Below are 60948 nucleotides of genomic sequence, written 5' to 3' on the forward strand. Positions count from 1 at the left end.
TCTGAGTACAGCAAAAGAGAAAGAGACCCTCCGCCGCAAAGGTCCCAGATGGCTGTAACAGGAAGCTGGGGTGAGTGACAGGAGAAAAGGGGGAGGACCGGGCTGGCAGGGTGAAGTGTCACTTACTTTCCATAGGGCCCCAGGTCTGCCATAATGTACATGGTCTGAAGGGGGGTGTTAATGGCGTGGCTGTTCCTGATGAAGTCTTCCGAGGGCTCCCAGGTGATAATGCGAGACTTGAGTTTGCTGCCCTCCCTGGGAGGGAATCACAGGAAAGGGTCACTTCCCTGACACCCCACAAAGCACCTGAAGGAGATCATAAGGGAACCCCTTCCTACTGGGTCTCTAACTGGGTGGGAAGTAGCAGTCAGTAGAACGTACAGAAACCTTAGCCCGAGACACCACGGAGAGCCCCAATCCCGCTTGCACTCACGTCCCTCGCCTGTCCTGGCGGCGCCGCCTAACGTTTGCCATCCGCTCAGCCAGGAACGACGGCACCTCGCTGGCTGCAGTCGTTACTTTCTGGCAGTACTGGGAAAAGAGGGCAGGGCCACATGTGTAAAAACACCTGAGAGGAAGCCTTCCTTCTGACCCTTCCTCCAGGGTGCAAACCCAACCGATAGAACCTCAATTACCCGTGCCGAGGAAGGGGAGACGACACAATCCAAGGAAAACTCCTGCTGTACCATGGTTTTCCTTAGGATTCTAGAAGTGAGTCGTTTATGCTAATAGTAATATCAGCCTGCATTCTCTGGACACGTGCCAACAAAAAGGTTGGGTAAGTGTGCCCGGTAAATAGCGATGCTAACTAACTAGGTGGTCAGAAATGCCAGATAGGATACGGGCTTTGGAGGAAGTGCGCACTTGGGGAAGCTAGCACCAGCTGGATTTTTATTTGCTTTTCCACAATGGTCTAGAATTTAGATTCTGCCGGCTCACAGCTCTCCTGAAGAAAACAGTCCAAATCTTTCAAAAGAAACACACTAACATCTGCTCCTGGCAGAGCTCTAGGGGATGAGAAACACAAAAATCAGAAAATACAGTTCCACCTTCAAGGAACTTCCGATCTTCCTGAGAAGACGTAGCTAATGGCGGAAAAGAACGTAAAACAAGCCCACAAAGGGCTCACTGGTGCCTGAAGAAACACAGGCATTCCCTATGGCCTAGGCAAATTCCTTTTCTCACCTGCAAACTCCTGAGTCTCGATGGAATTTGATGATTAATTAATTGTTTTTTCAGGCAGGGTTTCTTTGTGTAGCCCTGGCTTTCCTAGAACTCGCTCTGTAGACCAGGCTGGCCTCAAACTACAGAGATCCACCTGCCTCTGCCTTCCCAGCGCTGGGATTAAAGGCATGCGCCACCACTGCCACTTGCCTGGCTTTGACTGAATTTTAAATAGATCGTTCTAGATTCTGTCTGCCCTCCCTGACCCCCACGGCCCTCCAGGAGGGCAAAGAGTGTAACAGCCACACTACCTGCAGACTCTGCCCACTCCAGCCTGGCTGCCAGCAGCTCACAGCAGTTTCTAGAATCACAGCTCTACCCTTACTGAGTATCCCACTTACCACACAGTATCAGCAAGACTAGAAAACTGGGGGGGGGGGGCAAGGAAGCGATGGTACCTCAAAAGAAACAGTACCTCTTCCAAGTCGGTGTATCTATCAGAGTCGGTGTAGGTGAAGATGCGCCGGTTTCTCCTGCCGCCGGAATTCTCCAGCTTCAGGACCTCTTGGCGGTACTGATGATCCAATGGACTCTGACATGCGGATTCATTTTGATACAGATCTACTTCAAACTGAAATCATCCCAAAGAAACAGATTGGCTGGGACTACCTCAGACTTTGGCTTCTGTAGCTACCAAACCACATAACTTCTACGGAGCTGGTCGACATGTTTTGATAAGCAACCACCACTTATTTTAATAATGATGGGCAGGGGATCTAAGCATGTTAGAGTTAGAGGAAACCAAGTGGGCATTCTAATTCAGCTCTGCTACTAGAGATGCTGCAGAGTCCAGAAACGGGGAGCGCCTGATCCAGAACACTAAACCGGGCAGTTTACCGACATTACAGCCGTTACAGAACAAAATCCAAATAAACAAAACGGGAAAGTATGAACCTCCACAACCTTTTCTGGAAATCAGTTTGGCAGAGTGAGTCACCAGCCGGGGGGGCGGGGGGGAGGCGGGCGGGTGGAGGGAGACTGAGGACAGGTAATACTGGCTCACCTGGCTAAAGAGTTTCTCCTGCCACCCAATCACAACCTCTTCCTCCTCTTCTTCATCGGGGCGGTGTCCACCTCCAAACACAACAGAACGAGTCAGCCGGGCAACACGCCTTCCTCTGTGGTTGATTATAACCAGCGCTCCTATTCTTGCTTTATTTGGGTTTTTAAAAATCCATTATTGCTGTTTGGGACAGTGTCTCACTGTGCAACCCAGTCTCGCCTCCTAGTCCAGATCCTCGTGCCTCAGCCAGGAGGCGCTGACATTACATGTGTATATCACCAGGCTTGCCTTCAAAGTGCCTCTGCAAACGGACCCCGCAAGCCCCACTGGAGTTCAGTGACTCATAAGTACTTGGTCTAGACAAAGAATGGAGGTCATGGACATACTTTGGCGAATACTAGAAGCCAAGATTAGGACCTGAGGCATCTTAATTACTGCTCTAATTTGAATAAAACGCAGTCCTGCCTTCCAGGAAATACTTTGAACCCAGTATTAGGAACTGAAATTTCCTTAGAGCTAGAGGCCAGCCCTTCCCGCATTTGCTAGATAAGGAGCTTAGTGCTTTTCTCTCACTTCCCTGAAGGCCGCACAGAAGTATCCGTAAACACTGACTCAGGAGAGGACAGGGAAGGCAAACAAACGTTACTTCAAAGAACCCTATTTAGTACAGTCCTGGCTCCGTGCGCCTCTGGAAAGACGCATACCTGTGAGCCACCAGTCTATCCTTTTTGCCTAGGAATATTTCTAAATAGAAGGAGAAATAACAACAGCATGCAAGATTATCGGCCCAATATAAGCATTCTGACCTCTCTTTTGGCCTCCGAGGCAAGGAAAACCACATTTACATGCAGATTCCTGTTTTAAAATGGTTTTCACCTTTGGAGTTAGGAACGCATTTCTGTTGGAAGCCCCCTCCCCCACAAAAGTCACACTGGGAGTGGGTGAGATGGCTCAGTGGATAAAGGGGCCCATGGGTAAAGAAGCTCGTGGCCAACCTGATTTCAAGCCTCAGGGCTCATGGGGTGAAAAGAGATAACTGAACTGACTCCCAAAGATTGTCCTCTGAGCTTCACTCCTGCACCGTGGCATGGACATGCACACATATAAAAAAAATGTAAAAAAGATCAAACGCTCCCACATGCCCCAGCTATGTGGCACGGGGCAACCAGCTCAACCTCTCTGAGGCTTCGGTTCTCCTCTGTACCTCCCCTCTACTGCCCGCACCCTTTTCTCAATTATCATCATCATCACCCAAAACACCCACTAGCAACTTGAGGAGGCCTAAAAGTGGCCAAGTCTATGAGGTCCTTCCCCATCTGGGCAGCAGGCTGGTAATGAAGAAAGTTGCTTGATGTGATTCTTTTCAGATGAACTCTGTCAAGAAAAGAGAAGTCCAAAATACGCGTATCAAAGACACACAGCCAGGAGATAAACACAGCAAGGAAAGGAAAACCGGAATCACAGAGGCAGAGATGCCGAGGCGTCTGCATGCAGAACACGGCGGGGAGGAGGTGGGTTGGGGGCGTGGGAGAAGTCAGTGAGAGGGCGTGTTGGGACACAAGGGCCTGAGGAGTTTGAAAGTGACCAGAACTTGAAGGGGCTTGGGCAGGAGTGAGGTCTGGAAGGTGAGCCTGGAAGCTTTCAGTGGGAAAAGGTCTTGGTAGTTAGATGTGCAGAGATGGCAGAGGAAGTAGTTGGAATTGCAAGCGGAAGTGGGGGCCTCCGAACACCCAAAAGCTTAGGATGGAATTGTCTGAGAGCATTAAGTTAGGGGGTCCCGGAGCTGGGGTGGCGTGACTACCGGAGGCGCAGGTTGCGCACGGGGTCCCGGGAGCGATACACGGCTTCGCCGGTGTCTGTGCTCCAGACCGCTTCCGCCATGACAGCCGCTTCGCGCTGCGACCGTGCCGGAAAGCGCGGTGCTCGTTCCCCTGGCAACGGAGACGCTGGCTTCCTAGGCAACGGTGGCGCTGCCCACGCAGCTCTCCAGTCCCGCGGGAGCTCGTCCCTAGTCCGGCCGCGGTACCCTCAGCACTGGGTACTGTCACTTAAGGTCTGCAGGCTGGATTGTCCTGGGGAATAAAGCTCACCCACAACCAAGGTGAGAGTCGATGCACGGCAGAGATGAGGAAATCGCCATCAGCCACTTCATTTAAGTGTAAAAATGGTGCTGGGGTCAGAACCAGATGACCTGAATCCTTGCTTTCTGAGCAAACACTGCCTTCCACTAAACTTGAAAACTTTAACCCACGGGGCTGGAGAAATGGCTTAGTGGTTAAGTGGTCAGTGGCTGCTCTTCCAGAGGACCTGGGTTTAGTTCCCAGCACCCACCTAACTACTCACACTTGTCTGTAAGTCCAGATTCAGGCAATCAGACACCTTCCCTTCTTCCAGCACACATGTGGTACCCAGACATATGTTCACGCAAAAGCCCATACATATAAAATAATTTTTTAAAAGAAAACTTTGGCCTAAGCAGTTGGTGGATGTCATTGAAAGAACATAGTCATTTTTTTCTCAAGGAAACCAGGGAAGGTTATGTCATGAAGACATGAAAACATATTCTTGGAAATAAAAAACAAAACTATAGGACAGATATATTGGTCGTTGTGTTGGAATGCATTGAGCCAGAGAAAGAAAAAAACAAGGAAGCCAGAGAAAAAACAAGGAAGCTAGCAATAAGGAAGGAAGGGTGTTTTTAAGAACTGGTTTTTCCCCTGTGCATGTTGGTTCTGGATTATTGGCCACTTTAGATCCCTCACCAACCCCTGCCAAACCACCTAAGTGACATTCAGAAGCCATGGTTCACTGGAGCGTCAAAGGAAAAATGGTACGAATTTAATTCTGGCAGTTTGGCAATATCAACATTGGTTCTCTGACAGTTGCTGCTCCTTCATCCGAATAAGCAATTGTTACCTGGACTGAGGAATTTCATGGCAGTTTGATTATAGGGCACAGAAATCCTGGGCATCTTACTCATTGTGTACATCAAGAACGCACCACAAACAGCACCCGCTTATTAGGATCTAATACAGTTTGTTTGTATTGACTCTAACCCTCGTAGAAACACCTCCAAGAGGTACTTTATTCCCATTTAGAGATGAAGTTAGCAAAGGCCAGGGGTTATTAATGAGGGCTGAAGTGGGAGAAGCTGGATTCCACCTGGCCTATCTATCAAGGCCTCAAACCTTTTACTGACTTACTGTCTCCCACCCACTTACTGTCTCCCGCCCACCTCCTTAAGAACACACAGTTTCCAACTGAGTGATGATTTCAATAGATCAAACCATGGAGACTGGCTCACTAAAGAGTAAGACACTCGTTTTCCTTCTTAAAGATGAGAATTGCCAGGTGTGGGGGTTGATGTTTGGATTCCCAGCACTGGAGGCGTTAACGCAGGAGGATGTCAAGGTCAAGACCTTATTTCAAACAAACAAAAAAGAACACACTAAGAAAACAATCAACTAAGGCCGGAGAACCCGCATGACCACCCAAGCTTAAGCCTTGGAACAAGAAAAGCAACTTCACTGAGTGGTCACCTTTACACATGTTCTGTGGCACCAGCACCACCACCACTCAGAACAATAAAATTAACCTTTTTGTCAGCGAACCTCCTAGGTTCTTAACACATTGGCTGTGTCAAGAAGACGCTGAGTATCTCCTCTTCAGCCCCTGGCTGTGAGGAGCTCACTGGAGTGGACGACAACCACAAACACCACATGTTCTATTAGAAGCATGGCCACAGAAGTACCTGCCGTTAGGTACTCTGAGTGAAGACCAGAGGGCTGTGTGGTCCAAAGCAGGAGTGGAAATGACAGACAAGGTTTCCTCATGAAGCAAGGGGTCTTGACCATGGCAGAAGGCTCCTGCTGTTGAGTAAGGGGCGTTCTTGTCCTAGACCAAGGAGAACCGGAGGAAGGAAATGCGAGTCTCTCTGCAGATGCAGTGTGGATGTTGCTGAGTGTTCTCAACTTGGAATAAGAGAAGAGAAGGATGTTTTGGGGCTGACAGATACAGCTGTGTCCCAGAAGCTGGGGTCCCAACGAGCTCCGAAAAGAGTCTGAAAGAACCGTAAAGCTTTTCATTCTCTCTAAAGAAGATGATGTCCACCGATCCGTTGTCAGAAAGCTCTTAAACAAAGAAGCTAAGAAGTCCAGTACCAAAGTACCCAAGATCCAACATCTTATCATTCCTCGTGTCCTGTAACACAAACACTGACGTACTCTACGAAGAAGCAAGTCACAAAGAAAAGCAAAGAGAAGGCTTCAGAATATACTAAACTTTTCTCCAGGAGAGTGAGGGAAATCAAAGAAAAGTGCCAGGATCAGATTAATGAGAGATGTAGGCTGTCTTTGCTGAGAACTTCGACTTTTAAGTTTGAGTCCCGTCAAAACTGTGAATCTTCAGGAATAATAAGTTGTCAGACCTTGAAAAAAAAAAGAAGTATAGCATTTAAGATCTTTCTGTTAATAGACAACTGCTGTGTTACCTGAGCAATAAATAAAAAGGATGGGGCCTACATCTACAGTTCGGTTTTGGAACCAAATCAAACTTACATCAAAATCAACCTGTCGAAATTGTATGCAAAATTGTTATTGTACACATGGTGTGGAGGTATAGGATATTTGATTAAGTAAACATAATTAACATTATCTTTGTACAAATATGCCATTTTTTTTATATTTCTCCTTACCTACTGATTCCTATAAATCTAACTTTTAAAATCTGAGATCCTGGAATTGGAGTCAAAATTTTACCTCTAGGGTTCTGATTGAAACACTTTCTCAAAAGAGTTCATAGTTTTTAGCAGAGTATGGAAAGAATTTGCACCCTTATGTCAAGAATGGCCTGGATTTTTTGTATTCTCGTCGTTACCTTTTTGTACATGTACCTTTTTGTACATGTCTTATGTACATGTCAGAAAAACACAGCCAGTGGTCTATCCAGTCAGCTCTTTAAATTTGTGGGTTTTCCGTCCATAGATCTAACAGGTTGGAAATGTTCGGAAAGAAAAAGTTATTGCCTGTACTGAACATGGGTAAACTTTTTTTTCGTCATTCCCTATACAATACAGTAAAACAATTATTTCCATAGCCTTTCCATTGCCTTGCACATTCTTAGTGACCTAGAGATGATTGAAAGCATCCAAGACCGTAAGGATGTGGCTCAGGGTGAAGAGTGCCTGCCTCGTGCGCAGGAAGCCGTGGGTTTGATCTTCAGGGCCACAGCACAAACCTGTAATGCCAGAACTTGACAAGTGGAGGCCCAAGGATCAGGAGCTCAAGGTCATTCTAAGGTCATCCTTGCTGGACAGCTGTTTCACAGCCATCTGAGCTGAGACCCTGTCCCTGACAAACAAAAACCTAAAAAATGGATTTTTTTTAAAAAAAAGAACTTCAAGGTTTGTCTTCCAAGATCACAAAAACAAAACAACAATGAAACAAACTAGAAGGTACAATGGGTTGAACCTAAGGGCCACACACGGCCTCTTCACCTTCATGACATAGAGTATACCTGATGTGTGTCCAAGGGCAAGGCTGTTGAGAAGACCATCATTTAGAGCACAGCAGAGACCACTGCTGCAGGACTAGGAATCCACATCCAGCTCCATGCCCAGAACTTTTCTTAGCTTTCTCAGGCCCTGTGTTTGGATATTTTAGCCTCCAAGTTGGCCACCATATGCAGACTTTCCTTTCTGAAAGTAAGTGTCTTTGATGCTTATATGCTTCACCAACGGTCAGCGAAGTGGCATTACTGAGTTGTGCCAATCAATGCAAGGTGGTCGGGAGTCAATCTCATCAAGTCTAGAAGATTCGAACAACCTCAATTATATTTTAGGCCTGCTAGTGATGCCCTATGACCTCCATTAAAAAGAAAAAAAAGGGAAAGTAAGGCAGGTGGCGATGGTGCATGCTTTTAATGCCAGCACTCAGGAGGCAGAGGTAGGAGGATCTCTGTGAGTTCGAGGCCAGCCTGGTCTACAAAGCAAGTTCCGGGGCTACAGAGAAACCCTGTCTCGAAAAGCAAAACAACAATAAAATGTATACAGGAGGATCTGGGGGTTATTTCGTGCAAATGTTTCTGAAACTGAAAAGTTTCTCCAAACAACAGGTCAGTTTAGGGAAACACAGTGAGTGTGGACTCTGAGTCATTTTGGTTTGAGACAGGAGTGGGAGGGTTGCCTATGATGTTAGACAGAAGTTTGGCATTTGTGCTATATAATCTCAAAACCAAACAGGTGACTTTGGAGGGAAAAAACAAAAGAAAGTCAACAGATTAGTGTGTCTTTGAGGGTCACCAGCAAGTATGAGAGTCAAGAGGGAGAAGTACTGAAGGAACTTCTGGGGATGATGGGTTGGTTATCCTGATTGTGGTGCTGGGTTTCACCAGCGTGCACAATGCTGAAATGTATTAATACTATCTATCTATACACCTTTTAAATACTGCAGTTTAATGTACCTCAGTAAACTGTTTTTTCTAAAACAAAAAACTTTAAAAAGTGTTGTTCTGAGTCAAATCTATGAGTCTGTCCTCCTCTGGATTGCTGTCTCCTTTAACCTTTGCCCCCCGTGAACCCCAATTATGAGATGCCACAAGAGAACAGGTCCAGGAAAGCCTCCCTTCTCCCTCGTCAGTCAGTCACTACTTTATAGTTTACCTGACTCCGGAGGACATAATTCACGAAAGCAGATAAAGAGTCACAGAGCTGCAGAATGTCTGTGAGTTGACTGGGCTTCAGTTTAGATCCCCGAACTCACCTGTGGAAGAGCAGCATTTGGATACAACACTCTTATGAGGAACAATTGAAATATATGTCTGTTTCATCAAAGGAAACATGTTTGTGGGCACATCAGAACCCAAAATGCAAAAGACAAAAGAGAGAATCCAAAAAGCAGAGAGAAGCAAATCTTTGTGCGTGATGGACCCTCGGTGAAATCGGAGCTAAATTCTCACCAGAACTGTGGGACCGGAGAGCAGTGGAGTGGCATGCTCAGCAAAGACATGGGGATGGCAACAGGCTCACAGAAGATGCTAAACATCAGTAATCTGTCGTGGGATATTTGTACACTAGGTGAGATCGGCCTACCCTAACAGCCACGCTTTCATAATTAATTAATTAATTAATAAGAAGTCTCTGTGTTGTTTTTTGGGGCTGGCAGCAGAAAAGAAAGTCTACATATGGTGGCCAACTTGGAGGCTAAAATATCCAAACACAGGCCCTGAGAAAGCTAAGAAAAGTTCTGGGCATGGAGCTGGATGTGGATTCCTAGTCCTGCCGTCTCTCAGGTGGGCCAGGGCTCAGAATATGGAGTTGCATGCGCCAGCATTATGCTCTAAGCAGAGCCGCATGGCAGCTGACATGGCGGTTTAAGATTTGTCTCACACGGTCAGCGAATGCTACAGGTGCTTAGTAAAGCCAGGTCCAGACACAAAAAACCTCCAAAAAGGTTCAATATGCTTAAAAATGTGCTTAGCTGCCAAATAAAAGAAAATGGATATAGACAGTCACAGAAAAAAATATTTTAAAAATAATAAAGTCTTTAAAGAGGAAGTAAAGTAATATAAAAAATAAGTAACTTAAGGATGGAAATACATGGGGTGTCTGGATCCTGTGTGGTGCTTTATTGACTTTGAATTCTTTAAATGTTAATGTTCAAAAACCAATAGCTGATAAGATACATTGGATTATGAAAACTAACTTCAAAATGGAAGTCAGAAAATATGTTGCTTTGGGGGAGAAGTTATACCTTTGTTTTCACGGGAAACAAAATGTTATGGTTCTCTTCAAAATTAATAACGATCAGATTTGATCAGGAGAAACCCTCTGAGGATCTTGGCTGCAGACATGAGGGATCTCTTTCTGAAAAGAAAAAAAGGGGGATATAGGAATGATAGGATAAAAGTGTAGGTTATTGATCTACTTTAAACTCAAAAAGGGCTATTAATCTTAAACATTTTACATTGGTGTGGATTTTTGTATAATGATACAAATTTAAAGTTACTTTGTTAGAAAATACACTATATATGCTTCTACTCTTGCTTAGAATATTTTTGTATATCAATTCAAATTTAAGGCTATTTTTGTTATACTAAATATATATGTATATATGTTTCTACTTTTGTTTAAGGTTTTGTACCTATGTAGCTCATTTAACAGTGTTCTCTGGGATCAGACTCCTGAGTGGGAATAAAGAAACAAGGAAAATTCCAGCCCCAAGGAACAAAAACACCCCAGAAAGCAAACCAGATGGTGATAGCCTGTCCTGTTGTAGAACACTGGGGCTTCAGTCACTTTAGCTTGAAGCTGAGGAGTGTGGAAAGCCAGATATCAAGGACGGTGGTGTCCTAAGGAAAGCAGCAGATCTGTGGAGCTTTTGTCCTTGGGTTTCAGCTGGAGGATGCCCCTACTTATAAGACTGGAGGGCCTCTGCTTACATCTTTGAAAATTACAGATTTAAGTCTCTCAAGGGCGAGAGGAAGAGCTGCTGGCAACTGAGGGAAAGCCAGGTTGACTATAGAGAATAAGACAGGGACATAGATTGTTTTGGCTGGTGTAAAAGTTCACATCCTTGGCTCCTTCCCATATATACAAGGACTGTCATATGTGATATCATCCTAGCATACTGTCTGTCAGAGGTTTGTAGCAATAATTGAGCTGCGGTTAGCAGACCAGCAGGTCAGTCCTGATTCTATCTTTGGACTCTAAAGATTTTTCACATTGCAGAATTTCTCAGCCACTTTAAACCGATACCCCATCTCAGTTATAAACGGACAGTTGTAATTGTAGTCAAAACACCCAACAACTTGTAGGATAATTTAAATATAAAAATCCAATGCTTTTAGTGCTTACATACGAACATAATTTGCTCATTACTTTTATTCCTTTCTTTTTATTTAGTTATTTGTTTGTTTGTTTTGAGACATTGTCTCTCTGTGTAACACTGGCTGGCCTGGAACTCTCCATGTAGACCAGGCTGACCTCAAACTTACAGAGATCTTCCTTCCTCAGTCTCCTAAGTGTTGGGATTAAAGTTTACATGACCATACCCAGAACTCCTCCTTTGTCACCTTAAATCATTAATAATATATCTGAGAGGAATGACAATGTCTGTGAATGTACACAGAAACTTTATTAATGAGAGTAAAATGGAGAACCAGTTCTCACATCCATCAATATGTAAACACTTAAAGAAATTGTGTTACATCTATGGAAGGAACACTAACCCAAAATAAACAAAGGGCCAATGCACAAAACTGCATGGGTGGATCTAAATGATTCCAAATTTCTAAAAGGCACCAAAGATTTCCATACTGACAATTTTTTTATAATGACACTCTTGCAAAAGAATATAGAGATGGGCAGTGGATCAGTGGCTTCTGGGATTGAGTTTGGTCATAGGGATTGACTATAGAACAGTGTAGGATATTTTGGAAATAAAAGGACTGTTTTATATAGATCTGTGGTGATGGGATACATTATCCCACTTATTACAACCTAAAGGAGTTACCAAAACAACAACAAAAACCCAAACAAACAAAAAACCCAAACAAACTTCCTAAAAGGAGTTTTGTTACAATGGAGTGAATTTTTAGACCCTAATCACCTCCCCGGGGTCCCACCACAGGGAATGAATTCTACTACATGAAAAATTTTGGCTATTAGCAGGCACTGAGAGGTGCTCACAAATTGAATGCGAACTAAGACAGACGGTGCATGCTACAGATGAATCATAACCACACTGAAAGGAGCAAGGAAAATAGGAACTGAATGGGTAACTTTGGAAGCGGTGTTTTGACAGAAAGCTGCAGACTAAACACAAAACAAATTGCCTGCCAACATTGAACCTCTAGTTAATACAGTTTTCTCAGCAGTTAGGTTAGCAATTTTGAGATTATTTTGTATCCATAGTAGGGTTGGAAAATAAGTACATGTGTGGAAGCTAATGACACCCATGTCTTAAAAAAAGATGTTAGAAGCAGGGTAAAGGAGGAAAAGCAAGAATGGACCCAGAGATGCTGGATTAAATGGGGTTAGGAATAAACCTCAAGGTATTTGCTAAAGTTTGCCTAAAGACAGGTCCAGACACAAACATGGTTAAGCACAGCTGTGCGTGTATGAATGTGTAAGTTGGCATACATATGTGTACTTCCTAGCTCTGTCTGGTGAAAACCTAGAAACAGCCCATTTGCCAATAGGCACGAGTACATGTTAGTGCCCAGATCTTGAGTTCTAGATCCATTCTCCATTATGTAGGAACCAGGGCTTCTGGGAGAATTGAATTCACAGAATAAGCAGAATGGATCCTTTCTCTTGACTGAGTAGCTGCCATCAGACAAGAATGACCCTGATGTGGACGCAAGTCTGTCTGTGTGGTTAGCAATCAGCAAGCTCGGGCATGGAAAAGTAAATCTGCAGAGACAGCAACAACCCTGCTACCAATACATTTTGCAGGTAATGACTTCAGGAAATGCTAGTTGGGCGAGGGAGGGGATTAAACCCATGTCTAAAGATTACTCTTGATTTTTAACTCGATTAGGTTGGGCAGTGCCCTGATTAGCAAAGCTCCCCTTCATCGTGTCTGTCACTATCTTCCCAAAAGTGATTAGATCACAAGGGCTCTGACCTAATGAAGGGTTTAATCAAACAATGGATTCAAATTTTGAACAGGATATTGGGCTACTGGGAGATAGGGCTTGGTAGGAGGAAGTAAGTCACTGAGGATGTGTCCTTTGGAGCCTTAGCATGCCCTGACCCCTTCCTGTTACTGCTCTAGTCTCTTCATTTGACACAGTTATGTGAGGTGTTCTCCCCCCCCTCCCCACCAACACACACAAACAACTGGGAGAAAACTCTGAATCAATGAGGAAAAAATACTCCCAGGTATTTTGGTCACAGCCACCCAAGAGTAACTGATTAATCAAGTCCACCTAGGATCCAAGAGCGTGAGCATTTTTTTCCAAATAGCGCAGCAACGGCACAAGTGAGACCACGGATGCTGGCAGCATCGGTACGAAGACAGTCGAGGTTGGCAGGCCCAGAGGCTCAGTTTGAACAGCAGTTTGCCTGTATGGCCCAAGCAGATCTCAAACACTGTTTCCCAAGAAACACACTAAGCTTCTGGTAATTGATTGATTTTATCTTCAACAGTCCAGTCCCATCTATCCTGCAGTGTGTCCCAACAGGTCAGCCCAGGTTTCCACAAACATGTCAAGCAAGACGTGGGCCAACAGAGTGTTCTAGATAGTAGGTCTCTGATGATATTGGTTCCTATAGCTTCTCCCTTTTCAAGAGCTGTCATTTTTTTTTATTAAATACTCAGACTTCCATGATCCTATTTTTCTGCACACTTCTACGGAAATTATAAAAAAAATCAATCTAATATGTTAACTTTCTCCTTCATTTCTTTCTTCCAACTCTAGAATCCTTCACGTCCATGCTCAGTGTGTTTCCACGAACTTGATCAAACCCCCAGTGATCTCTTGAAAGTCTACATTCATATTTGTTGTCCAAAACACACAAACACTTTCTTGGACTGACCTTTGCCCCCATAGCCGACCTGGGCAAAACTAGACAACAGTATCCATGGCTGATCTCCTTGTCCACACACTCTTGGCTCACCTCTCTGCTCATCGATAAATCTAAAAAACTAACTCTGGGATCCCTTCTCAGAGATCACCTATTCCCAACACTATCTCCCGACTTAGAAAGGACTCCAATCCCTTCCCCCATCTCAGATTCTCTCTCTTATCAAAAGCTCACCACTTACATTCCTCACCAGTTCTCCCTTCAGTCTACCTGCATTTACCCCTTTGCCTCAACCTTCCCCACACCCTCCTACACTCCTGTCCAAAAGTTCTCAAGGACCTCTCCCCATCCCTCTCATACATAAGCAGGTTCTCTACCTACATCTGCCTACACTTTTTACATGGACGGCAGCTCCCTCCTATAGGACAGTCACATAAGACAGACCCCTCCGTTATCAATAAAGACAAAAATTGGGCCAAGATGACAGCCCATCACTCTGCCCTTTCACCCCTTATGACTCACCCTAGTCTATATAACCCAGATAACAACATACCTAACCCTCCTCTATCACCGAATACTTTCTTAACCCCCTCCCCCCGCTTTGCATATTTATTCTCACCCTCCTGTTCTGGTCCCCTCAAGATTACCCATTCCCCACAAATCTCAACTCGCTTCTCACATTCCTACTTTTTCTCTGCCCAAATGATTGCCAAACATTCAACCGACTCCCCTAAATTTATCGACTGTCCAGGTTTCCTCAGATATGAAATGCCTGAGTAACCCTACTGCCAATTATAAGACTATAAGACATAACTCAATCCAAGACATCTACAGAATCTCTCTCTCTCTCTCTCTCTCATAGACAAACCCTCACTTGGGTTGAAGTCACCAAGTAAACTCTTTCTTTCTTGAATGTCACTGACCACTCCTCCAATGTCTCCCCCTGCTTTCTCTGTGTCTCTCTTCAACACCCTCCCCTAGCTGCAGTCCTTCTGGCTGGCCAGTGATACTTCAGTTACCAGTGCCCTTGCCCCCACAACTGACTGCATGTCACCTTGACCATCTGTGGTGGTTTGAATAGGAATGGCCCCCATAGACTCATATGTTTGAATGCTTGAGCCATAGGGAGCAGTACTATTGGGAAATGTGGCCTTGTTAGAGTAAGTGTGGCCTTGTTGGAGGAAGTGTGTCACTGTAGGGGTGGGCCTTGAGGTCTCAGAAGCTCAAACCCAGACTCAGTGAGTCTGCTGCCTGAGGATCAAGCTGTAGAACTCTCAGCTCCTTCTCCAGCACCATGACTGCCTGAATACCGCCATGTTTCCCACCATGAAGATAAAGGACTAAACCTCTAAAACTGTAAGCCAAACCCAAATAAATGTTTTCCTTTATAAGAATTGCCATGGTCATGGTGTCTCTTCACAGCAATAGAAACCCTAATGAAGATACCAAGTCTCCCACCCTTTGAGAACCAAACCCAAGTTCTCTCAACCCTTTCCACACCAACCCCAAACCTGTTACAGATCATCCCTCTCAACCATTGGCCAAGAGCCTCCCCAGTCATCCATGTTCCTAAAATATCTCCATTTCAGAACCCGCCTGAACACCCTAGGAAAGAGCATTCTGAAGTAACAAAAGCCTACCAAATTTATTCTTCCCAACACAACCAGATCCAGCTTTCAGACGACAGTTGTTCCACAATTAACCTTATAGAGTCAATCTAAATTTTCCTGGCTCCTCTCAAGAACTCTCAAACAGACTCCAGATATGTACGTATTCCTGCCAACCAACAGCCTAAGTTTTCCTGCCTATTGCTGACTCCTAAGGCTGGGATCTCTCCCCACTTTCCCTGATATTGGGACTCCTCTTCCCAACTACAGAGACCATAGGCCTAGAAGTTTCAAACATACGTCCAAGCTAAAAAAGAAAAAAATTCTCTAAACTCCTTATCTTTACCTCTGTCTCTATCTGTTCCAGCGGATTTCAAACCAGCCGCAGACTGTGCCAGCAACGCCAGTGCCAGCCCCAGCTGTGTCCTTGGAATCCACATCCTATACAGCTCCGAAGTGGCTAACCCCAGACAGCCCAGCCTCACAGACTGTTTCCTAGGGTACAAGTGAAATAGCCTGCTCTTCCAGGACTTGGGCAGAACCCAACTTCCTAAGAGCCCCTGTTAAGGACCGGCCTCGGCAAAAATACTTCTTACCAGGGTAGAGACGTGGGAATTGAAGAAATATAAATAAAGAATATGAAGACGCATAAAAATAATAAGACAGAAAACAGAAAGTATCAGGAGGGCATTCCAGTGACTAAAATCCTGAAATTCACCTGCATTTATTTTTCCACAGCTTTTACACCCAACATAAACAGTAGGTGTCGTGTGTGTGTGTGTGTGTGTGTGTGTGTGTGTCTGTGTGTGTAACAAAAGACTTTATTAACATGAGACAAAAGGATAACTCACACAGTCAATGGCTTTATCACTCTGAGACATCAAACCATTAGCATTCTGTTGTCTACGTCGCAAAGGTGCTCTAGGTCACTGTTCCGAAGTTGGCCCTTCCCTAGGTGACCTCACAGGTACTAAAGAAGTATATTTGCATATCCTGACCTTCTGTCAGGACGGCACAGAGTCACTAGAATGAGCTATCTTATTTTCAAAAGAACCAAGCCATCACCTGAATTAGGAGGTGCAACTGTGCCTGTCGGTCTCCAAACTCTGACCCGCAGACAGGGTGGAAATGGACTTGCATTTTTCGGCCTCCACAGTCCCCTAATAACAATGTTCCAGTGTCAACAGAAAGCAGCCAGAGAGAAGGATGCCCACTTACCCAGCACCCAGTGACCAATAATAGAAAAAGGTGGTACTGAAGGGCTCCTGCAGACCCAGGCATGGAAGTGCAGATCCGGCAGGCCTTTTCCTTCCCACTTCCCTCTTCCTTCTAAACCATAGATTACATCCCTAAAGCCGGCCACCAAGGTCTGTTCCTTTATTTGGCCACTACTTCTTCCTGGGACTGACTACCAAGGTCCAGCTATCAATATATTGAAATCAAAAGTAATCAAAAGCCCCCTTTGGCTCCCCTAACTAACATGCCCACTCAAAGGATACCATGTGTCTTAGCCCATGCAAACACAGGCCTCCCCTTTTCCTTCATAAAAAATCACACCTGCAAGGTCATTTGCTGTTGTTTTTGGAGTCAGAAATCAACCTCTTCTCTTCCCCCACTGAATGAAGGATCTCTCTGTGAAAATGGTTGTTAGATGTGGTTTGTGCCTAATCCAGGGTCCAGGAGGAAACAGCCAGCTCTGTGAGGGTCCCTTCAAATCCTGTCTGCCATTATAAAATGTGGTAATTTGCACGTGTTTGTTGATAGATGGCCTTGGAGGACTAGGTGATGGTCTAAACAGCCTCCATTGGCCTGGGATTTACATCATTTGATCTCACCAATGTAGGAGCCAGCCATGAGAAGCTAAATAGAAACAGACCACGGAAAGGAAGTTCTTTACTTCCAACCATTATCACCTGCCAGTGTAGGACCCAGCTATCGATAAATTTAATGGAGGCCTGAGTCTCAGTAGTTTACCCTGCAATACCTGGTTGCAGGAAGAACCACAAACTGAGATTACCTGAGCACCACCCAAAAACAGACCATCCAAAGGAAATGCCTAATGTTCTCACAGTTGGAGATAGAATCACCTGCCAACACACCAACCAGGATACCCCTAGACAAATGTCAGCCAATTAGGGGTCCTGAACCTTAAAATCCTCTCACCCCCACCTTTACTACTATAAAAGCCCTATTCTAACTGAGCTCAGAGCTCTCCGTTTATTCCAATATGTTGGACATGCTGAGAGACCGAGTTTGCAAACTTGTATAAGATAAAGGCTCCTTGCTTTTAAATACGGGACTCAGTCTCCTTGTTGGTTTTGTGGAGACTTTGTGGATCTGGGCATAACACAACACATGGTGGGTGGTTCCATAAGACCCAGTGAGGCAAGGGTGGATAAAGAAAAGTCTGAGACGTTTGAAAATGGGAATTGGGAAATGCTCAGGGAGATGATGTAATGGAAGCAATAATCCAGCTGAAGACGGTGAGGGAGAAAGCCATGAAGATAAGAAACAGGCAGTGGAAGCAAAGCTAGGCAGGTGGTGAGGCGTGGGTGCACATAACCTTAATTCTCAACTGCTTTATAACTTCATGTGAATTCTTCCTGTCCACATTGTTCACTTAAATCTGGCTTAAGGCACCCCCCTCCGTGAAGCCGGTGAGACCCAATTGCCAGTCATTGCAGGGATCCTCACTTCCGAGGCTCAAGGAGGGACCCCATGCTCTAGGTAGGAGACCCCGTGTATGAGGATCAGTACTAAGATGGTCACCACCAATGCTCAAGGCCAAGTGTGCTGCTCTCTGCTCCCTCTGTCCTTCTTTTGGGGACCCCGGAGAACAAAGCTCTTAGATCCCAGTCCCTGGTAACCATAGTCCACCCTGGCGGAGGTACCACTCGGTTTCAGGAAAGCTGCATGGGAACTGAAATACGCTATCTCTTGGTCCTGCATCTTCAAGGAAGCCAGTAACAATTACTCTGTCTCTCCAGACTCCAGGAGCCTACAAGGGCTGTAGTTGTTGTCTTCCTCCAACCCCCCCCCCCACCAGCCCCACCCTGGATCCAACCCTTCCGTAGAGTTCCCTAGTGTTTGCTATTGCTGGCTGATTGGTGTTTTATTTGCTTCTTTAAACAGTAACCACAGCTGGAGGAGCCCTCGACTCTCCCTGGGTAAATCCAATTGTTTAGGACACAAAGCTTTCATTGTTCTCTTGTGGAAGAGGAGAGGGGAAAGCACTTCTGCCTTTTTTTTTTTCTTAACGGCAAAAAATGGAATTACTATCTCCATCATGGGAATGTCTCTGGAACTTTCCATAGCTCCTTCTCTAGAACTCCATTTTCTCCGGGCTGCCATTAATTTTTGTCTTGATGACAAATACCCACCTGACCTTCTGGTTCCAGTAATGTCCCCTTCCAATACTTAGCCATATTGAAGGCAAAACGATCTTCCAGAAGTCGTGATGTGAGGATCCTTAAAAATCTCTTTGTCAATTAAAGACTGGGTACCTGATCCAGTTCAGGCTGGTGAAGTATGGCAGAGGGAGGCCAGAAATCTAGAGGAAGTCATTGCTTCCTTTGAGAAATTCTTTGCTTTGCCTGAACTCCGCTGTCTACCTTCTTTTTCCCAAAGGAAGTGTGGGCTCGAAGCCTGAGACCTGAAAAAGCAAAGCCAGAAAAACTGCAGGGTACAGGAGCCCAGAACCACGGGATGAAGTCAGCTCTCCAACTTGATCTGCCTATGGACTGCTATGGCTTTTGGCAGTTTTAAATTTCAGATGTTCAAAACTGTGGAACAAATATGGATTACACGGTAATCTGAACAGACTGTACAATACGGAACTGCATATTTAAAACTATTGAAATGATATATTTTATTGTATATTTTATTACAGGTAGGAAACTTTTATAACAATAACAATAAAACTCCGGAACAAACCTCTACCGGCCATCACTAAGACTGTCCCCGAAAGAGGCATTCTTAGCTTCACACTGGCCTGTGCCTTTGCAAAAATAAATACTAAATTATATCTCAGTAAAGAGAGGTTCTAGGTGCAATTTTAAAAAGTGAAGTGAGGTAACGTGGCTCTGTCTATTTTATCCAACTTTTAAAGCGTTCTTCTCATTTTTGTCTAAGGATTGAGTTCATGACCGAATTCACAATAAGAAAAAGCTCAGGCTGGACATGATGCTACCCTCCTGTAACCCCAACACTCAAGAGGTGGGAAGTGTGAAGACTGCAAGTTCCAGGCCAGCCTGGGCGACACAGTAGGGCCCTGTCTGGAAATGAGGGAGGGAGGGAGGGAGGGAGGGAGGGAGGGAGGGAGGGAGGGAGGGAGGGAGGGAGGGAGGGAAGGGAAGGGAAGGGAAGAGCTTAGGGGCCAAAGAAAGAAGAAGGGAGGGAGGGAGGGAGGGAGGGAGGGAGGGAGGGAGGGAGGAACCTATGCTATCTTTAGTTCTTGCTTAGTTCCCAACCTGACCTTTCTGGCTCGGGTACTGTCCCCTCCAACTCTTACCCAGGAAGGGCGGATCTGATAATTAAATAGGGCTTCCCAGTAATGAAGTAATTGCCAGTAAAGCAGAGAGTCCTCACCTCAGGAAGTGCTCAGGCAGTGCCTTGGTGACTGGTCATAGATCACATTGAACGTGATCAGATGCTATCTAAGAATCTCATCAAGATGAATTCTGGTTCAGTAGGTCTGAGATGCTGATCTATAAGTAGCTCCCAGAAGAGCCCATTGCGGCAGGTCCTTGGACCACACCCTGAGGAACATGGGTATGGTAGGGAATTCCACAAAGGCCGAAAGCTCAGCCAGGATGGAAGTTTCCAAACATGCCTCCTGTTAGCATTCCTCCCGTGACTATGAGGGATTAAAATGCTCAGCTCCAAGGCTAGAGATTTGAATTCTACCAGTTAGAAGCAGGTCCTGGGCACTGGTGTTTCGAACGAACTGTCTACTAACCCAGACACAGCCTCTGAGAGCCGCTGACCCACAGGGTTCGTAAATGTTTCTCAAGCTCCAGGTTTCACTTCTGAAGAACTTGACACACATCCCATGGGACAAAGCCGGGGCGACTAAACCATGTTCGCAGGAACAGCCCCGATACTAAAACACTTCACTGCTGTGTGACTCTGAGCTCATTCTTCCCAGAAAATCGAGCCTTTTCTAGATAGGATGTATACTGTACTCTTGAAATAGCTTTATTAATAATGTATTAAGATCAGTTTGTCCAATGATCCAACGTAATTTTGTTAAAAGGGACTTCTGGAGAATGGGGAGATAGTTTGGTAGATAAAATGCTTGATACTCAAGTATAAAGACCTGAGAATGGATCCCCAGCACTCACAAAGGAAAAAAAAATAAAGCCAGATGTTGGCAGCACACACCTGTAACCCTAGCACTGGGTAGGGGCCAGGACAAGGCAGATCTCTGGGGCCGGCTGGCTATCGTTCAAATCAATTTTGAGTAAGAGACCCTTTCAAAAAACAAGGTGGAGAATTACAGAGGAAGCCAGATTTAACACACATGGTTTCCACATGCATGTTCACACACACTCATATATGTGCATGCATACATAAGATAAAATAAATAGACAACACTAAAAAGAAGACTTGGGAGATTGCTCCGCAGGTAAAAACATTACATTCAAATTCCCAGAGCCCATGTAAAACGCTGAGCATAGCACAATCATGTGTCTATAACTCAAGCCCTGAGCAGTGGGGGAAGTGGACAGAGACAAGAGGATTGCAGGGCTTGCTAGCTGCCAGCCTAACTCGAGAGTCTAGTGAGACGCCCTTCAGGCTCAGGGTGTTGAAGCAGGACACCTGATGTCCTCCTCTGGCCTCTAGGCACACACAGGCATGAGTGATTACAAGAAGGACTTCCACATTAGATTTCTTGGGGAGTCTCTCTCTCTCTCTCTCTCTCTCTCTCTCTCTCTCTCTCTCTCTCTCTCTCTCTCTCACACACACACACACACACACACACACAAACACACACACACACAGGCATGCACGCACGCACGCACAAAATGGCAAGGAAATTTGGGGTGGTGTGACACACCAAAACCAGCTCCCAAGCAGGATTATTTAAAGTGAACTCGAAAGAGCCACGGTCTCTTGCTCATGGTGCAGCTATGAGGAGAAAATCCCAAATGCTGTATAAGAGGGTTTGGAGAAGTGACTCTCAACCTTCCTAATTCTGTGACACTTTAATACAATTCCTCATGCTGTGGTGACTCCCATCCATAAAATCATTTTCTTTGCTACTTCCTAACTGTAATGTTGCCACTGTTATGAATCATAATGTAAATATCCAATGTGCAGGATATCGGATATGCAATCCGCATGAAAGGACTGCTTGTGACCCAAAGGGTTTAGAGGGTTTGTGTATATGTGCATATATAGGTCCAAAGTTTGGAGCTCTACATTGGGTGTCTTCCTCAATCACATTTTACTTAATGTTTTGAGGCAGGGTCTCTCACTGAATTTGGAGCTCACAAATTCAATTAGACTGGCTAGCCTTTAAGCCCCAAGGATCCTCCTGCCTCTGCCTCCCCACATGGCAAATACCAGGCACAGGCCGTTGCACCTAGCTTTTAGGTGGACGGTAGGGATTGAACTTGGGACTCATGCTGTTCACCAAGCATTTTATCAACCGAGCCATCTCCTCAGCCCTGTAGATTTTCAATACCTCAGAATCGCAGGCAATTCCTGATTTTCATACCTCATTCATCACCATTAAATCTCTCGGTAACAGGGCTACTGTGAGGGTTAATCTCTCCTGGCAATCAGATTTAGAATCCCCCAGGAGACACATCTTTGGGAGTGTTCCAGAGAGAGGCGATCCATTCGGGATGTGGGTGATATTGATCCAGAGGCAAGGGGCCTGAACTGAATAAGAAAGAAAGAGAAAGAGAGAGAGAGAGAGAGAGAGAGAGAGAGAGAGAGAGAGAGAGAGAGAGAGGTCAAGCTGGGTATCAGATGCCACTTCTCTGTGCTTCCTTGACTGTCAGGTGATGTGTTCCTGCTGCCACTGCTGAAGCAGCTCTCACTGCCACCCCCACCCCACGTTAAGGAACTATCAAGCTGAGAGCCAAAATCAACTTCCTCAAGTTGCTCTGGTCAGGACATTAAGAGCTGTAACTGCTCCAGAAGGGTTCATGAAGGTGGGGGCCAAGTTCTAGATCTAGGGGGCTGGAAGTAGAACTGGGATTGCACCCCACAGCTGGAGTTAGGGGAAGGGTCGTTTGGATTAGTAAAATTTGAAATTGATGGGCTACAGGTAGTAGCCTGAGGTGGAAGCAAACACATGGAGAGGCCTGGCATGTGGGCACTGGCCAGAGGGAGGGAAACAGGTGTATTCGGTCAGGCTGCATCTGGCCATCAAGCCTGGGTGAGGTGCGCCTCCCATCTCCTCCTGGCACACACGGTGTCTCTCCTACCACCGAAGCTTCTTCTCCTGCCAACCCACTCAAGCTTGCCTTCCATCCTTACCTCAAACACCCTGACCAGAGCAGCCTCCTCACGCTGGGCCCCTCATTATCTGTCGTCAGATTCGTGTACTCCTCCAACATTCCTTACTATCATTATTTATAACCTGATATTTTAAAAGTTATCGTCAACTTTCAGCTCCGTGAAGGCAGAAATGTTGTCCATCCTGAGTTAGCTCCGAACTTAAGCACCCAGGACCTGGTCGGTTCTCGTTCAACTAACCTTCCGAAGAGGAGAATTTGAACTCAGTTTACCTTCGTTTTCTCGGGTCGTCCGAACAGTCTTTCAGGGTATAATTGTTAGAGCTGGGTGAAACTGAATTACATTATCTGGAGTGACAGTGACTGGGGGCTGAGATTCGGGTGAAAGGTCCCAGGGCTTGGACAGGGGAAGGTAACAGTGGGGTATCCATTCCTGGACCTCACGCTTAGCTCAGGATGGACCCTCCCCAAGGGTGTGGCAAGAAGGAAGAGGAAAAGACAGGTGTGGGAGGAAAGATGGTTCATTTATGAGGCTGGAGAACCGGGCTGCACTTTATTCTGACAACCTCACCAGCTCAGCTAAAGCCAGGTCCACAGGGGCTGCTGAGAGAGAGAAGTCCTGCCCTGGGCCTGAGCCACCTGCTGCTCTGGGTTTCACATCGACAACGTGCTGGGAAAAACAAAACAAAACAAAAAACAACCCAGAAGTGGCTTCTGGAGGAGCTAGGAAGGTCCCCATCATCTGATTTTCTTCATCAGGCAATGCACTGCCCCATGATTCATCAGGACAGAAAGGAAACCCAACATCAGAAGCAGAGTGGGAGAGGGTGAAAGGCAGGAAGGGGCAGGGGAGGGAGGGAGGGAGAAGGGAGAGGAAGGAGGAGGGGAGAGGGAGGGAGGGAGGGAGATTTCATTTTTACCTCCCCTGTCAGGTGACCTGCAACCCAGCAATGAGGACGCGGGCTTGAAGTCACTTCCGGTTCTGGTTTCAGCGGATTCAGGCCTTCATCAAGATGGTAGATGGAAATCCAAGTGCAGTATCTCAAGGACCAGCTCACCCTGAAGTATCTGCTCCACTCCCAAGACTCAGAAACCGCCTGATAAAAATCTCTTACGTGTAATCACGCCGCACGTGGGAACGAGAGTCACCACGCTGTGGGAGGCAGGCTCCGGCTATTATTATCTCTCAGCAGAGGAGGACGGCAAGGGCCAGAGAGTGAGAGAGCATCTAGGGTTCCCAACGCAAGAGAGCCCTGGGAGACCTTTTTCTGGCCCCATTCTGAACTTACTCTCAGTGACTCAAGCTGCCCAAGGTGGCTGTTTGTCCTCCCTCGGGAAAATACAAAGCCTGAAGTAAATGTGGCTTTGTTCCCTAAGCAGCCAAAGTCCCCAAATTTGACTTTAATTTGATAAGATGAAAAAATTTAAATGTCCATGTCAAAACAGGTAAGTTCTCAAACAGGTCAAAAAGTATATGAAGTTAAATTTTATTTACTAATTACGGAAACAATATTGATTTTCGAACTGTGGCAAATGTACCCCATGATAGCGGACACAGGTGTGAAGTCAATGTTCTATTTTTTAAAAAGAACACAGTGGACCTATAACAAAACTAAAGCGATTTAGCCAGGTATGAACATAAACCTGTAATCGTGGCCCTGGAGAGATTGAGGCAGGAGGATTGTGCATTTGGAGACAGACTAAGCTACTTAATGAAGCACTATTTCCTATAAGGTAAGGGTTTCTTTGAAGTTGTACACCCTACTACTAGTTCCTTCCCACAGATGCCAATCTTTATTTTGATTCTCTCTCTCTCTCTCTCTCTCTCTCTCTCTCTCTCTCTCTCTCTCTCTCTCTCTGTGTGTGTGTGTGTGTGTGTGTGTGCGTGTGTGTGTGTGTGTATGTGTAAAAATGAGGAGATTCTGAGGAAGTCCAGTATCTCAGCCTTCTCCAAGGGAACTCTGTCACTGTCCCATTTTGTTTGAGGTATAAGGAAGAGGGAGACTAGAACGGGTTAAACATAAGAACAACATATACACCTTTATTCTCCTGCTTGCCTCAGCTAGCACCCTCTTCCTTTCATTTTAAGAAGACAGACACTGGGGCTCAGGAGATGGGTCAGTGTTCTTCCAGTAGATCCGACTTTGGTTCCCTGCACCTACATCAGGTGGCTCCAGTTCTAGGGGATCCAATGCTCTGTCCTCTCCTGGCACCTGCACACACACGCACATACCCCTACGCAGACACACACGTGTAAGATTAAAAACGGAAATCCCGACACTTGTCAGAAAGCCACTCTCTCGATTTCAGTCTCACATCGGTCCAACCTGCTTGCTGCAGGGGCTGGAGAAATGATGGCTCAGCGGATAAGAGTACTTGTTGCTGCCGGGCCTTTAATCCCAGCACACAGGAGGCAGAGGCAGGTGGATCTCTGTGAATTCGAGGCCAGCTTGGTCTACGAGAGCTAGTTCCAGGACAGCTAGGACCTACACAGGGAAACCCTGTCTCAAAAATAAATAAATGAATAAATAAATAAATAAATAAATAAAATGCTTGAAATAAAATACTTGTCTAAAATTAGGACAACTAACTCCACCAGTGACAGAAGGACCGGACTTCCACCTACAACCACTGTAAAAAACTGTGGCTTAGGCTGTCTCTCTGAAGTGCTTGCTCAGTCTGGGTCTACCGTCATTTTAAACCTGAGTTTTCCAACTCTCTGAGTGGCCCTTGCTTTCTCACTGATTTCTATAACAGTGTGCGAGATTTCCCTGAGGTTGGAGTCACAGATGGCTGTGAGCTGTCACATGGGTGCTCGGAACCTGGGTCCTCTGAAAGAGCAGAAGATGCTTCTAACCGCTGAGCCATCATCAAAGGGAGGCAGTGTTGGAAAGCACTGCTCCCGCTGTGTGGCTTGCAGGGTAGAGGGCTTGCACTGGTGCATGCTTCCAGTGTCTGTTAAGAGAACTAAAGAGGAAACGGTAAAGATGCCCTGCTTCGCGTCCGCTCATTTAGCGCTGAGGAGAGGAAGTAGCAAACAGCCACTTAGCTCTCCAGAGCTTCCCACGAGCATAGAAGGAATTCCAGTCCAAACCTCACTCCATTCCAGCATCCACCACAGTCTTCCAGGGCATCTATTATCCTGTGTGCTCTACAACATCTGGGTGGAGCCCCAGAAGGGAAAACAAGAGAACTCGGCCATTGACAATAAGTTCTGGTGAGCACACCGTGTACTGCCCAGAGGATGTCCCCGTCATGTTTTAGTCCTCATGGGAGGAGAGAGCCTTCTCAGGAATGTCCATTCCAGGACTCCAGCCTCCATCTGACACAGAACCTGGAGTGAAAGACATAAAACCGGGAGCCCACTACTGCAGCTGCTTCGGGAAGAGTAGGGACGTTCGGGAAAACAGGCGTTGGAGTGAATGTGGGAACTGGTGTGCGGTAGATAAGTTTGCTGCCTGGCTGCCAGATCCCAGCTTTCTGGCCCCATTCGGAGCTCACAATTCAGTGATGATACTCCGCATGGATAGCCGGGCTTGCTCCGAATCTGTCTAGCTTGTAATAGGCTATGCAGATCCTAAGACAGGGGAGAAAGAAGATCAAAGAAAAATATGCTTATCATAGACCCTAGCTACACTCTAAATCACTGTGCTATTTCAGTCAAATTAGAAAATGGATCCCTGGGACAGCGTTAGAACTGACAGCCAAGACTGGAGTAAGTAGGCTAAGCCAGCAAGCTACTTTTTATATTAGTGTCCTCCTGATCATCAAAGCAAATAGTATCGATTGCCCAGATTACTCGAGAGCCTCTACAGAGTTTCTGGTCTAGTTCGGTTGACAGGAGCGGTGGATGCATAAAGAAATACGAGGGCTGGATGTAGCTCAGTTAGTTGGTACAGTGCTTGCCTAACATACATGAAGCCCTGGGGTCCATTCTCAGTACCGCATAAGCCAGACGTGGTGGTGCATGCCTATAATTCCAGCGCTGGATAAGCAGAGGCAGGAGGAATAAAAGTTTGAGGTCATCCTCTGGAACAAGCAAGTTCAAGGCCAGTCTGGGGTGATGGAGGTGAGATCGCGAGCCTAGGCATGGAGTATGGCAGAGAGAAAGACGTGGAAGCAGAATGCTATGTTATGGGCTGGGGAAGAGTGAGCGGAGCAGTTCAGCTAGAAGAGGTTAGGTGAAGGAATGGTCAATGATGGCAGGTTAGAGACACAGCAGCAAAAGTGGTTTACAGTCCTACTAACACTAGAGTTTTGTCTTATGGATTGCAGTGGGCTGACCAAAATGTCAGGGTAGAGGAAGGGTGGGGTGGGGAGGCGGGTGTGGCGGGGAGCTCGGTAAGGAGGGGTTGTGCTTGGAGACGATTTGGGGCAGCAGCAGATTGTGGGGAAAGTGAAGAAGCCACTGAACCAAGAGATTCTGGCAGCAGACAGCCCTTGATAACCACGGAGACGTGAGGAGGCTCTCCGGCTTCCAACTTGAGTATCTGCAAAATGGCCACGTTCCTTATAAAATTGTACCATTGATTTCTCCCATTCTCCTGTTTCCGGCTGTCCCCGAGACAAAGGAAAACGGCTTTGAGGAAAACTGGTTCCTGCCATATGGCCCAGCTGGTCCAACAATGGTAACGAGAACCAGATGGCGTGTGACTGGGACAGGCTTGCACAGTGGAGCAGAGGCAAGCTGGAACGGGACCCTTCCAACAGTGGGTGGCTCATGACAGAGTTCTAGCCTTGGGTACCCAAGAAAAACACAGTCATTTAGTGTGTCCACTCCCCTCTACAGATAAGGGAGCCCAGGTGTCTCAATCGAGTGACTTCTTCAAGGTCACATGGTTAGAGTAGCAAGCAAGGACTAGAAGTTGACTTGTTTCTGAATATGCCAGCACTCCTTATTTCCCTACCGGCACTAAGTGGTGGATGGGCTAGGCATACACATGTCTGCTTGAGAGATGAGCCCCGTCTACCCCACCCCCGGCCCTCTTTAGACAAGATCTCATTTAACCAGGCTCACCTTATTTATCCTAAGCTGACCTCAAACTCCCCAGCTGAGGGTGAACTTGAACTTCTGATCTTGTTGTCTCTATCTCCCAAGTGCTAGAACCACAGGTAGGTACCACCATGCCCCATGTGTGTGGCGCTGAGGAGCAAACCCAGGGCTCTGTGCATTGAGGCAAGCATTCTTCCAACTGAGCTACATCCTCAGCCCAGAAATAAGACCTCTCTTGAAATATCTTCTCTACCATAAGATGTATTTTATCTATTTCCCAGATAATAAAATTGGGGGGAGGTAGTTTTTTTGCTTAAAATCCCATATTTATATATGACTTATAATAATCGGCTCATGGCTTTATTTCTTCCCGAACCATCTTGAAGTTTATTTGGGGTGAACTGTCTTTGTTGCAGGCTGAGGTTTGTCATCCTCCCCAGCCACTTGCCTTCATCGCCCTGGGAAGACATGGAACAGATCTGACACCTTTCTCGTTTGAAGCAAACTTATTAAAATTTATAATTTGTTAAGCTGGCTGGGCTGAGGGAGGAACAGAAGAAAGAGAAAACAGGAAATATATAATATTTAGAACTCAATAAATATTTAAGCGGAAGCAAGAGGCAAGCCATGGATAAGAAGAGAAGAATGGCCTTGACTGCAAGGGGCCTGTGTTCCATGAATAAAGAACAGGAAGAAATCATATTCTGCTCACCTACCAGGGTAGTTCTTAGGAATTCCCCCTTGCCCTTCTCAATGGGCTGGTCCCAGGAAGGCCTTGAACGACACTGACTCTTCAGTTTCAACAGGCTGTGACTAACTGGAAAAACTCACCGGTACTGGGTTTTCTGGTCAAAACCCTTATGCCAGTCTCAGAGGTCATTACGGAGCTTATCAACATCCATTGCACAACTTTAAACAGCTACACGTTAGAAACCACAGAGAAGACAAGAGAGACTCCTCTCGCCTCCAGGGAAACCCACAATCCACTTCGGACATTCTCCTTGTTCGCTAATTCCTCCTCTGAAGGGAGCCATCTGGCAATGTTTCTGTCTGTCCCCAGGGTCTATACAGCTCAGGGATACCATTCAGAGTTTTGTTATACTCACAGTGCTCCAGAGGCCTAGGGATGGCATAAGCCAGAGGACCTAAAGTCCTTCATTCTCTGAGCCAGGACAAGTGAATGAACCCCAAAGAGGAGACATTGGCATATGGGGCCCTTTGCAGGACAAGAGGTCAATTTGTTTGTTGTTCTAGGAAACCAACAAGAGGAAATGTATTCGAACATGAACAGAAAAAATAGCCTGCCTTAGAAGGGAATGACTGCCAAGCCAGTAAGACAAGGCTGAACAGACTGTGAGGGAAGAGAGGAGCTGGGATCCCCAAAGATAGCAGGCAGGGCTAGAAGGCGATGGACCAACACAAGAGCTATGACCACCTCTGGAAAATTAGTCAATCATTGAACATAGGTGTCCACCCCACCTGCCGAAGGTTGTGCATGCAACGAGCAGGGTTCTCATTTTAGAAGGAAATGGAGGTAAGCAAAGAATGTCTGAGGCCACCGAATTCCTGCAGTGTCTGTGTCTGTGTGTCTTTATGTATATGTGTGTGTCCATCTGTGTCTGTGTGTGTCTCTGTATGTATGTGTGCCTCTGTGTGTCTGTGTGTCTGTGTGTCTGTGTGTGTCTCTTTGTGTATATGTATGCGTGTGTCTGTGTCTCTATGTATGCGTGTCTCTATGGTATGTGTGTGTCTGTGTGTCTGTATATACCTCTGTACTCCTGTCTGCAATGTGTGTGGTCGTGTGTGGTTGATGCAGGAGTCTGTTGTCTGCATCTTGACTTCACAGGGCATGCTCTGTTTCTGCTGTTGCGGTTGCAATTGCTAAACTATCCTGAAACCTCTGTGCTGACTCATGAGAAATTCTGGCAGTTTTCTGAACTTTCGGTCTTCTGAGCTCCATTTCTCAGACCCGTTTGCCCGTTCTCGACCGGGGAGACAGCAGCTCATGCTAAGACAGTTTAGGCAAAATGAGATATCATGTAAGTAAGTTATCAGTATAACATCTGCAAAGCTATAAAAATACAGTCAGCTGCGGGGCAATGGCTTGTCCACAGGTAGGCTTCGTGCCGAGTGATACTTCAACCCAACGTCGAGGGATGGGCCACACTGGTTTGGTGCTGATGCAGCTCCATCCCTGAGCAAACCCGGGACATAGTGCATCAGATGCGGAGACATCAGACTCGCTCTTTGCCAGTACTGTGGCGGCAGTAGTTCACCATTCATTATTCAGAGGACACCAAGTTATCCCATGGAGCGTTCTAGAAGGAAGCTCCAAATTGACCTGGCTTGGTGGTAGAGCACTTGCCTAACACTGCCCTGGCCTGAGAGTGATTCCAAGCACTACCACCCTCAAATAAAATCCATCTACAGACAGAGTGTCCTGAACCCCTAAGTGCAAAGTCAGAAGCAGGCTCCAACATTCAGGGAAGAAGAGAGGCAAAGAACCCTGGCTCGGCTGAGGATTGGAATGTCTCTGAAAGGAAACAAGCAGAGCCCGAGTCTGTGCCCTTCTCTGGGCAGCAGCCTTCTTCCAAGGTGGCTAGCTCGTTTGCCTGCATTCTTCAGCAGAGGAATGGCCTTTAAGCCGGTGTTCATACCTGTGATCCCCGCACTGTGGAAGCTGGTGTAGAAAGATTTGTGATGCGGAGGCCAACCTGGGCTACTTAGTGAGGCCTGAGACAACCTGGACTACAGTCCAGCAAAAGAAAAATAGAAATAGTCTTTAGATCTACTTCAGTGACTGGAGACGGGCTAGAATTGTTCTAAAGGTAAAACTAGTGGTCTGGGTTATGGTAGATGAATGTCCTCTTCCTTAAAGTTTCCCACCTTGTAAAACACACTAACGAAGTTCTGTTTTCTCTGATCCATTTCCTTCTTCTTCAGTTCTAATGCACTTGACTCTTTCCAAGTCCCTAAGATAAGAGTTATATATTAATCTCTGGGATTTCCACCAGTAATTTCTGGGGCCATGGCGTTTTTTAAGGAGACACTCTATAAAAGGCGTGAAATCAAAGAAGCATGATAGCCGCCGAAACTAACCTTTGATTTTGCCGCTGGGTGATGTAAGCCACTGGACAAGAAGTGGCTCGGGGAGACAGCAAACAACCATCCTGATGTTAGGTGAGACCTCCTCTTACCTCCAGTGATGCCTTTCAAAAAAGTCAGTCTTTTGCGATTTTGATCCCCCCAAAATTAATGTTGCCTAATCACCCTAAATACCAAAGGTGAGTCCAGTGATCCTACAATGGATTGGGTAGAAGGTAAGGGAAGAATCAAAACATGCTAAGTAAACTACTAAGGGAGAGACTCTTTTAATTAGACCTCCTTAGAAGAGCAATTCAGACCCACTGGGGGTCAAGCATGTGCAAGGCTTGGCGGTGCACCTTCCAGGGCTAGCCCAGGCTGGCAGACTGAAGCTGGGAAGTGGGGAGGGGGTAGCTCTGCCTAGTCAGTTGATATTGCCTCAACTGTTCCCTGTCATCCTATAGTTTCCTTGTTGCATCTGGCCGGAGTCACAGGGTGTTCCCTGCTGAGCCTGAGTGTCTCCTCTAAGTCACTCCAGCTGCTCAAAAGCCTTCCCTCTGGGCCTTCCTTTCCCATGAGCAAATCCTGACAGGAGGATATAAAAGAGCAACTGGGCTAAGCAGAGCAGTTCTCTGGCTGTCACGGGAGGCCAAGACACATGGCAGGTAAGACGCGCTAACCTTTCCTGGTTCCTACAAAGATGATGACATTTCCTCAGGACTGGAGAACATTTAGTCCTCGATTTAGACCTGTTTTTCTTGGGCATTTTCTGGTGTCAGATTTAGCGACCTATTGGCAGCATCTCCTTGTGGGTTGTAGGGGGTGACTAAATCCACTGCGGGGCGAGAAGCCTTTTCTGCACCAAAAATCAGGCAGAGACATAAACTGGCAGATCTGGAAGGTTCCATGAACCTTTCTCATCTGCGCTGTTTAGCAACAGAGGCCCAAGACAGGTGTCCGGGGTCACTTAGAGAGTTGGGGGATGGTTACTGAATGTGGTGTCTCTGGACGAACATGACATATAGCTCTCCTCGGTAGTAAGACAATACAGTGTTTCGGGGAGTTGGGGGGGTCTTCTCTAAGCCAGTGCTCTAGGATCTTTATCTTCATGCCTGTTGGCTGCAGCAGATCTAACTATCTGGTCAACCCTGACCGTTAAGTTCCCAGTGTTTTAAATATGCTGAGGTCCTCTGGGTCTCAAACAGGTACCTGAACTGTAACAGTATGAGATGGGCCTCATCTGGGGAGGACTGGGGATTAGATTGTGTTGCTTTTTATGTAACTGACCATATTCAGCACATACCCAGTGGGGCAGAGGATTATTTCTGCTGCAGAGGGCTTTCTTTTTTTAAAATTTATTTATTTATTAAAGATTTCTGTCTCTTCCCTGCCACCGCCTCCCATTTCCCTCCCCCTCCCCCAATCAAGTCCCCCTCCCTCGTCAGCCCAAAGAGCAATCAGGGTTCCCTGCCCTGTGGGAAGTCCAAGAAACCCCCACCTCCATCCGGGTCTAGTAAGGTGAGCATCCAAACTGCCTAGGCTCCCACAAAGCCAGTACGTGCAGTAGGATCAAAAACCCATTGCCATTGTTCTTGAGTTCTCAGTAATCCTCATTGTCCGCTATGTTCAGCGAGTCCGGTTTTATCCCAGGCTTTTTCAGATCCAGGCCAGCTGGCCTTGGTGAGTTCCCAATAGAACATCCCCATTGTCTCAGTGTGTGGGTGCACCCCTCATGGTCCTGAGTTCCTTGCTCGTGCTCTCTCTCCTTCTGCTCCTGATTTGGACCTTGAGATTTCTGTCCAGTGCTCCAATGTGGGTCTGCAGAGGGCTTTCTAAGAGCCACTGAGATATAGAAGGAAAATAAACTCAACCTCAACCTCAGTTTCTCTTACTGGCCTGTCACAGCCTGCTTCTGACATGAGGTCTGGGAGAATTCCCCACCCACCAGCAAGTAGCTGGATGCCAGCTGGGTGTTCCTAATCCCATTCGGTTCTGACAGTCTCTACCTGGAGATAGCCTCCAATCTCACAGGCAGAGAGCTCAGTCCCGGAGACCAAACCCTGATTCCCGATGCCAGTCACAAGCTCCAGGTTGCTCTGCCTGTGCTTCGGGTAGAGTTCCCAAATTTGATCAGCTTGCTGGAGGTGCTCAGTCACTCAGGGGGACACTTGTGCTGGTTACGTCAAAGGACACAGATGAAAGTGAGCACAGGACAGGTAAGAATGTGGGGAGGTGCATGGGGCGTTTCTGCTCTCTCTGGGAACACCACCTTCCGCAATTTCCATGTGCGGCCAACCATCGGAAGCCCTCTGGAGTTCTGTGAAGACTTTTTGGCATGAGCACTCTAGAAGCCCAAACAGCCACCTAGACCTACTGCTAATAGACTGAGCGGGGAATCCCAACAAGGCTTGTCTGTTGAGATTCTTCTTAGCTTCCCTGAGCAGCATTCCTTCCTTCCTCCTCCCAGACACAGGGCAGGACCCCTTCTGAGATCGGAGGGTTATGGTCCATTATCAGATGACATAGTTCTGAGAATTTCATGGTCAGCACCAATACAGAAAGTTGGCTGGGGGTAGAGGGGACTAGAGATTTTCTGGAATATTCCTCAGGAAAAAGAAATCACAGTTTCTATGTCCTGATTTAGAGAGGGAGTTATGAGCCAGGAACTACTGTAGATGAAAATTGTGTGTGTGTGTGTGTGTGTGTGTGTGTGTGTGTGTGTGCATGCCCGTGTGATCACATATCACATAAGATATATAATATATGAAACATATTTGTGAGTTCGAGGCCAGCCTGGTCTACAGAGTGAGTTCTAGGACACTTGGGGCTTCACAGAGAAACTCTGTCTTGAAAAGAAAATTCTTGGCCTGATAGTTATTCTCACTTTATTTCTAAAGTTAGCCCATGAAAGACACATTCAATGGGGTGGGGGTGGGGTCTTAAAGGGCCAGGCATGCTGCTTAGTGGTAGGGCACGCATATAATGTAGACAGGCCATGGGTCACCAGCAGAAAAGGGGAGGGAGAGGGGAAGTGGGGACAGAAGTCAAGAAAGGATTGGAGGAAGAAGGAAGGGGAAGAGAAAGAAAAAGGAGACAAGACTGCTCAGATTTTAGTCTGGCGACCTAGGCTTGAAGTAAAAAGTCATGATGTAGAGGCTGAGCCACTGCAGGCAGCCCCAGACACCGCTGTAGGCCCAGGGAAGCTCAGGCGTGCCCCGACATTCTTCCATATGTTCCCGCCAAATTGATTTTTTTGAGGGAGGGGAAAACCCTGTGGAATTTCTGAGGAAAGGCGTGGCGTCTCCTTCCAGCCCTTGCCCTGTGCTAACCAGGAGGAGCCTGGCTAGCAGGAAGCAAGCTATCTGGAGAAGAAGGGATTAGAACTTCAAAAATACTTCTATCTGTGACATGACAAGCCCAGGCTCCCCCGGCAGAATGGGACATCTGGAGCATTTGACCCTGCCCCCTTACTGGCAGGCCAGTGGCCCAGTGTTAAGTTACTTGCCCAGGCTCATGGCGCTGGGTGGGGCCAATGCAGAGCTATAACTCAGGGCCTCAGACCCCAAAGCTTCTTTGCCTGCATCTTTGGGCTCTCCCAGCCTGGCACACTTCCAGCCTGTGCACACTGCGAGCTTGTGTGGCCAGGGCATCTGGTCTCACCCAGGTTTTCTCTGCTTTCTGAGATTCCATCTCTTTCTGTGACACCCCACTGGGGCTCCTAGTATGATTCTCATCTCTTTTCAGCAATGAAAGTCCTTCTGCATCTCCCGGCCCTCCTAGCTTCCCTGACCTTGCTCCAGACAGCAGTGGCAGCCAGTAATGGTAAGTGTCATACTGTATTTGCTTCTTGGAATAAGGCTGGGATAAAAGCACTAGGAGCTGGGTGGCCGCAGACAATACAGATTCATTCTCACGCATCCCAGAAGGCTGGAAATCCAAGAGGAAGGTAATGGAAGGGTCACGATCCTCCTGAAGGCTCTACGTGGGGTGGAGTGGAGGGGGTGGTCCTTTGCCTCTTCTGGCTTCTGATGGTTCCAGGCATCTTTTAGTATCGTTGGCTTGTAGCTACCTCCCCACCCCCGGCTCTACACAGCTTCTCTCGGGGTTCTTTCCTACATCCGTTAGTCTCTGGACTTTGGGTTCACCCTAATCAGCATGACCTCTGAATTGATCTCATCGGCACAGACTGTTTGGAAATAATGTTGAATTTCCAACCGGACACCGTTTAACCCACTACAGTCTCCTCAAGGGGAATAGAGGCTGCCTCTCATAATCCACATCCCACCCTTAGGAGGACTCAAGGAACACAGCTCTCCTTTATGTGTCCTTGCCTTCCTTGCTCCGAGGTCCTGGCTATGGTGTAAATTCTGATAGGCTTGCTTAAGGGTCCACAAGACCATCTCACCAGAAACCAGGCAGCCCAAGAGTGGTCACAATGCACGTCCTGTTGTCCTGTTCCTGGGGACACCCTATTGTCCTCTCCTGGACACTCCCCTGGAATTCCAAAAAGCAATTTTGACATCTTCCCATTCTTTACTGCTTTCTTTTAAGTCTATTATTCTCAACCTGTGGGTCGCAAGCCCTGTGGCGAGTTGAACGGACCCTTTCATGGCTGTCACTTAAGACCGTTGAAAATATCAGCTGTTTACATTATAATTCATAACAGTAGCAAAATTACAGTCGTGGAGTAGCACTGAAAATAATAATGGCTGGGGAGTCACCATAACATGAGGAACAGTATTAAAGGGTCGCAGCATTAGGAAGGTTAAGAACCACGGCTTAAAGGGGTCTTGTAAAATATCCTTGATCCCCCCCCACCTGCTCAGGTTTGAGAGAGGAGGTCATGGTTGAGAGGGAAGCAGAAGCAAAGAGCATCTCAAAAGAGTGATATGTGATATCCTGCCTTCTGCTTTTCCCTCCCCAAGCTTCCTCAGCCAGCCCCGCTGCCACCCTGCGGGAAACAGTGGATGAGGTCAAGGTCTGGGTCAACAAAGCCTTCCTGGATTCCCGGACCAGGTAAGTGAGACAGGTGTCCCGTGTGTGTGAACTCCCTTCTCTGGCTTCCCGTGAATGACAAGGGCACCCAGACCAGCCCCAGCAAGTCAGTGAGCCAAAGCAATTATAAACTTGCCTTGCCACCGCTCTCCACCCCACCCCCACCAAGTATGCAGCAAACAGGAACAGTAGCTTCCAAATCCTAAAATCCCAGCTTCTAAGGGGCCTCGAGGGGGACGTCTAACATTACCCTCCACATGGCCCAGGTTCCCTTTGGTTACGCCTGCCAGATTCAGAAGGTTTTTCGTTCATCTACTATAGTCTGCCTCGGGTCAGTGCAGGGAACCGATGAGAGAAGTTCTCTCAAGGAAGTCGCGGCATAAAGCAAACTTAAGTGAGAACGCGGCTTGAAGTCCAGCCTCAGACTGACTGATCCACCACCACCCAGAGATTCCCAGGGTATAAGGTGTACCGTGGAGTCTGTCCCACCTTGGAACAAGGGTGTAGAGTTTCCAGATACCCACGTGTGGCTGATGTGGCCCCAGGCTTGAGGCTCCTGTGGCAAGAGTTAAGAATGTTGGTGCTATTGCTGGGAACCTCCAACCAGGCAGCCGCCAGAGTTCAGGAGCAAAGCAAAACAAGTCTACAGGGGTGAGCGTTTGGGGGCTGCACCCACAGTAGCTGGGCAAGGAGCACATAAACCCTCCTGATGGATCGCAGACCAAGACACCACCCACTCTGGGAAGGGGGCTGGGACTCGAGAAACTGCAATGTGGACCAGGCTCTCCCCTCAGGAAGTCAGCCTTCCACCAGTAGAGTAGTTGAAGAACAAGAGCCGTCTGCCGTCAAGCCTGGCGGCGCAGTTCTATAATCCCAGCTACTCAGGAGGCTGGGGCAGGAGGATGGCAAGTTCAAGGCTAGTCTTGGCTATGGAGTGAGTTCAAGGGCAGCCCAGGCCATCAGCGACTCAGTAGGCTCCTGTCTCAGGAAAAGGGGAGAGCTGAGAATGCAGCTCAGTGAGAGAAAGCTGGTCTAGCAAGTGCAAAGCCTAGGGAAGCTAGGAAGGGGCGTGACCATGGCATCGAGCAGAAGGCATCTTCAACCCTTCATAGTTCTGTTTCTAGATAGGGGCTTTTCTCAGCCTCATCCCTGGATGAGCTCTCTATTCCACGATTCTTTTGGTGGCTTTTAGATTGCTTTTAGTCCTGCAGAAATGGTATCATTTCAGGACTTCAAAGGTCAGCCGGAGGGGGTAAAATCCCAAGCTGATGACTGCCTTGGTTCTGAAGCCCTGGGCTCTGTGGTGACAAGAGGGGGCCCAGAGGTCCTCTCCCTTGTTCCAGGACTCCTCCAACGCTCCTTGGGGGCTGAGCAGAAAGAGGAACAGGGAAGCTGGGGATGGTAACTCCACCAGTCCTGAACAGCTCGGTGGCTTGTGTACTTCTTTTCTGAGTACACAAAGAAATCAATTACCAACTCAAAGACCTGGAAAATTCCCTGGCCTGCACTCCAAGCCTCTGTTTGGGGTGTCTGGCTTTAGACCTGACCCCACCCCCTCTGGACTATTGAGCGTACTGTCTCATAAAAACAGAAAAAAGACGTGTGTGGTGTTGTGTGACTTTAATCCAGGCACCCAAGGGTCAGAGGCAGGCATGTCTTTGTGAGTCTGAGGCCAACCTGGTCTACATATCAAGACTAGCCAAAGCTGTTGCATGGCAAAAGCTTGTGGGTTTTTTTTTCTTTTCTTGTTTCGTTTTTGTTTGTTTTGTTTTGTTGTTGTTCTATTTTGGTTTGGTTTGGTTTGGTTTGGTTTGGTTTGGTTTTTGAGACAGGGTTTCTGTGTAGCCCTAGCTGTCCTGGAACTCACTTTGTAGACTAGGTTAGCCTCAAACTCACAGAGATCTGTCTGCCTCTGCCTCCCGAGTTCTGGGATTAAAGGTGTGTGCTACCATGCCTGGCTTGTTTTGTTTGTTGTTTGTTTGTTTTTAAGGCAGCAAAAAGACAGCCTGGTTGTCTTCAGGGAGGTTAGGCCAGGGCTGGCCTCCTTTCGCCTTTCTCCTCAGTCCTTTGATGAGCCTTAGCCCCGTTAGCACTCTCACTGGAGCTATTGGCCTACCGTGAAGAGATAAGACCGGCATTACAGCCAGGGAGATAAATACAACCAGAAGGCTGGTTTTGTGAGAACCTAAGCCATTTTCAATATTTCAGAGCTCTAGAGACAGAGGCTTTATAGAGAAATCCTCACACACAAGGAAACTGAGGCACAGTTAGGCAATAGGGTACTTTCATGTCCCTAGCCTCCCCAAATTGCCATAGACTTCAGGGTAGAAGGCTTTAGGGATCCTTGTATTGCACGTGGAAGATAAAGAGTTAAGGGTTAGCTTGGCATTAGGCAGGGTGCTTCTGTCCACAGACGCCACACCAGTTCTAAGGCCAGATGCGCATGCACAGAACCAGAAACCCTCGGGGGTCCTGGTCCTAGAACTCTTTTTTTTTAATTAATTAATTTATTTATTATGTATACAATATTCTGTCTGTGTATATGCCTGCAGGCCAGAAGAGGGCACCAGACCTCATTACAGATGGTTGTGAGCCACTATGTGGTTGCTGGGAATTGAACTCAGGACCTTTGGAAGAGCAGGCAATGCTCTTAACCGCTGAGCCATCTCTCCAGCCCCCCCCTAGAACTCTTAAGTTATAAGGCTCAGGAGTGACCTAAGTTCTCAAGCCTGGATTCACCCACTGTAGGATCTGGGTGGTCTTAGGATGCCCATCTGGTTCTGACACGGCCAGTCAGGTACACTCTTCCAGCTGGATTTCGGGAATCTTTTGATCCATCCACCAGCTTTACTTAAGGTCAGACTTACCTACTCTTCATGGCCACTGTGGCTTCCTTCTCCCCTTAGGAGAGGTCTTTCCAGTGGCAATGGCAGAAGAGACAAGAGGGATGGTACTGAGAGCCCATGTTTACTCCTCAGATCCCTTGGGTCTTCCCCCTGCTCACACTCCCTTGCACCTCTCCTGAGAGCCACCGGCACACTTTGGCAGCTCACAAGGCCCCATTGGTTCCTACTGTAGGCTGAAGACCGCCTTGACCACCCAGGCTCCCACCACCCGCCACCTCTCAGGGTATCTCAAGCAAGCCAAAGGCCGGACGCGCACGGCCATCCGCAATGGGCAGGTGTGGGAAGAGTCTCTAAAGAAACTGAAGAAGGCGGTGACCTTGACAAATGTCACAGGTACAGACAACTTACAGCCCTGTAATGACAAGAAAGGATCATGAGTACAACTGAGGCCACCAAAAGCTGCTAGAAACTCTCTACACAAAGGCGTTTCTGTCTTCCTTCTTAGCTAAACCCAAGGGCCATACTGGCAGAGCTCAGAGGGCCTCCGGGGACAGCTAGGCCAGTGTCCCTTTTGCAGGTGAAAGAACTCGTTGTGACAAGGTTATAGTGCCAACTGATAGAGAAGAAACGTCTGTGCTCAGTGTGTTATGGTGGTTTGTAAGGATTCTGTAGGAAATGCCAAAGTCAATAAATGGGGTTTCTGGCCCTAAGCCAGTGTCCTGTGGGTGAAGGCAAGACGTAAGCCACCAGTGTCATATGGGTTTGCTGGGAGCATCTCAAGAGATGAAACTTCTACCCTGTTCTGGGGAACACTGAGCTATCACCTGTGTTCCGATTCCCTGCCTGTTGCCAGTGTCTCAGAATCCCTGTTTGGGGTTCTCTTCTTTTTCAGGCCAAGGCCTGGACCTGACTTCGCTCTCCTGGGAGGTGGGCTGTGATCCCCCTGCTAAGGCAGTGACTTGCGATATAAGCAACCCTTACCGGACCATCACTGGGGACTGTAACAACAGGTGAGCCTACCAGCCATTCCCCCAGCAAGCATCTCTGCCCCTTGGACCTTGCAGGCACAACTGTTGGATCCCTTTGAAGAGTACCCATCTCCAATGAGGTCACTGTGGTCTACTGGGAACAATCCTTTCAACCAAGGCAGACAGTCCCATGCCTGGGGGGGGGGGGCTAGGAAATTTCAGAACCCCACAGTGCAGAGGGCCCCTCCTCCACATCCGCTTTCCCTCCTGCAGAGTTCAGGTTAAGGGCCGCAGGGTGAAGGCAGTGAGCCAGGAGGCTACCTGCCGAGGTTGAGAGCTCTCTTGCTGGGTTTCAGGAAGCATCCAACGCTGGGATCCGCCAATAGGGCGCTGGCTCGATGGCTGCCCGCGGAGTACGAGGACGGGTTCTCCCGCCCCTTTGGGTGGACGCCGGGGAAGACGCGGAACGGCTTCCCTCTCCCGCAGGTGAAGGAGGGCGGGGTACAGGATGGGAGGCGATGAGCCACACACAAGTCAAAGCACCCTAAAAAAAAGAAAAATGGAGGCGCAACTGAAATTAGGACTCGCTCCCTGGCGATATGTGCCCCGAACTGCCACGAGAGGGCAGCAGAGCCTGGAGCCCAACCAGGTGGTGGTGCTAATGTCCCAAGTCTGATACCCTGGGGTCTCCCAGGCAGATGGTTTCCTTGCTCTATTCTATTTGCGCTTACCCTGTCCCAGCCCCTGGCGTGCAGCAGCTGTCGTTTTACTGCTGGTCTGATCTGTTGGCCTCATCTGAGTTGGCAGCCCCGCCCCGGGGGCCTTTTTTCCATGCCCAGAATCCTGGCACTTCCTCACGGGCATGACAGCATCAGCTTGCCTTGGTTTTCTCTCTCCATAGTAAGGACGCTTGACCATTGTCCAGTCGCACAGACCGAGGTTCAGTGCCATCCCTATCCCTTTGTAGGCGCAGGACAAGCGCTCTAAGACTGTGTCATCTACAAAGTTCCCATGCATCCCACCTCACATACGCCTGTGGGGATTGCATCATAGGTCCCCACCAAACTGTGGTTGAATCTGAATCTTCAAAGCATGCTTTGTTCCGACCTGACCCCCTTTCCCTCCATGTGCAGCCCCGAGACGTCTCCAACCAGATCCTTGGCTATCTGAATGAGGAGGGTGTTCTGGATGAAAACAGATCCTTGCTCTTCATGCAGTGGGGTCAAATCGTGGACCATGACTTGGACTTTGCCCCTGAAAATGAGATGGGGAGTGATAACAACTCCAAAGCCCAGTGTGATGAACACTGTCTCCAGGGAGACAACTGCTTCCCCATCATGGTAAGCCTCTGCAGCCAGATCGACGTCCCTGGCAAGCCCCGGGCAACTTCCCTGTAGCACACATTCCCAGCCCAGAGATGGGGATCTCGTGAGAGCTTTGAATGCTAACATCATAGCTTCCTATCCATTCATGGGCTCATCCATCCACTCAGGAATTAGACGATAACCTACTCTATGCCAGGGACCATAGCGACACTAGGGACTCAAAGGGGAGATACTATGCTTGCTCTCAAGGACAAAGGCTGGCACGGAAATGAGCATGTGAACTGTTGACAGAATTGGGACATTTGGGGTTGTCTGTACCCCCACCCAGCAGCATCTGAGTCTCTCCTGGGAATCTCAGGCCTCCCTGCCAGATGTTGGGAGACAGAGTCTGCATTTTATTAAGATATTTTATCAAGACATATCTGTCCCACCCACCCCCACTTCCCGCCATGGGGTTCATCCTATATTTAGTGTGTGGAGCACTGCTATATGCTGCCCTGAAGGAAGACTTCTCTTTCCCAGAGGGAGCTGAAAGCAGCCGTGTGACCAGTGAGCAGCAAGGACACGGAATGCCCAGCAGGGGAGAGGGGCTTCCAGTGGTCACCTCTTCTTAACCATAAAGTGTGCATTTAGAGAGGTATTTGTTTACTTAGGAAAACAAATCAAGACTCTGTGCTGTAGTGAAAAAAAATCTGAAGCAAGGGCTGAGGCCGATCTGGACTCGAGTCTCACGTCTCTCCCTCCTAGTTTGTAGGTGCTGAGACAAGTTAATTTATTGAGACTGTTTTCTCCTGTGTAAGAGACTCACGGGCTCTCTGAGGGACAGAATGAGATGCGGTATGCGTTCTGGCTGGCACATGGAATTCCAGGGTTGATATTTCAGTAGTAATTACTAAAGCGCACATCATATGCTGCTTGCCTGTCGAGGGCTCTCAGGAAACCCTGCCTTTTCTGAGCTCTTGCTGTGAAAGAGTGAGTCACTTTCTGCTCGTGCACGTCAAAATAGAATGAACTCTGGGCCCCAGGAAGTGTAACATCAGTTGGAGGCATCTAGGGCCAGAGTCTGGCAAGCATCCCACAGTGGTACCGTGAGCATCTTTTCAACCAGACTGACCCTGGGAAGGGTGGTCAGGGCACTGACGTTTTGTCCTTGTGCAGTAACTCCCAAACCCATCTCTCTACAGTTTCCAAAGGGTGACCCTAAATTGAAGACTCAGGGGAAATGCATGCCTTTCTACAGAGCTGGATTTGTCTGTCCCACACCACCCTATCAATCCCTGGCCCGAGAGCAAATCAATGCTCTAACCTCTTTCATGGACGCTAGCTTGGTATACGGTTCTGAGCCAAGCCTGGCAAATCGACTTCGAAACCTCAGCAGCCCCTTGGGCCTCATGATTGTCAATGAAGAGGTCTCAGACCATGGACTGCCCCTCCTGCCTTTTGTCAGTGTGAAGCCCAGCCCCTGTGAGGTCATCAACCGCACTGCTGGAGTGCCCTGCTTCTTGGCAGGTGAGTCTAGCCTGGGAAGAAAGCAAGGGGCTAAAGGACAAAGAGATCACCAAAGGAGCCTGCTCCATCCCAGCATTTTCCCAGAAAGATGCCCGAAGACACCACTGTCTGTAGCACTGAGCTAGGGATAGAGAAAGGGCCCAGATAAAGAATCTAAGAACATATGTTCGCTGTGGAACAAGATAAGTCCAGAAAATAATACAAAGAAAATCCACATAACCCCATCATCCACCAATATTAGTCATTAGTATTTAAATATAAACCTTTCTTGCGTGATCTATGACAGGCATAGTTCTAGCCCAGCTTGGTAGCACAGTTCTCAATCCCACCACATTCCTCACTGCCCAGCTCCCCCTGATCACCTTAAAGGAGAGGCTTTGGAGAGAGTCTTGGGGCTCCATCTGTCTTTGTGAAGGTCCCCGGTCCTGCTTAGAACCCATCTTCCTGCCTTCTGGGCTTTTTAGGAGACTCTCGAGCCTCGGAGCAGATCTTGCTGGCCACATCCCATACACTCCTTCTCCGGGAGCACAATCGATTAGCCAGAGAACTGAGCAGACTCAACCCCGAGTGGGATGGTGAGAAGCTCTATCAAGAAGCCAGGAAAATCATGGGAGCCTTCATACAGGTATGGAGGCAGGAGCGCCTGCCACAGCCAACTGCCTGCTCCAGCACCCACTTCTGCTTTCTGTTGGGTTACTTCCAGCTGCATTCCTTACTCCTTCCTCTCTTTTGCTTCTCTCTAAGAGTCTGATCTGTTGTAGGAGGCCCCTTGTTTGTTCCCAGGTGCTCAGCCCCAAAATAACCACACAGAAACTGTATTGATTAAATCACAGCCTATAAGCTCTAGCTTCTTATTGGCTAGCTCTTACATTTTAATTTAACCCATTTCTATTAAGCTGTGTATCGCCACATGGCTGTGGCTTACCAGCAGAGTTCTGTTAGGTATCTGTCTCCAGCAGGGGCATGGCTTCTCCCTGACTCTGCCTTCTTTCTCCCAGCATTCAGTTTAGTTTTCCACACCTACCTTTATTCTGCCCTGTCTAGGCCCAAGACAGTTTCTTTATTAACCAATGGTATTCACAGCGTACAGAGGGGAATCCCACATCACTGATCAGCTCCCTATTTTAAAATGTATCCCCGACTGGAACAGTTGAGGCTCTGGATCCAATCTGAAACTCTGCAGCAAATAAACAAAATATCCATGTGTTTGTGTGTGTGCATGTGTGTGCACACATGACTGGGGGGATATGCATGTACATATGTGTACATGGAGGCCAGAGGTCAGACTCCCTCATGTATCATTCCTCCAGAGAGCCAAACAAATACGTTAGCTCTGAACTTACAAAGTAGGTTAGGCTGGCCGGTCCACAAGCTCCAGGGCTCTACCTGCCTCTGCCTCCCCAGCTCTGAGAAGACAAGTCCATGCTACCATGCCCAGCTTTTTTTTAAAAAATGGGTTCTGGGAATCAAAGCCAGGTCTTTGGGCTTGCAAGGCAGAGATCCCTACTGACTGAGCGGTCTCCCCAGTGCTGTATGAAATCCTTATGGATTGACTCCATTTGACTCCTGTCGGTATTGGCATCAGTGGGTCATCTTTGCTCACGCTAAGTGTGGCTTTCCTGATTATGGCATTACCGAATATTTTAGTGGCTCTAACACCATCTGAATATTTACTCGACCTTGTCATTACCCTGCTTAGGTTTAGCGCATGGGTTCTGGTCTGCTTTTGTTTCTGCTCCAATGACAGTCTGGTTCCAGGACTTTCCAGTGCCCCTCTGGTCCACTTCATTTTTCCAGTGCATGTGAGCTTTCCTCTCCGTTCCTGCTGGTGCTGTCTTCAGGGCACCAAAGTTTCTTCTTTTCTGGCTGCCTGCTGTTGCTAAGCAACTTCTGATAGAAGCAGAAGCCACCATGCCTGGGTCTCCTTGGTGAAGAGCCAGGGGTGGGAGGAAACAGACACAGTCCTCCACTGCCCCACAGAAGGTAGAGACTGTCCATGGCCTGGACTGAGGAGCAGGGGAGGCTTGGTTAAGGCTCTCGAGGGCTTGGTGTGTGAGGCAGGAGTTGGGGCTCTCTGCCAGTCTGCCTTGGACTTCCCTGGCCCTTGGTCTCTGAAAAGAAAAAGCAGGCATTTCTTGGCTTCTTTTTGATATTTCTCTTCTACACCCAGTTCAATCTGGGGGCATGTAGAACTCACCACGTGGTCATCCCTCAAATTCAGGGTTCCTCAAACAGCTCATATTCTTTTCTAGCTTTCAGAGTATCTTCTTTAAATTTTACCTTCTGGATCTGTGTGTGCAGTCCAGGGAAGGGGGCATGAGGTCCCCTGGAGCTGAAGTTACAGACAACTTTCTGATATGTGTGTTGGGAACTGAACTCAGATCTTCTAGGAGAGCAGCAAGTGTTCTTAACCACAGAGCCATCTCTCCAGTCTCCTTAGGTCTCATGTTGCTCAGGCTGGCCTTAAACTCACTGTGTAGACAAAGCTGACCTTGAACTCCCAATCCTCATGCCTTCACACCGCCAGTACTGGATTATTAGAGATCCATATCGCCACAGCCATGCGTTGCTGTTGTCGTTTTAGGGTTGTTTGTTCGAATTGGAAATAGAAGTCTCACTATGTAGCCCAGACTGGCCTCAAATTGTCAAATCTCCTGCCTCAGCCTCTGGAATGCTAGGATTATAGACATGGCTCACCACACCAGCTCAGCATCCATTTATTATTTCCTGTTGAAATATTGCCAGGATATTTAGTTGCAATAAATAGAGAGGAGAAAGGAAAATAAGGCTGTGACACCTTGTTCTAAAACCAGAGGATACACACACTTCTGCTTTTAATTATTAAGTTGACCTATCTCCATATAAAATATTGGAGCCAGAAATCCTGGTGCTAAAGCAGAAAGTATCAGATTGAAGTGACTAATTAATATAACCTAATTGGGAAGATATCATGAGAATTAGATGAACGGATGCCACGATTGATTAGCAATGTCTGCCATGGTCATAGGAATGGAAACCGAGTACAGATGTTATCCATTTGCCCTCTTGGCAGTAGTTTCTCTCCAGCCTCCCATGGCAGAGAGGTTTACACATTCTCATGTCCTCCCTCATGACTTGTCTCTCCCTTCAGATCATCACCTTCAGGGACTATCTCCCCATCTTACTGGGGGATGAGATGCAGAAGTGGGTCCCCCCATACCAAGGCTACAGTGAGACTGTAGACCCGCGCATTTCCAATGTCTTCACCTTTGCTCTCCGCTTTGGCCACTTGGAGGTCCCTTCTGCTATCTACCGCCTGGATGAGAATTATCAGCCATGGGGTTCAGAACCCGAGCTCCCCCTGCACAATCTCTTCTTCAACACCTGGAGGCTGGTCAAGGATGGTGAGTCTTCTCAGGGAAGTGCTCTCGACTGAGCCTCTCATTCTCTAATCAGCTTGTAGGGACTCCTGGTATGAGTGAGAATCACCTTCCAGACACTTCCTGTGTGACCTTGGACAAGGGAATCCATCTTACTGAGTCTTAGCTTCCTTGTTTGCAAAATAAGGGCAAAGTGGGACCTGTCTCATAGAATAACAAATTGAATGAGAGAGATGTGTAGCGCACCCTAAGACACAAGACGTGATCGGTAAGTAATAGCGGCTTCTTCCTGTGGCTTCCCAGGTGCATGTCTAAGTTTCTTCTGCCTTTTCCTGCCCTAGACATCTCTGAACTCAGAAAACAGAATTTGTGAGCTTGGAAAATTGTTCTGTTCTAGAACCTTCTATCTCCATGAGGTGTCATAGACTGGCTGCAGCTTTCTTATTCCTCAGATGAAACTGACTTTCCTTCACGCTTAGCCAAATGGGGCTGACTCCTGAAGACATATGGTCCCTCTTCCTCTGGAGGAAGGTGTGGAAGATAAAGGAACTGACCCCATGAAATAAAACATGAAAAACCTCTTACTATTCATTGAACCATCGGCCCCTGAGTGCCCTTCTCTGTCACCTCAGAAAGTCCAGCCTGGTCTCCTCTCACCCTGGCACAAGGAGAGGCTGCATTGTGCTCTTCTCTCCCCACCCCCAGCCAGAAATGCCCCTGTCGTTCCCATTTCCTATTGAGAGAAGGTATCTGAGGCAGGGAGGACCCAGCATTTAAGATGCCCTCACCCTGTTCCTAGCTGAAGGATGACCTCTTGGTGTCCCCCTGCAGGTGGAATTGATCCTCTGGTTCGAGGCCTGCTGGCCAAGAAGGCCAAGTTGGCACACCAGGACAGAATGATGACAGGGGAACTCCGCAACATGCTGTTCCAGCAGACTCACACCATCCATGGCTTCGACCTGGCTGCCATCAATATCCAGCGGTGCCGAGACCACGGGCAGCCCGGTGAGTGGGTCTGAGGAATCACCTGGTCTGGAGACATTTTTGCTCCCTTCTGGGGCTCCTGGAGGCTCTGCTCTGGAACACCAAGGAGCTAATGGATCCTGAAGCAAGAGACAAGTCCATTTTTAAAAACCCACAAAGACATCCCAGAAATGGAATCTTTGTTTTTCTAATGCAGAGGTGTGATGCACAGCTGTTGCTATCTTAGTGCCTCGGAAGAGAATGAGAGCAACAACAATGCATTTAATCAGTTTAAAAGCCCAGAATAGAAGCACCAAATACAGTGGTATCAACATGAAATCCCAGTTCTCCAGAGGCCAAGGCCAGAAGATTGTCTGTTCAAAGCTAGCATGAGCTCTGCAGAGAAACCTTAACAAAAAGAAGGAAGAAAATGGAGGGAAGGGAGGGAAGAGAGGGAAGGATTGCAACCTAGTGGAGTTTTTCTCTGCACACACGGAATGCAATGTTGCTGCTACTAAGAGATAGATTGCTTGAGTTCGAATCCCAGCTGTACCATTTACTACTTGTCTGAGATGCTTTTCTCATTTCCCATGGCAAGCACAAGGAAAGATGGGCTGAATCTGGCTCACAGTTTGAAGGTACAGGCAGCCCATTGCGCAGGAAGGCACCGTGTCGGGGGCATGAGACGGCTGCTCACAGGGAAGCCGTGGTCGGGAAGCAGTGAGTGATGGGTGTGGACGCAACATCCCTCCTCTTTCTTTATGCTCAGCGTGGATCTCACCACAGTAATTTACTCTATCTAGAAACTCCCTCGTGCGCATGCCCAGAGATGTCTCCAGAGATGTTCTAGATCCTGTCACATTGACAATCAGTATCAAATATTACACTAGTCATAGGACTTGGGGCGAGCTTCAGCTGCTTTGCTCTTATTCGTTTGCATGGCTCTTGTATGGGTGCTTGGACCCACACATGGAGAGTCGCAGGTCAGCTGTCAACCCTTGCCCAAGATGAAAAGTGATCCATTATATTTCCCTTGTCCTAAAAACTCTGATCCCATACTTTCTCAGCTTCTGAAGGTGGAGTGGTTACATCCCCCAGGGAAAACATGAGCGAGAAGTCCCTGGGGTGAGCCAACCCTATCTTTTCTCCCCTAGGGTACAACTCCTGGAGAGCTTTCTGTGGCCTGTCACAGCCAAAGACACTACAAGAGCTGAGTGCTGTGCTGCGAAATAAGGTGCTGGCCAAGAAGCTGCTGGATCTCTATGGAACCCCCGACAATATTGATATCTGGTTAGGGGCCATTGCTGAACCCCCGGTCCATAGGGGTCGGGTAGGGCCTCTCCTCACCTGCCTCCTGGGCCAGCAGTTCCAGCGGATCCGAGATGGAGACAGGCAAGTGACATCACTGTCTGGGGCAGGAGGAGCCCTTCCCTAGGCAGGGGTCCCCAGTGTTCTTCATGAGGTCTGACTCCATATGTCACCCTAGGAGGGGTTTTCCATGTTCCCAAGAATGTGCTTTGGCAGTGGGGGGAGCAGGTAGCCACTGCACTGTGTGACAAGACCCTGCTCTGTCCTTATAGGTTCTGGTGGGAGAACTCTGGGGTCTTCACAGAGAAGCAACGGGACTCTCTACGGAAGGTGTCCTTCTCAAGACTTGTCTGTGATAACACCCGCATCAACAAGGTCCCGCTGAACCCATTCCAGGCCAACACCTACCCCCAGGGCTTTGTGGACTGCTCTGCTATTGACAAGTTGGACCTCTCCCCCTGGGCCTCAGTGAAGAAGTAGGACCCTTCTGCCCACGGCTTCTTACGTGGCACCTGCCTGTGGTCCAAGACATCATTTCAAACAAGTTCAATCACCTGTTCCTGTCAAATTGGGCACCTAAGTCCACGTCTTCAAGTCTCACATCCTCCAGATGATGGTCAAAGGCTGTCTGAGCCTTTCCAGCTCTTCCGCGAGGCCCCCACCATTTCCACGCCACCCTCTCAGGCTGTGGGAACCCTCCTCTAACTAGATGCCTCTCCAGCTTCCCTGAATGAGTGTTGGCTGAGGCTGTAACCTCTGACCCTTATGTTTCCTCCTGTCCTCCCAATTTAGATTATAAGCATTCTGAGCCAGAGACCCCCGCCTGCTTCTGGGTATGGCTTGTGGCACCATGGTATTAATCACATAAAGTGCCCAATAAACATCCAGCTGTTCCTTCTTAGGGGCAGGCCTTGCAACCGCTGTGTATAAGGAACTGGGTGTTTACAGTCCAGATGTGTCAGGCTGTAAGAGGTCCTGGGCACCAATCAGTCTGACGGGGAGAATAGTGACCGAATCAGAGGTGCAAGAGCTCTCAAAGCAGGGAGGAGGCAAGGGGCTTCTGGGGGGGAAAGCAATGTCACAGAGCAGTGAGAGAGTGAATCGGGGTGACAGTGCTGTGGGGTACCATGGGCAACCAAGCTTCCTGGGCTTCCCAGGAGCTAAAACTGATCTCGTCAGTCCTCTGAGAAACACCCTGTTCATCCTGGAGAGTCCCTGGAGTCTGACAAGCTTCTGAAGTGGCGGCTCCAGAACATTCTTTAGGCTGTGGCCCAATGTGGGCCAATCTTTAATTTTTTTCATAGTGTCTCAACTAGGTCTCAGGTGGACCTTGAACAGACTATTACATAGCCCAAAGTAGCTCCCAATTCTCTATCCTCCTAAATTTAGGTGACTTCAGCCTCCTTAGGGCTGGAATATACTACTATGGCATGGTTGACATTCTTTTTTTTTTTTTTGTAAGATTTATTTTTTTATTATGTACACAACATTCCTTCCATGTGCTTGCAGGCCAGAAGAGGGCACCAGATCTCATTATAGATGGCTGTAAGCCACCATGTGGATGCTGGGAATTGAACTCAGGACCTCTGGAAGAGCAGCCAGTGCTCTTAACCACTGAGCCATCTCTCCAGCCCATGGTTGACATTCTTAAAAAAAAAACAACCCTCCAAGGTCTGGAGAGATGGGTCAGTGGATAAGAGAACTGGCTACTCTTCCAGAGGACCCTGGTTCAATTTGCAGCACCCACAATGCTGCTCACAACTGTATGAAACTCCAGAGGATCATATGCCCTCTTCTGGCCTCTGCGAGTACTGCATGCATGTGGCATCTAGGCACAGTGCAGGCACAATACCCATAGACATAAATAAACAAAAATCTAAAAGTAAGTAAATAAATAAATAAAGTGAAAAGAGACACTCCAATGAAAAGGCTCTAGCTCAGTCTTAACACCATAGAAATTGTCCTTTGCCTGGCCTGATGGTGCAGGGGAATCATAAATTCAAGATTGACCTGTGCTACAGAGTAAGCTCAAGGTCAGCTTGGCCAACTTGGCAAGACCTTGTCTCAAAATAAAAAAGGGCTGGAGATGTAGTCCAGTGCCTGACTGTTAGCCTAGTACACACAAGGTCCTGGGTTCTGTATCAGCACCCCAGGGGGAAAGGACCCTACAGGGAAGGCCAAACAATCAGAGATCTGTTTCCCCTTGATTGCTGGGGCAGTCCTTGATCCTAGCCTTGTTCTGCAACCCTCCCCGCACCAGCCTTGGATGAGGCCCCCTCTATGATCATCCCTGTCCTCAGTGAGTTAAGAAGAGAAGTACCTGTCCCGTTGCTCCCCACAGTGAGTACCTAGCTTTACCTCACCGTTTTCTCATCATCAGCTCCAGGGGTCCCTCCCATATGTGAGAATCCGGGAGAGAAGGAGCCTGCCAGCCCACTACAGGCCAGCTTGACAAGATCACTGGCCAGACACACTCCTCTGCTCACTGGGGCCTGGAGCAGTGAATCATCTGTCTCCTTGAGAACCCCTGAGCCACTCACTGCGCTGCTTTGCAGAGACACAGGGGCCTCCACTCTCCCAACAAAGCCTCCCCACCAGACCTCAGTCTTCCATCCCACTGGGTAGCATTTTGTCCCCTCTCCTTCCCAGAATCTGACACAGAACGAGCAAGTGGCCACCATGTGCCAGAGCAATGAACAAATGGTGGCCGCATTCCAGTTCCACAGAGCGGTAGAGAGCAGGGGTGAGGGGTGAGGGTCTGCTCAGTGCGGCCTGGCCTCAAGACTTCTAAACACCCGCCACCACCCTCCTCACACGGACTTCCCAGCCAGAGGAGGGCTTCTCAGTACCATCACTCCAGAAACACAAGGCTACAGGCCACACTGCCCCAGGTTCACAGACCGGGAGGGAGCCTTCCACCAAGGTCGTAGCCCCTTCATAGACACAGAACAGATCCCATCCATGGTGTTTTATTAGTGTAAACTTCAGGTACAAACCAATTGTATAGAAAAGTCAAGGGCCTTGGTTCTCCTCCAGAAAGACTCCTGTGAAGAGCAAGAGAACAGAGTAAGGAAGGAGAAGCTATGGACTGAGCTGGGCTGGCCTAGGCCCATGACACAACCACACAGGCCAACTGCTAACTGCATCCCTCCAGAGGCCACCACCTTGTTTCCACAAACCAGAATATGATCAAGGACTTGGCATTTGTCTCTTTGCCTCTATTTCCCAAGCCTAGCACAGTGCCCGGCCCATGGTAGAGGTGCAGTGAGTGAAGAACTGGATGGTTCACTAGACCTTCCAACGAGCCATGACTGCTTTTATTTGTAAGGAAGAGAACTCATCCTAGAGTAAATTTCCCAAGTATAGTTTTATGCTACAGGGTTAAGTCTGCTCGCTGCCTCCCATGTTCTTAATATTGTCATGAGCAGTAAGCGCAGACTCAAGTGATTGACATACACACGGGCACATCAAATAGTGCCCACGCTCAAAGACGATACACACGTGAAATGTTAATGTACATATGTTGCATATACAGACATGCAGAAGCATCTATGCAAACATACATTCGCACACACAAGTGAATATCCAGTCATTTGGCCCCCACAAAATCCACAAGGATGGGTTCACTTAGGAAAGAGTTCTCTGTGGTTCCAAGTAGACAACCAGATACACCCTTCAGTACAGCAGTCCCTTACCCAGGATCTAAGCCTCCCGCCAGGAAGCCAGGTTCAGCCTAGGGATGGAGGTACAGTTGACAAAGTCTCGTGGGTATGAGTTGGACATGAAGATGTTGTTCTTGGACACAGTGGTGATGCCAGTGTTGTCACAGATGATGCGAGGAAAGGAGATTCCAGCCAGGGCCTGTCTCTGCTGGGCACTGAACACACCTGGGTTCTCCCACCAAAACCTGCATGGGAGCATCATGGACACCATGTCTGAGGATGCTCTGAGGGAGAGTATCCTGGGTTGGGAGGACATCGCCTGGCTTGAGCTGCCTCCTAAGTGTGAGAGGGCCATGGGAGATTCTGCCCTACAGCTCAGGAGAGCTCCAGGTCCTAGGCAGTGCCTATTAAGCACAGAAGACAGGAGCATGACTTCTTGGATATGTCTCTTGCTCCCATCCAGTGGTCTCTGGGCCCCTGTGTCGTGCATGCAACCACAAGGATAGAAGAGAGCCTGGGTGGCATTTGTGATTTGTTCTCTTGATTGGACACCTTTGTATAATACTCCTAAAGGTGTCATGCAAGTTAGATAAGAACTAGACATGGAGATGCTCAGGGCCATGATGGAATGACATCAAAGAGAGACAGAACTAAACTGTGACTATCCACATGGTGACTGAGAAACACTGAGAAGCCCAGAGGAAATATTAAGAGTGGCATTTTGGGACCGGCAAGATGGTTTGGTGGGTAAGGGCACTTGCCACCAAAGCTGACAACCTGAGTATCATCACTGAACCCCACATGGTGGAACCAACTCCTTAAGTTGTCCTCTGAGCTCCACCTGAGTGCTGTGGGGTGCACATGCCTCCCAGCCCGAATCTGTGCCCCCGAGCCATCCCACGGCTTCCTTACCGATCGCCATCACGTAGCTTCCTAAACTGAGTGCCAATGAGACAGGCAAGGAGCTGACCTACTCGGCCGTTGGGCTCCAGGGGCTCGGACACACCACCCATCCAGATGTCAATGTTGTTGGGTGTGCCATACTGTGCCATCAGTTTCTGTGCCAATCCCAGGTTCTTTAGCACCGTGCCAAGCTCGCCCACTGTGCTGGGCTGTGGAAGCCCGCAGAAGCGTCTCCAGGCATTGTATCCTGCATTGGGTCAGAGAACAGGTAGCTTTAAAGAGACCCCTGTCCTCCAAGGTATAGAGAATACTGGCAACAGCAGGGGAGATCTATACAGATGTTCAAAAGTCCACCTCGGCGCACACACCAGAAGCAGAGCGGAGCCCTGAAGGGGTGACTGGCTCAGGTCAAAGTGCGCAGTTGGGCTGCCCCAGACCCCTCACTGTCTTTTCCTTTCTCTCTCACTCTTTGGCAAACCCAGTTGTCACAAGTACCACCATGCCTACTTCCAAGAGGCATGGAAATAGCCTATTGTTCCTTGGAGCCATCCAACGCCTCTCTCTCTGACCCAGAGAGTGAAAGTGTGTCTCAGAGGCGTGGTTACTTATGCTCCTCCACAACAGAGGCATGGACTTTTGGGTTAGGTTGATTCGCTTGGGTCCAAGCTCCAGATCTGTCATTGACTTGACTACAGCACACAGCCAGGCTCTGAACCCCAGTTTCCTAATCGGCTCCTGCCCTCGAGTTCATGAATGTGTTAGAGGGACCTGATGACGGAAACAGATTTCCAGATCACGGAATGATACCGTTTCCAACTGCAGTGCAGGATACAAGAGTCCAGCTTGCAAAGATGCCAAGAGAGGCTAAGATACGCCTGTGGGGGGGGGAGCCTGGAAAGGGCAGGGCAGCCTCAGGTGCTTCCTGAGAGCAGGAGAAAGAGCCCTGCGCAGGACGGGAAGCTATGAACTACCCAGGAGGTGATCTGGAGCTGCGACTGCTCCCTCACCTGGGAGGCCGTGATCTCTGCTGCGCTGCATGTTCAGAGCGGGCAGGTCCAGCCCAATCCTCATAACCTGCACGAAGAGTCGCTCCCGGATCTCATCCACCACAATCTGGTTCTGGCGGTTCAGTTTGGCAGGGGTGGCCATGAGGCCTCGGAGGATGGGGTCAATGCCACCTGGGACAAGAGAGCAAGGCGAAAGGAAGGATTCGCTTGGTGCCAGATCCTAGGTGCACTCTAAGGATTTAGAGAAGAGGTCTAGGTACATGTAACACTTGAAACCAAGGTGGCCACCCGTGAGCAATCCTCAGAAGGCAATCTCTGACATTAGGGTTCATAAGCTTGGGATGACACCAGCCCTAGCCTCTTGGGTCAATGAGACTGCAAACCCATGCAGGATCCCCAAAGAAGTTATGGAAAGATTTCTTCCCAGCCTAGTCCCCTGCAGCAGAATCCATGCCATCCTGCCCTCAGCTGCTGGCCTCTCTCAGGTCCACTCACCCTCCAGCACAACTCTCCAGCTAGCAAAGAAGACCTGGCTGAGTGGGACCCGAGGGTTGGGCCCCGTGGGCCGGTACTGATTGTCCAGTCGGAACATGAAGGGTTGGATGAGGGTGTGGCCATAGCGGAAAGCATTGGTGAAGACATTGGCGATGCGAGGGTCTACTGAGTCATTGTAGCCTCGGTACCTGGGTAGGTACTTCCTCATGGCTGCTGGCCCTAACACCAAGGGCAGGTAGTCCCGGTACGTGATGATCTAAAACAAAGTCATGTGGGAGAGCTGTCTAGTCACTCCTCCCTGCAGTCTCTGGCTTGGGGGACCAATCCCACCTGCCTAGGATCAGGGTCGGTCTTACATCCCACAGCCTTAGATCTGAACTTAACAGAGTGGAACTGCAGGACATAAACAGAGCTCTGCTGTCCCTGGCTATGTGACTTTATGTCATTTATTAAACTCTCTGACCCACAAATGCAAACGAGGAATAAATTATACCACTGTCTCTCTCACAAGATTAAACAAAGTTGGTCACTATAATATCTCTCTTGCCTGTAAGTTAGTAGTGTCTCATGTCTCATGGAGAGCCAGGGACGTTGAAATAACTGAGATTATTCACAGTGACCAGCAATAGCCTGCACACAGTAGGGCTTGGTGTAGGTGTGTAGCAGGACAGAGGTCTGCTCTGGTGTGATGTCCTCAGTGAAGGGAAAGGTGTGACGGTCTCCCTCTGGATCCAAGGCTGGCATTGCCTCTGAGGCTGAAAGGAATCCCACTCGTGAGTGTGAGTGTACATCAAACCCCACCTTCAGGCCTTCACCTCTCTCTAAATCTAGCAAAGGCATGTGTGCATGTGTGAATTCATGGCCTTGCGCGCGCGTGCGTGTGTGTGTGTGTGTGTGTGTGTGTGTGTGCGCGCGCCTACCTGCGTGTGTGGTGTGTGTGTGCACATATGTGTGTGTGTATGTATAATTACTTACATTTTGGCTAGAATGAGAGTCAATGCAACATCAAAAGTCGGAAAACAGATGTAGGAACACTGCCCCGGGGTGGGGGACTCAAAATGATGACAAGTGGGCAAAGAGCCAATAGTGACAGAGTTGTTTCTGCTTCAGATCCTCTGTAGTAACAAACTATAGAGACGATCTCTGAACGACCCTCCCAACGCCATCCCCAGGCCCTCAGGAAAGACATCCTGGGAAGACAGAGAGAAGGAATTGCCCTTGCCAAGCATGTCTCAGAATCTGCCGGGTGTTTCCCTTTGGCTCCTTTGAGCCTTGCAGTATTATGGATAAAGGAGTCAGTGTTTAGCAGGGACAGTGACTTGCCCAGAAACACACGGCAAGGCTGCTGTAGGACAGCCTACCTGGACCATGGCCCCCACGATCTTCCGGGCCTCCTGGTAGAGCCTTTCCCCACTCCAGCGAGGATTCAAACGCTTCAGCTCTGTGGCCAGCCGGTTATGCTCTCGAACAAAGAGGGTGTGCACAGAGGTGAGCTCGGGCATCTCACTGGAGCGCATGTCCCCTTAAGAGAACAAAGTCTTTGTCACATCTATGGTCTCCTTCCCCTGTCCAGCAAAAGCCTTCAGTGGCTCTCCTGTGCCTGTTCTCCACCAGCCTTATCACACCAGACTCACAGGTCAGCTCCAGGCTGACATAAAGCTTGGAAACACTGTGTTCCTTCCTGTAGCCTTGTCCAACAACCATCAGGTTTGACATTAGGAACTCCTTAAGCATGAGGTCCAAGGCTTGTGCCTTTCTGTATTTTACCCTTTGCTACACACACACAAACACACACTACACACACACACACACACACACACACACACACACACACACACACTACTCACACACACCCCAATGCTCCTAAGAACCAATAGTCAGCTTATTGTCTTGATTTGGTGTAAGCCAAAAAGTAGTATGCATGTTTTCTGCAAAAATTAAATGTAATCTCGGAATCCTTCACAAAACAGGACCCCCAAAGCTCCCACTATTTGAACATAGTCGTCAGTAGCATGCTTACTGTAGGCTGATGCTAGCCTGGGCTACAAAACAAGTACCAAACTAGCTAAGGCCAACTATACAACCCAGTCTACATCATAGAGAAGAGGGTGGAGTTCTGGGTGTGACCACAATACCTGCCCTAATCCTATCCCCTACTGCCTGGTGTGTCCATTTGAAACCCCATTTCTGTCTTCCTAAGAAACCAAATTGACGAAGAGGTGATATTCTGTGACGGTATCCGCTAGAACTTTCTGGGGTGATAAAAACAATCTCTCCTCCACTGCCGGTAGGGGAGGCACTAGCCCATCGGACCGCTGAGCCCTCAAAATGTGGTTGCTACAAAAAATTGGATTTGGTTTAAAATCATTTATTTATTTATTTCAAGACAGGGTCCTCACTAAGTATAGCTTTGACTGTCCAGGAGCTCACTCTGTAGTCAAGACTGGCCTTGAACTCACAGAGATCTCCCTGCCTTTGCCTCTTGAGTGCTGGGATTAAAGGTGTGTGCCACCAAGCCCTAATAAAAATAATTTAAGGGGCTGAAGAGATGGCTCAGCGGTTAAGAGCATTGCCTGCTCTTCCAAAGGTCCTGAGTTCAATTCCCAGCAACCACATGGTGGCTCACAACCATCTGTAATGAGGTCTGGTGCCCTCTTCTGGCCTGCAGGGATACACACAGAACATTGTATACATAATAAATAAATAAATATTTTTAAAAAATAATTTAAAATTAAAATAACCATGTGTGGCTACTGGCTCCAGACTGGGCAGTGTAGTTCTAAAGGGCAAGGGCACACATTCCTCTCTGTCCTTTCCATTCTGTCCCCAAGGGACAGCTCAGCTCTCTCTTTTCCATAACATAGAGGAGGAAGAAAGAGAGGAAGAGATAGATGATACAGGCTCCTTGACAACCCTGTGTCTCCATCTTAGACTGATAGGGTGGAGGTGTGTGTGTGTGTGTGTGTGCATGTGTGTGTTTTGTTTTTGTGGCTGTTATTTTCCTTTCTGTCTCTATCCAAATGGTTACCAAGGCAACTAGACTAATAAGATGGTGAGACCAGTGTCTCTCCTCACAACCCACAAGCTGATCACATATAGGCTCCACAGGCAACACCTCTATGCCACTCTGGTCCAGACCCCAGGCTGACCTGCCAGGAAACAAGGGATGCGAGCAGAGCGGTTGGTGAGGAGGCAAGGGTCGTCGTGTAGGTTGTCAAAGGGCAACAGGGCCCTGCCATTGTCTTGGAAGCGGGTATTGACAGCCAGCAGCCCTAGCTGGTTGGTGAGGTTGCGCAGCCTCCTGGCCAGCGGGTCCTCGCTGCCATACACTGCGCTGGCATCCACGAAGGAAGTGAGTGCGTTGATCTGGTTGCGAATGGTGATGTTGCTCCCGGTGCACGCTGGGCAGGAGCGGAAGAAAGGGATGCAGTCCTCTTGGTTCCTGATTCGAGGGTCATTGGGTGGGATCTGTGGCACAGAGAGAGGCTAGCCTGGCTTTTGTGGACAGTGACAGTGGGCATGCGTGGCTTATATCACGCCAGAGAGAATTCTGACTCCTCCAGCATGGAAGGAACCTCTCATGGACCTATAGAATTAGTAGGGCTCAGCTAGCAGAGATACTGAGGTTTAGGGGTATGACAAAGAATACATTGAATGGTATGCGGAGATGCCTTTGGGGTTCGGCAAGGCCAGTCCTCTGAACCTTCTTCACTATGCGTCTTAATCCTCTTCTTCCAGGTTTCTGCCTTTTCCTCTAGGTTCCCCATCTGTCACCCTTCCCCTGTCTGTCTATGGTCCCTCTATCTCCCTCTCAGTCTCTGCTTTCATTCTCCCCAGTTCCCTCCCTACACAGCAGGGGCCTCAACCCTGACCCTGACTACTGGACAACACACACACACACACACACACAGAGAGAGAGAGAGAGAGAGAGAGAGAGAGAGAGAGAGAGAGAGAGAAGCAGGGTTAGGGGAAAACCGTCAGAAAGGGAGGAAACAGGTCAGTGCTCCTACCCTGGGAGTGTGAAGGAGAAAGGTGAGGTTCTCATCCCAGAATTCTCCCAGGCTCACAAAGAGCCAGTCACCCCACCCCCACCCCCACCCCCACCACCCAGGGCAATGCTCAGCTAAGGGCCCATGTTAGCCTGGGAGAGTGATACCCTGGTTGACAGCAGGCTCTGCTGAGGGAGACAAGTATTGACTCAAGACCAGCAAGCAGGGGCTAGGAAGCATCTAGGGCACAGAAGGGCACAACCGCTAATGCGAACCATCTTCGGTGGATGGAAGGGGGTAGCACCTTGAGGGGGAAGCACGGTGGCTGCTGTAGGCAGCTGATCTCGCAGTTGAGGCCAGTGAAGAAAGAGGACCGGGTAGCTGGCTCAGGAGTCAAGGTTAAGTCGTGGTCCAGAAACTGTCCCCACTGCATGAACATTAGCGCACGCTGCTGGTCCCGGGTCAGCTGATCATTGGGGAAGCGCACGATGGCATTGGAGACCGCTCGAGCCTGTAGCGAGCGAGCGAGCGACAGCAGGAGTCAGTGGACGCCAGGGTCCCGCACATCGGGCTAGGCTCTTCTCCCTCTACTGGACGCTCACCAATGGCACACTGAAACCACCACGCTTGACCCCACGCGTCCAGCCGAAGGGTAATGAGAAGCCATCTTCGTACTCAGCCGGCAGCCAGCGTGCAAAGGCGCGGTTGGAGGCCCCCAGCGTGGGGCTGCGCCTGCAGGGAAGCACAGAGCGCTGGCCCAAGGGGTCGCCACAGGCGGGACCTAGACCCACTACACCACACATCCGCGAACTGCCCTGGGTCCACACCTGTTGTTGCACTGTCCGGTAATGGTGCGATACTTGTCCTGCTCAGGGCACGTCACCCCCACGTCCTGATAGGCGCAGCCACTTGACTTGGACAACAGATTCAGCTGAGCAGGTGTCAGTACGTCTGCCAGTGGGAACCAGGATCTTAGACCTGAGCCCTCCCCCACCCCATTTCCTATGCTAGTCAACCTGGGTCTGAGAGCCCAGTGAGGAAAAGAGTGGGGTGGGCTGGCTAGCGGGGAAGCAGAAGGAGGGCTAGGTTACCTCTGAGATTCCTAGGAACAGTGGTTCTCAGTTTTCCTAAAGCTACGACCCTTTAATACAGTTCCTCATGTTGTGGTGACCCCCAACCATAAAATTATTTTTGTTGCTACTTCCTAACTGAAAATTTTCTACTGCTATGAATCATAACACAATGATCTGTGTTTTCCAATGATCTTAAGTGACCCCTGTGAAAGGGGTCGTTCCACCCTACAAGGGGTCATGACCCACAGTTTGACACTGCTGCATCAGAGGGAGAATTAGGGAGGATGGGGTAGAAGTTTCTAGGGGATGAGGGGTAGTGACTAAAGGGGAGGGTTACAGTACCCGTGACATTGAAAGGCCCTGGCCGCAGGGGCTGCAGCTTCCTCTTCAGCAGGTCTAGAGCCACGTGAAGATAGTCTGCGGCCCTTACAGCTGTTCTGGTGGCTGCCACGGGCTGCTTGAAGTAGGATATGAGTTCCATGGGGCTAGCGGTGCCTCTTCGAAGACTCTCTTTGATGCTGCTTAGGCAAGGGAGGGTCAGAGAAGGGGTACAGAGACATTCAGCAGAGTCCAGCCTATGGCGGGCAGACAGAACCGTGTGGAGAACCACAGAACAAAGTGGGTTTCTTTTGTCCACAGGGTATGGACCTGCCTGTCCAGACAGAAGCAAGGCCATTGGGAGTGGCTTTGAAGACGTTCCTACAGCCAGAAACTCAAGGACACATAGATAGGTCCAGAGTCACCTAAGGGTCCCCATCCTTTCTACAAAGCCCTTACTGTGTGTCCTGTCTCCAAAAGGTGTGGAGCAGGTTTGCCCAGGGCTGGCCAGTGCCTGGCATTCCCACCTTTCTCTACGCTCTTTGTAGGCCTTGTCCACCAGCTGCTTGGCCTCCTCCATCGAGGCCAGGATCATTGAATTCTCCACTTCCCCGGGGATAGCTGCCAAGAGCATAAATCACAAGGTCAGGCGTGGTCCGGGACCCTCACCAGGCTCCAGAGCTAAGGAAGCCTGCACAGGGAAAGGGAGCCACTGAGCTGAGGAGCTCCCCAGTAGACCCACTCTCCCTTCCTTTTGGCACTAGTACCTGGAGTGGCACCACTGGAGGTCTGCAGCACTGCCAGAAAAGCCAGGAGGCCTGCCAAGGCCAAGAATAGCTTCATCTCTGCAAAAGACCCCAGCCCAGGAAGCGCACGGAGCATCTGAGTACAGAGAGTATTGAGAAGAGGCTCACCAGCCCTCGTCCCCCAAGTCCCCTTCTCACACTTCTCCCCCAGTGGTTCAGTCGATGAGGAAGGCCTCTGTGAGTGAGGGGTCTACAACCCAACCCACCCTCCAGCTGTAGTCTCCAGTTCCCAAGAGCTCCACTCCACAGCTCACCTGACACACTGTCAGCACCTCTCCCTAAAACTGGCCTTTTATGTCCTCTAAGCTGGGGGCGGGGCGAAGTAAAAAGAGATCCGGCCCAACACTAAACTCTCCTCCCCTCGCTGTGTATGGGGAGTTTAGGAAGCCCTTGTGTCTGGTATAAAGGTCAGAATGAAGCAGCTGTTTTTAGATGGACTCACTTTGAAGAAATCATGGTAAAGTGATTGTTTCTGAGAGTTGTTTTTCTGAAGGAGTTTTGCACTCTTTGCACGA

General features: G+C 48.4%; 3 protein-coding genes across 7 annotated transcripts in view; 1 reads left to right on the plus strand and 2 right to left on the minus strand.

Moving 5' to 3' along the window:
* The window catches only part of Mks1 (MKS transition zone complex subunit 1), an 11106-nt gene extending 6884 nt beyond the window's left edge, over window positions 1-4222 (minus strand). The window contains exons 1-6 of one of the 3 annotated variants that reach the window (XM_075991163.1): window positions 4029-4220; window positions 3492-3601; window positions 2228-2298; window positions 1640-1795; window positions 434-531; window positions 127-255 (exon numbers count right to left, since the gene is read on the minus strand). In XM_075991163.1, coding sequence (XP_075847278.1) covers window positions 127-255; window positions 434-531; window positions 1640-1795; window positions 2228-2298; window positions 3492-3601; window positions 4029-4108 — 644 coding nt within the window. In that variant the 5' untranslated portion in view covers window positions 4109-4220. Of the gene's footprint in view, window positions 1-126; window positions 256-433; window positions 532-1639; window positions 1796-2227; window positions 2299-3491; window positions 3878-4028 lie in introns of those variants that run through there. The other 2 variants (XM_075991166.1, XM_075991165.1) reach the window with 2 other exon arrangements.
* A 26667-nt stretch (window positions 4223-30889) lies between these two features.
* Lpo (lactoperoxidase) lies at window positions 30890-49097 on the plus strand. Of its 3 annotated transcripts, XM_075991167.1 has the most exons (14): window positions 30890-31003; window positions 31372-31572; window positions 34652-34729; window positions 35833-35923; window positions 38981-39141; window positions 39641-39758; window positions 40073-40202; window positions 40850-41056; window positions 42226-42550; window positions 43015-43175; window positions 45681-45933; window positions 46741-46914; window positions 48027-48264; window positions 48453-49097. In XM_075991167.1, the coding sequence occupies exons 2-14, from the start codon at window positions 31566-31568 to the stop codon at window positions 48658-48660; spliced, it is 2151 nt and encodes a 716-aa protein (XP_075847282.1). In that variant the 5' UTR covers window positions 30890-31003; window positions 31372-31565; the 3' UTR covers window positions 48661-49097. The 3 variants fall into 3 exon arrangements, with proteins under 3 accessions (XP_075847282.1, XP_075847283.1, XP_075847284.1); XM_075991168.1 differs by lacking the exon at window positions 31372-31572 and having other exon boundaries at window positions 30900-31003; XM_075991169.1 differs by lacking the exons at window positions 30890-31003; window positions 31372-31572 and adding an exon at window positions 32893-33123.
* A 2048-nt stretch (window positions 49098-51145) lies between these two features.
* Mpo (myeloperoxidase) lies at window positions 51146-60470 on the minus strand. The gene is made up of 13 exons (XM_075942276.1): window positions 60395-60470; window positions 60155-60248; window positions 59652-59827; window positions 59064-59187; window positions 58839-58968; window positions 58541-58747; window positions 57397-57715; window positions 55609-55769; window positions 54248-54503; window positions 53753-53923; window positions 52755-52992; window positions 51876-52087; window positions 51146-51224 (listed from the first exon to the last, which is right to left on the minus strand). The coding sequence occupies exons 1-12, from the start codon at window positions 60468-60470 to the stop codon at window positions 51883-51885; spliced, it is 2157 nt and encodes a 718-aa protein (XP_075798391.1). The 3' UTR covers window positions 51146-51224; window positions 51876-51882.
* Between the last annotated feature and the right edge of the window lie 478 nt (window positions 60471-60948).

Source organism: Microtus pennsylvanicus, chromosome 11, assembly GCF_037038515.1.
Source record: "Microtus pennsylvanicus isolate mMicPen1 chromosome 11, mMicPen1.hap1, whole genome shotgun sequence".
Lineage (NCBI taxonomy): Eukaryota > Metazoa > Chordata > Mammalia > Rodentia > Cricetidae > Microtus > Microtus pennsylvanicus.

Coding starts and splice junctions, on each gene's coding strand:
- Lpo (XM_075991167.1), top strand. Junction 45,934..46,740: donor CTGGAGGCTGGTCAAGGATG/GTGAGTCTTCTC, acceptor GTCCCCCTGCAG/GTGGAATTGATCCTCTGGTT. Junction 48,265..48,452: donor CGGATCCGAGATGGAGACAG/GCAAGTGACATC, acceptor CTGTCCTTATAG/GTTCTGGTGGGAGAACTCTG.
- Mpo (XM_075942276.1), bottom strand. CDS start 60,470: ATGAAGCTATTCTTGGCCTTGGCAGGCCTCCTGGCTTTTCTGGCAGTG. Junction 59,188..59,651: donor AGGGCCTTTCAATGTCACGG/GTACTGTAACCC, acceptor TCCCACTGGCAG/ACGTACTGACACCTGCTCAG. Junction 52,993..53,752: donor CAGAGATCACGGCCTCCCAG/GTGAGGGAGCAG, acceptor GACCCAATGCAG/GATACAATGCCTGGAGACGC.